Here is a 68,167-nt window from a genome sequence, read left to right on the forward strand (position 1 = left end):
ATGTATGCACTGTGAAATGGTTATCAAGATAATTAACACCTCCTTCACCAGAGTTAACTATTTTTGTGTGTGCCTGGTGAAAATGTTTAAGACCTACTCTCAGCAACTTCCAAGTATACAACACGTATTATTAACTAGAGGCCCATGACCCAGTTTTGGTCATACAGGCAAAGATGATGTTCTAGGGGATGGTGGAAAAACCAGAGGAAAGAAATCTGAGAGTCCCAAATGACTGTGTGGAACAGAACAGTCTTCCTACCTGCCCTGGACTGTTAGCTGAGATAGAAATAAACCTATCAAGTCATTATATTGTTGGGTTGTTGTTGCAGCAGCTTACTATTCTACTTGGCCTGTGATATCCCACAAAGTAAAACTGTTTGCAAAGAGTCTGGGAAATAAAGGGTATACTAAAAGTATGCAGGTTTCCCTTCTACAGGACTTCTCTGCACCTGGATAAATGTTTCCTTTTCTCCTGTATATTGCAACTTGAGGGAAAAAACTGCTGATCTCTTGTATCCTCTTACTGTTTCTGAAAAACACATCTGGAAAATGCTGACTTAGATGATTTCTATTTCCTCTAAATATTGCATAACGCGTGGCTAGTGTTAGTAGGAATTCCGAACAGTATCAAATTTTCCAGAATCAAGGATGCCTTTAGTCTAACTAGTTTTGTCAGAGCATGTTATCTCTAGGATAACAGAGGCAACATTATCTCTAGGGACAACAGGCAACATTATAAAATCATAAAGAATATGAATAATTTTTCAAAAGCTTTAGGGGAAAAAAAGGTTTAGGAGATTTTGATCTCATTGTTCTGTAATCTTTCTCACCTAATCAAACGGAAAGATGACAGAAGTTTTACCCACAGAGGAGTATCTTTTTTGTTGTTATTTTTGGTTTTACTTTCAAAGGGCTTGGCAAAGGTTTTGCAACCAATTCATTCAGTAGCCTGGGTGACCTGGGAGGCTACTGTGTATAAGGGCCTGGAGAAGAGTACTCAGGGCCCATGGGGATCAGTGGGAGGACAGAATGGCCCTGTCCCAGAGCACCTGAGGCCAGCACCTGGGGGACGTCAGCAGTGGTGACTGGGAGTGAAATGGCTCCTCTGGCAGCCAGTCTGTGACAGGTTTGTGGAGAGGGTCTTCCTGAAACCTCCCTTCCTGGCTGGGAGGTTTGAGCACTTCGCGTTCTTCCAGTGCCATCAAGTGTGGCCATTTTTGTAGATTTATAAAATGGCTGAGGTCCAAAAGAATGAGAGTTTCAGGCTGTTTCCGTAGTGTGCGACTAGCCACCAGATGGTCGAAAGTATTTAAGGGAATCCAAGCGATGTGTTTGGGCTTCCCAGGTGGCTCAGTGGCAAAGAATTCTCCTGCCAGTGCAAGAGACACAGGAGACGTGGGTCTGATGCCTGGGTCGGAAAGATCCCCTGGAGGACGAAACGGCAACCCACTTCAGTATTCATGCCTGGGAAATCCCGTGGACAAGAGGAACTTGGCGGGCCATAGTGTCCATAGTGTCAGAAAGAGTCAGACACAACTGAGAGACCGAGCATGCATGCATGCAAGCAACGTGTTTTCTGAGGCTAGTAGTCAGAATCCTGAGGATTCCTCTGTCCAAATGGAGCTCTTACATATTCTTACTGAGAAATGTATTAGCGTGATTGACAAGATAATTGGAGAGACGAAAGCAGAGAAGTCCGCTGGGAAATCTATGTGTTCAAAACTGACTATGTGAACATATGTTATAAAAAAAGTGAAAATATGCCATTGTAGATTATGCTAGAGTACACTGTCTTTTGACCTGGTAGATTGACTTGGTAACTTATACATGTCCAATGTTGTTAATGCAGCAGCGGGCTCCAAGTGCTTAGAAAAACCCCCAGTCTGTGGACCCACAAGCTTGAATTGGATCTAAAACAGGTTTTTCCCCCTCTCTTTAGGGAAGGAATCTGCGCAACCTTTCAAGGGTTTCTGAATGCAGGTGGAGGATGTTAGGAGTGGTTTGCCAAGACCCCACTCCCATCATCTTGGTCTGCAGAACTCCCCTGAGGAATCCTGCTGCAGAGCTCCTTTGCTCTGCTCTGCTTCCTCTCCAACTACACTTCACAGCTGGCTGGCCTAACTGTCCTTCTTCCTGCAGTTCACAAAGCAGCAATCAGAGGTGGAGAGGGAAGGACTCACCTCCAAGGGTTAAGTAGAGGAGTGAAAGGATCAGGGACACAGCCAGGAAGGGGCTGGAGAATTCCAGACATGGCAAGTCAGATGGTCTTCTAAACCGTGGTTGGAACAGTCCGTTCAGGAAGAGCCCTGACTGCTGGTGTTGCTTCCTAGCTTCATGCACACTGGCTGTGAGGACCGAAGGAGGCCATGTCTGTCAAGCACCAGGGCCAGCCTTTAATGACAGTGTCTTTCTGAACCCTATGGCCCAATGGTCTTGGCCAATACATCCTCCCTGGTGTGTATACATTGCTCCTCTGTGCACAGATGTCCCTCTCTTTCCTCTCCACTTGGAGAAAATACTTGCTCCAGAAGACCCAGCTCACCCCTTCCCTGACTGCATCAGGAAGAGGAAGTGGCAAGGTTCTGTGCCCCCACAGTATTTGTCACACCATGTCACAATGATCCGTTTCCACATCCATCTCCCCCAACCAGACTGAGAGTTTCCCGTTCATCTTCATCCCTGCCTGGTGTCTCCTGGTTGCCAGCTCCTTTCTTAGGATGGGGTTAGCCAGGAAATAGGCATTGAATTAAATGAGTGAATGCATACATAAGTAAGTAAATATTCTTACAGTCAAAATGGAACAATGTGGGTTGGAAAATAATGCAAATAGAAGGAAATAAAATTTCCCAAATTGGGGAAGAACTTTGTTTTAGTGTGCAAATAATAAATATTGTATCCAACCAATTTGAAACACACTCTACTGAGACAGATACTTCGTTGTTAGGAAAGGGAGCATGAGAGGGTGAATTCACAATCATAGCTTAACGTTCTGAAAAATTTCAAACACTCTGCTGAACAACTGTGCCTAGGAGCCCCTCTCTGACAGTCTGTCCCTTAGTTTCTGCTCTTTTTTGGCCACAGTTAAAGGGCTTCTTTGTGAACACACTATTTCTATTTTCTTGAATTCTACAGTGATGTTCCTGAGTCTCATGGGAGACAGCCCCCAGCTGCCTCCTGACCCAATCCATTCCAGGAACAAATCAGGCGACCGAAGATTCAGCCAGATCCCTCATCCAGTAAACAGAGAAAATCAAAACACCCTAACAATTCCCAAACTATTGATTACTAAATCCAAAACTACCTCTAAAACTAAACAACTCCAGAGCTCAGGATGCTGGTTAGTAGCCATGATCGCTCAGCTCTCCACCTACCCTCTGCTCTCTGCTTTGTGGTTGGGGCCATTCACCGCCTTTGCCAGCTGCTCCCAAGTCAGCCTCTGACAACAGTGCTGAGGAGCGGAGGCTGGCGGAGGGGAAAGGGCTGTGTTTCTCCTTGGGTGCCTGGGTTCCCTTCAGTATTGCCCTAGCAACTGGCCTCCACCCGGAGAGCCCTAGACAGTTCCAGGACCTGAGGTTTACCATTTCCCCAACACTTCACTAACCAGCCTCATCATACCCCATCCTCCAGCACCAGCTGGCAGTGCCCCTACCCCAGAGCTCTGAATCCAGTTCCCAGGCCTGTCTCCGAGTCCCTAGGGCACCTGTTCCACTGGGCAGTGCTGCCCCCTCAGAGGGCTACCCCCAGCCGTGTGGGGCCACCAACCTCTTCCCTGTTTTCCCTGAGACTTTGGGCTGCACTAGACTTCATTATTTTTTTGTTTTGCCTTTTTCATTTTCCAATAGCTGAGTAAAAATTCTTTATTTAAATGTATTAAATGTTTTCTGTTATACCCAGTATGGAGTCTCTATCAGATTGGACTCTGACAGTAACTCTAAAGCTAAATAATTTTAAAAATAAATAAATTTTAAAATCAATTAAGTAAAAATAAAGAACAGAAAAAATTTTAATTTAAAAAGTTAAGAAATTGACAATTAATAGCTCTGAAGATAACTTAAAACTAAATAGGTGAAAACGTATGACAAAATTTTGAGAAAATTTTAAAAAACTGAAATTAAGTCTAATAAAATAAAATTTACTTGAAAATAAATAATTCAAAAATAAATAACTAAAAACTAAATCATTCAAACATAAAACAAAATTACATATGTCAAAAGTAAATAAAAATAGATTTAAAAAACTAAAAATAACTCAAAATTACAATAAATGAAGAGAAACTGAAAAATAACTCAGACACTAAGTCTAAAAATTAATAATTTTAAGTATTAACAAATAATTATCAAAGCTAATTCAAAAATAACTGAAGGTAAGTAACTGATAATGACCTTTGAAAAAAGGTAAGTTTGAAGATAAGATGAAAACTACAAAATCAAATAACTAGAAATCTAAAGAACTAAATGGACTTCCTAGGTGACTCAGTGGTAAAGAACCGGCCTGTCAATGCAGGAGACACTGGGTTTGATCCCTGCTGGAGAGAGGCATGGCAACCCACTCCAGTATTCTTGCCTGGAGAATCCCATGGACAGAGGAGCCTGGCAGACCACAGTCCTGCTGCTGCTACTGCTAAGTCACTTCAGTCGTGTCCGACTCTGTGCGACCCCGTAGATGACAGCCCACCAGGCTCCCCAGTCCCTGGGATTCTCCAGGCAAGAACTCTGCAGTGGGTTGCCATTTCCTTCTCCAGTGCGTGAAAGTGAAGTCGCTCAGTCGTATCCGATTCTTAGCGACGCCGTGGACTGCAGCCCACCAGGCTCCTCCGTCCATGGGATTTCCCAGGCAAGAGTACTGGAGTGGGGTGCCATCGCCTTCTCCGGAGCCACAGTCCATGGAGTCGCAAAAGAGTCGGACACAGAGCCACTAAACAACAACTACAACAAAGCACTAAATAGAAATGAAAAAAAGAAAAAGAAAGAAAACTGTCCCTCGGGCTGGTCTGCTGTCCCCCGGGTGCCAGTTCGGGTTTCTCCCAGGCCGGGTGAGCCTCCCAGGAGTGCGCCCCGCGTTGAACTGGACCGCTTGCTCCTCAGGCTCGGGGAAGACGGTCCGGTTGCCCCCGCTCAGGACCGCGGATCTGCGGGCTCCCAGGCCCCTGTGCCGCTTCTGCTCCAGTGCGGGCCGGCCTCCGCACCCAAAGCAGCGGCTCCCCGGAATGCAGGCGGGCCGGGGCGCCTCGGGGTCTGGAGTGAGTGTCAGTTCTCAGCCTCAGGTCCCCTTCCTGTGCCCGCACACCCTATGCTGGAAACCAGACAGCTTCACCTTGGCTGATGGGGATCTGTGATCCCCATTTTCCCTTTTCCAACTCAGAATTCTTTCACAAAGAAGTGTCCACGTGGTGCTCATATCCCTACCTCCCGGTCCTCAGGAAAAAACTGTCTTTTTGCGCTTGCCGATCTTCCTGCTGTCCCTCCTTCCCGCCCTCCTTCCCTCCATCTCTTCCCTGATGACTGCCCATTTCCCATCTCCTTGGCAGCCTCTGCCAAAAGTCACTGCTCTCCCCTCCGTGGGGAAATCAGAGGGAGGAATACACCTTGCCTCTCTTGTCAAAGAACTGGCTAATTAACCAATTAGCCACACACTATGCACCTGTCCTGTGCCAGGGCTGCTGTCCTTAAAGACACTGCAGAGACAGCCACCCCCACCAAATACGAGCCTACTGTGTGCCTACTAGGATGTCAGCTATTTGTCAAAAGTGAAGTCTCACACAGCTCTAACGACCTTAGCCCCATTTTACAGCTGAGAAGCTGAGATGAGAGAGGAATTATCACTTGGTCTAGTTCCATTGGCCTGTAATCACTGCAGCTGGAATCTACCCCATATTAATACATGGTGCAGGCTCCCAGATCAGGTAAGGGAGGTGAGCATCTGCAGAGAGAGCCCCAGGCTGAGCATCAGCTGAGTTCCAGATCCCTCAGGAATCTGAGTGCAGGAGAGAGTTTTTAGTTCAGGTGAGAATTCAGGGGGAAGGCACTGGGGCAAGGCCATCTTCTGGGCAGAGGAGAGGGAGTGGAAGGAGCCTGCAGTTGGGACAGGGTGGGGTGGGGCACAGTACCTCTGGGAGCAGGCAGCCAGCAGTCCGGAGGCCCCCCAAACTGTTCTGGGGCCTGGGGTCCTTCCCAGAGCAGGCAGTGGGGGCTGTGCTAGCAACACGGGTAGCAGCGGGGCAGCCTCCAAAAACCCAGGCCAATGCAAGCGCACAGCCTGGTTTAATTCTGGCTCCTGGGAGGTAGTGGGGAGAGCAGAGGAGAGAACCTGATTCTGCGAGGTGCCTCCCACTGCCCTCCTCCTGTCGTGACTTTGGGGCATCCACAGGAACCCCCAGAGACACTTCTTTAGGGCAATCATCCAGCCTGGGTGCCTTAGACCAGGGGCAGACAGTGAGGACAGAAGGATGGTGGTCTTGCTGGAAGGTTATTAGGCAGAAGCGGAGCAGCTGTGCCCTTGACCACCCCTGTGTGACCCGAAGAGCTGTGTCTCCAGGAGCTGAGGTCTGAGTGACCCAGACAATGCCAGACGCCAGGGGCCCTAGAGGTACCTGCTGGGGATGGGGCTGGGCCTCAATGCAAGGGCACAGCCTGGTTTAATTCCAGCTCCGGGGAGGCTGGCTGCCCATGTTCCAGTGATAGAACATGGGGGGAAATATGGGAACTGAAAGTCCTGAGGACAAGTTCCAGCCATTCCTCAGGGTAAGCAGCTCCTGGCGTTTACATGATGACCTGCTCCTTACCCTTACTCTGCTGCCAGCCCTACAGGATGGGTGAGGGGTGAGGGTTTCACCTGAGCCCAAGGGCCCTCACACACTTGGCCCCGTACTGACTGCATTATTATAGGGTCATCTGGGCCATCCTTGCCTCCAAGTAAGGATTTGCCCGAGCTGATGACCAATCCTCCGAGCAATGTCAAGACCCAGATGCCACCTCCCTGCTGGGGACACGGGCTCCTCGACTCCTGGAACCACAGGTGAGGGTAGGAGCTCCCATTCTAGTCTAGAGCAGGGTTTTCCTAATGTCATAAAATATGTAAAGTCTGCATCTTGACACAGTGTACACACACATGCAGACAGACACACTGACATGTTTCACAGGACATTACCTTCACTGTGATTGACACCCTTTAATAGTTTATATTGGGTTAATTCATTTTTATTAATGCAGGTCCAGACCCACTGAGTTGATTTTGTGACCTACTAATGGGTTAAAACCCACCGTTAGAAAAACAGCTTTCTAGGGCAAGGCAGAGGGAGAAAGAAAGGAAACTGGAGTTAGAAAGACGTGGTAAGGACACATGGAAGAAAGAACAGAGGAGACAAGGACAGGGTAGAGAAAGGGGTTCAGTGGGAGGTGGTGCAAGGCCACACAGATGCCTGCCATGACGTCCTTTCCAAACCATCTGCTCCTACAGTACATCCTACTCTGTGCGTGGCCTCCGCATTCCCGCGCTTCATGGGGCCCTGGGCTACTTGGTGGCAGGGACAAAAATCTTTTCACTTCTGAAACCCCCACAGCTCCTTGCAGAGGAATTCTTAGAATCAGGCAAAATCTTAGAGAAGATCTCTTAGTCAAAGCTTCTCATTTTCCAGGGGAAGTAAACTGGCTTGAAAGGGCCAACCAGCCAATCAGTGATTATTCACTGTAGTGAAGCCCTGGGCACAGTCAGGATTTGCTCATGGGGGCGAGGGGTGGGGGGTGGTCACAAGCATCAGTTTTCATCCAAAGTGAAGACAGCAATATCTACTTTAGAGGTTTAGTGGAAAGATTAGCATTACGTATATCCATCAAGAATGGTCCCTGACTCATCAAAGCAGCTCAACAAATAGCACCTGCTCATTTTAGTAACCAGAGTGGAAAAGAGTCTCAGAACATCACTGGTCACTTCAGGTACGCTGCCGTCACTAACTTTGGGGGGCTGCCAGCGTCTTCATCCCATCAAAATGGAAATCCTCATAAAGACCTAAGGAAATGACTTTAGAAATGAAAGCAGAAAATGTGCACGTCCATACACCAGCAAAAAGACTAGTTCAAACACACAGGTCTTGGCAAACATCCATCTTGATCACACCAACATTTTATGTTGCGGGACTTTTTTTACATGAATGGAATTATTACCCCACTGATTTCACCCAGTACTGGGAGGAAGACATAACGCTCAGAGGCCCTGGGCTACTCCCAGTCTGTGTGACAGAATAAACGCAGAGGGCTTTGCTGAAATGGATCATACAAATGGGAGAGGAGGGCCAGAAAAATTCACAGTAAGAACTTGAGAGCATTCTCTTCTTCACAGACAATCTTCAGAACTCATAGCGTGTAAATATAAACATTTTGAAGAATTTAGTTGTAGTGCTTAAAGTTTAGAACACTGGATTGTTATTGTGCCTTTAAAAGTTAAATGAACTTATTGAAAGTGAGTTCAGAGGAGAGTTTAAGTTATACTATTCAGATAACACATTTTTTATTTTTCTACTTCTTAGCTGTATAATTTGGGGCAAGTTCCTTTACCTCTCTATTCCTCTCTTACCTAATTTCTAAAATAGGAACTAAATATGGAACTTATTTCATGAGGTAAATGTAATGATAAGCCAAATACCTATAAAATTTCAACATGCCTCTGGCAGGCTATAAACCTTTAATAATGTATTATAGTTAAAAACGAACTCTTTCAGTAAATTTCAGATGTTAATAAACTTTAACAGCAATTTTGTTCTAAATGTCTCTTTTTCCCTCTGTCCACTAGATGGCAGAATGGAACCACTCCGGATCCTGCTGGTTGGGCGGCCGCTCTTCCTGCGCAGATTTTAAATGCTTAAACTGTATTTTTGTATTTTGTTTTGGTTCCAAAATTTTCTTTTGTCTAATGAAAAAGAGAGGTAAGCATTGTATATACAAAATTTAGGACAATTTCTAGTGTATCAACAGAGTCACTGGAGAAGGAAATGGCAACCCAGTATTCTTGTCTGGAGAATTCCAGGGACAGAGGAGCCCAGCAGGCTACAGACCATAGGATTGCAGAGTCAGACACGACTGGGCAGCTGAACAACAACGAGTTATTTCTGATGGGCGGGGGGGAGGGGTGGAGCAGTGGCTAGAGCTGCATTAAAGCCCCAGAACTTTCTCCCCTGCCTTTGAAGTACTGGAGTCAGTCAGTCAGTTCAGTCGCTCAGTCGTGTCCAACTCTTTGCGACCCCATGAATAGCAGCACGCCAGGCCTCCCTGTCCATCTCCAACTCCCGGAGTTCACTCAGACTCATGTCCACCGAGTCCGTGATGCCATCCAGCCATCTCATCCTCGGTAGTCCCTTTCTCCTCCTGCCCCCAATCCCTCCCAGCATCAGAGTCTTTTCCAATGAGTCAACTCTTCCCATGAGGTGGCCAAAGTACTGAAGTTTCAGCTTCAGCATCATTCCCTCCAAAGAAATCCCAGGGCTGATCTCCTTCAGAATGGACTGGTTGGATCTCCTTGCAGTCCAAGGGACTCTCAAGAGTCTTCTCCAACACCACAGTTCAAAAGCATCAATTCTTCGGCACTCAGCCTTCTTCACAGTCCAACTCTCACATCCATACATGACCACAGGAAAAACCATAGCCTTGACTAGATGGACCTTAGTCGGCATAGTAATGTCCCTGCTTTTGAATATGCTATCTAGGTTGGTCATAACTTTTCTTCCAAGGAGTAAGCGTCTTTTAATTTCATGGCTGCAGTCACCATCTGCAGTGATTTTGGAGCCCCAAAAAATAAAGTCTGACACTGTTTCCACTGTTTCCCCGTCTATTTCCTATGAAGTGATGGGACCGGATGCCATGATCTTCGTTTTCTGAATGTTGAGCTTTAAGCCAACTTTTTCCACTCTCCTCTTTCACTTTCATCAAGAGGCTTTTTAGCTCCTCTTCGCTTTCTGCCATCAGGGTGGTGTCATCTGCATATCTGAGGTTATTGATATTTCTCCCGGCAATCTTGATTCCAGCTTGTGTTTCTTCCAGTCCAGCATTTCTCATGATGTACTCTGCATATAAGTTAAATAAGCAGGGTACTGGATAGTACCATTGCGCTAATGTGAATGTAAGCCCCTGAGCCAGGTATTGTGCTAGGAGCTCCACCTTACTGAACCCCTGCAGGGAGACTACAAGGTGTAACCTCCATTTGTGAAATTGGGAACGCAAACTGGGCTCTGTAACAACCTAGATGGGAGGGAAGATCAATAGGAAGGGACATACGCACACCTCTGGCTGATTCATGTTGATGTTTAGCAGAAACCAACACAATTCTGTAAGTAATTATCCCGCAATTTAAAAATTAATTAATTAAAATTTTTTTTAAAGATTAAGAATTTAAGACACATTGAGATTTAGGTAACTTGTTCAAAGGAGCAGGGCTGGGCTTAGATTTCAGGAAAGGAGGGCTCTCGGGACTAGCATAGGTTACTAGGCTGGATCAGGACCTTTTGCAGAGTTTTGCTGTGTGTACCAGAGTTTACACCTATACATTTAGACCAGTAAATCTCTGAAGTGTGTATTTCCTTTTCAAACGAGTCTAGAACCAAGAGAAATCAGAGTTACTAATAATCACTGAGAGGGGATTGGTACTGTTCTCATAAAAATCAAAAGCACCTTCCAGTGAGCTAAGATAATCAATCAACATGAACTTTCAAAATATACTTCTTTTAAAGATAAAAATAAAATTTACTCAAGCCAGAGATTTTTTTGCATGTTTCATGTAGAAACTGATTTCAGACTAAAAGAAAAAAAATCAGCACTCAGATTCAAGCCTGTTTTATTTTACACACACACACTTGGGTAAGCAAATATTAAAGGAATAAGGCCACCATGCCATAAAACATTATACCCATGTACTTAAATGTATATGAAAGTATGTATTTCAGCTTTTCTTGCCCTCATACATTCCGAAGACATTTTGCAGTCCTGGCTCACCTGGTCCTGGCACCCTCTCCCTCCTCTCAGCCCACCTGCTGTGTTCCCCGCAGGCCTTGATTCTAGGCCCATCTAAGTTGAGATGGCTCCGTTAATACTGAACTAAGCAATACCAGTGGGTCCACCATTCTCTATTCTTCCCTATGTGCACCAAAAGAGAATATAGATGATCTCAAACTGTGTATGGTGGTGGGGCAGACTTACACACCGCTGGGTCGGTGATCACACTCCATGTTCAGGTGTAGCTCCCGCCGTGTTGTCCCAGTGGCCCGGCCCCCCGCCCCACCCCTCCACCCACCCTCCTCCCCACCTACTGTCTGTGCCTGTGTTAAAGCCGAACTCCTTAGCCTGCTACTGGAGGCTTACCTCCCTCTCCCTCAACCTCATTTCCTTCCACTCTACCCAAGAACCTCTCAAGCCTGGCTCCAGGTCATCAGTGAACGTGCTCCCTTGGAGGCAGCTCAGTAATTTTCAAAGGTTCCTGGGTCCACCTTCGTTACCCATGTGATGGGCAGAAGTTGTCCAGGTGTTACCATGGGCCTGCGGCTTGGATTTCCTGCCTTAGGCTCAGGTCCCTGCCAGGACAGGGAGAGACCTTATACCGGGCACCATGCTGCCCCTGCAAAGCAGCCTACAGCCAGAGCCCCTCCCCAGTGAGCCTGGTGGGGGTGTCCCCAGGCCTCCTGGTCACAGGGGGTCAGGCCACACGGGAAGTATATGTAGAAGTTGTCCCGCGGTGCCCGCTGCCCTCCTCGACCAGTGCTGCTGTGTCCCACGCGAGGGTCACGCTCTTCTCTTTCCAGCCCACAGCCTCTCTGACTGTAACTCCCTCTGGGTGCAGGCCCCTCCTGCCTGGCTCTCTCCAGAGGCCCTGCCTCCCATTCCTCAGTGGCTCCCAGTGCCCTTTCTGTTGCCTTGTCGCCGGGGTCCCGGAGGCCTCACCCAGAGCATGGAGTTATCATGCCCAGCAGGTCCCTGTGGTTAAATGGAGGGGGGCAGGGTAGTGGAGGAATGAACTGGGATGATAACACCACAGATGCAGTGCTGTGTAAAGTGCTGGACAGGGCTGAGGTCCTGATGTTCCTGACCTGACCACCTTTGGAATCCCTCGCCCCTGATGCCTGATGCCCCGGAATCTGTGTTCTGCCTGGAGTCTCATCTCCTCTCAGGGACCAGCCCAAGGCTCTGCCCCTGTTCACTCAGCCACGGGGCATGGAGGCCTCTCTGAATTCCTAGAACCCTTGCTGTTGGCATCACTTGCAGTAACATTTCATCAGAACTTCTTGGTGAGCCAGGCTCAGGGGACCTGGTTCTGCTGCTGGAAACTTGTGTGAAACTGACCCTCTGTTTGCCTGTCTGAAGAGGGAAGAGGCCAGGACCACTCCTCTGGAGCTGCCTTCCAATTCTGAGGTTTTATGTGTGCAGACTTCTTCCTGGAGCACAGTTTCAGGCTCACAGGGACCCTGTGTTTCTGAAGTGGCAACTGAAAAATGGGTTTGTCCTAAGATGGTGAAGTGATTTTTCACTTTGACACTCCTAGGCTTATATTTTCTTTCCCCATCTCTTAACAACTGTTTTCTGGGAAATTTTTAATTAGGATACTGAATTGCGTTAAGGCCACTGACTAAGCCCTCCACATTCCACAAATACAGATTCCCAGACACCAAATCTAGAGATTCAGTAGGTTGGCTGGTTAGGAAATCTTCACTAGTGACAAGCCCAAGTGATTCTGAAGGTCCTGAGAAACATTACTCTGGGGATAAAAGATATTCAGGACAATCTAGAGAGTAGGAATTTGTTTCTGCGATATTTTCTGTCTTTATGAGGAAAAGGGTGGTAGGTCTCCTTGAGAGATGGTGCCTGAGGGGAGAGGAGTGCTCGCTGGTTTCTGTAAACAGCAGGTTGGACTTTGAACAGTGCAGAAGGTAGAATGGCCCATGCTATGGACTCACACGCAGCCTCCATCTCTGGCACCACAGCCTCTGTTCATGAAATAACTGTCCAGCACCAGGATGGCCAAGGGCAGGGGCTGGCTAAGCACACCTGGGAGAGTCATTCTGTTTGGTTGACAGTACCTTTCCCAGGGGCTGCAAGGAGGTCAAGCCAGTCAGTCCTAAAGGAAATCAGTCCTGGGTGTTCTTTAGAAGGACTGATGCTGAAGCTGAAACTCCAATACCTTGGCCACTTGATGTGAAGAACTGACTCATTGGAAAAGACCCTGATGCTGGGAAAGACTGAAGGTGGGAGAAGGGGATGACAGAGGAGATGGTTGGATGGTATCACCGACTGGATGGGTGTGAGTTTGAGCAACCTCTGGGAGTCGGTGATGGACAGGGAAGCCTGGCATGCTGCAGTCCATAGGGTCGCAAAGAGTTGGATACAACTGAGCGACTGAACTGAACTGAACCTCTCGCAGGGGAGATGCTCGCTACTGGGTGTTGACAGATGTTACAGAGATGTTCACACTCCATGCCCACTGCTTTGGTCCACGTGCCACACACCCCTGCCCCAGACACCTTCATCCCCCATTCCCCCACCTTTCTCCTTTCAAGTCTCTGGGCAACCAGCCAAGTGTGACCACTACCCACGAGTCTCTGGGCATGCCCAGGCCTCTTCCCTTTCTTCACGAAGTGGATGACCATATACACTGCCTGTTGCTGTCATCAGATGGGGATACTCCTTCCTGCAGTCTCTAGGAGCCACCCCGAGTGAGGCTGCAGAGCAGCTGTGGTCCATTTTTGTCTGTACTCACATACCAGGAGACCTGTCCATCAGCCAAGCTTAGCCTTTATCCTCCTCTGTCAGCTTGTCATTGGAACCCTCCATGCAGTCTGAGGCAGGCAGGTTGTAGAGTGGCCCCCATGACCCCTGCATCCTGGTGTTCACTCTCTCGGGTAATCTCCTCTTCAGTGTGGGAAAGTTCGGCAACTTGCTTCTCATCAGTGGAATAAAGCAAAGGCAATGTGATGTACATGAGAATCTGTACAGAATACATGACATAAGATGGTAAGGCCCCCGGGCTTCCCTGGTGGCTCACTGGTCATAAATCTGCCTGCCAATGCAGGGGACACAGGTTTGGTCCTTGATCTGGGAAGATCCCACATGCCAAGCGACGAGAGAGTCGGTGCACCACAGCTACTGCAGCCCACATGCCTAGCGCCCGTGTTCCACACAAAAGAAACCACTGCAATGAGAAGCCCATGCCCCACAGCAGGGCAGCCCCTGCCCACTGCAGTGAGAGAAATCCCCCACGCAGCAACGAAGACCCAGTGGGGCCATCAGTAAATAAATCTTTAAAAAAAAAAAAAAAAGATGGTAAGGCCCATCTTGCAAGGCATTCCTCGTGACTCATTTACTTTGAGGGAGCAAGTGACTATGTTATGAGCTGCCACATGGAAGGAACAGGTGACAAGGACCTAAAGTGGGGGGGCGGGGGTCTCTCCAACGGCCAATCAGAAACCAAGCCCCTCAGTGTGTCAGTGGGCAAGGAACTGGATTCTGACAAATAAGTACATGCAGCTGGGACTGAATCACCCCGTAGTTGATCCTCCGATAATATAACAGCCTGTCCATGTCTCAATCACAGTTTTGTGAGAACCTGAAGAAGAGGGCCCAGCTAAGTCATGCTCAATCTGTGACCCACAGAAACTATGAAATAACTAGTATCTACTAATGTAGGCTGCAGGAGGAGAAGGGGACGACAGAGAATGAGACGGCTGGATAGCATCACTGACTCGATGGACGTGAATCTGAGTGAACTCCGGGAGTTGGTGGACAGGGAGGCCTGGCATGCTGCGGTTCATGGGGTCGCAAAGACTCGGACACGACTGAGCGACTGAACTGAACTGAATGTAGGCTGCTAAGTTTATAATGTAGTTAGGCAACAATAGAAAGCTAATCCACATCCATATGAGCTGAGACAGAGGCACTGGTACAAAGTATAGTTGACAGAGGAACATGGGGCCAGCTGCTCATGCAGCTTGCTTATATTCCTGATTCATGGCTGTTCCCAGACCTACCACCTCCACCTGATGATGGAGTGCTGCTGACCCCTCCCAGCCTTAAGGCTTGGTGAACGTGACAGAACCCAGCTCCTGGGGGCATCTGGATACTCAGTCACTTTACGTCCCAGGTTAGGTGTGTAATCTCTGCCAGGGCCTGTTAGCACAGGAGGGTCTTTTTTCTGAATGCTTCTCTGATGCAGATGGCATAGATTTCCTCCTATGGCCAAGCCCCAGGGGCCTGTGCTGCAATCCGGCTCTCCTCCACTGGCATCTTTTCTCACCAGACAACTTTAGTCCCATAGTGTCTATGTGGAGCCCACTGGCTGCACTGCCCACAAGCAGCGGATGCCTGTACCTCAGCCTCGATCTGCTACACAACCCGTGCCTGCTGTAAGTGTTCCTTGTCACTAAGGAAATAAACGAGAGCAGTATTTCTAAATATGGAATGTGCTGCCTCCAGAATCCAAAAGGCCTGCCACATATCATGCTTTCTCCCTAGTTGTGGGAGATGTCAGATAATAATTTGTCCTAATGCAGTGGAGATGGGAGGGCACGCCCCAAGCCACTGGATTTCTAAAAACCTCACTGATGTGGTGACCCCCTGAATTTTCATCTAGCCTTTATTCTGCCCTCTGGAATGCATGTGTCTTAGTCTTCCATGTATTTGCCACTTCTTACTCATTTGATCATTTAATATAATAGGTGATGTGATCTTCTGCAGAATGTCCAAATGGCCCATGTTCTTAAAACTATATTATGGGGGCTTAACTGGCAGCTCAGTGGTAAAGAATGCACCTGTCAGTGCAAGACTCACAGGTTCCATCCCTGGTCCAGGAAGATCCCACATGCTGAGGAGTAACTGAGCGCATGTGCCACGACTCCTGAGCCTGCGCTTTAGAGCCCAGGAACCACAACTACCAAAGCCCAAGCGCCCCGGAGCCCATGCTCCAGACAAGAGAAGTCACTTCAGTGAGAAGGCTGCAAGGGCACCTAGAGTAGCCTCCGCTCTCCACAACCAGCGGAAGCCCATGCAGCAACACAGACCCAGCAGAGCCAAAAATAAATGAATGAAAGACTCTATTATGGCAAAGGGCCATGGGGCTGCAGAAAGCAGGGCACAACAATGGCAAAGGGCAGATTTAGCATAGTTTCAGGGTAACACTGTGAGTGTATACTGTGTCCTGTCCCATGTGGATGTGAGCTGCTTTGGTCCTCTGATAAGGATGGAAACAAATCCATCCATACGCTTATCAGAGTGATGGTTGTAAACTGTCTATCTAACACCATTTTAATCTGATCTAGCAAAGATAGCTCACATCTGTAATTGGGAGGCTACTGCTTGGTTGAGCCTATGGTAACCCACTGCTATCCTCCAAGATAAATCTAGTTTTAATAGGCACCACACTGATGGATGGAAAAGGCATGTGATAGAGACCACTATTCCTGCTTATTTCAGTTTGGGGGAGCATCGTTATTTGCCATATACCTCATACTGTATTGTTTCTGACTTACCATCCTGGCTGGGGAGTGTAAGGTGGTTTCAGTCTAGTTGGCTTTCTCTACTAGCCCTTCCCACACAGGACAAGGAACCATCGTGGTTATTGCCAGTACCTAAGTATGGCTGCTCCAGTTAGTCCTTTCAGAAACCAGGGAAATGACCAGCAGGTGAGTTTATGGAGCCAGTGACCTACCAGGAGCCAGAGCTGGGTCCAGACTCCATTTATTACCTGACACCTATCCATCCATTTCAACAAAGGAGTTCTATGAGGATGCTTTGGGTCCCTAGATTGAGTACCTCAACTCACACCTTGTAGCCAATAGTCCTTGAAAGGTTTTCGTGTCCTTTCCCTTATAGTTGCATGAATAAATGGCTTTGGGCAAGGACTGAGGAAATCACTACTCATGTTGCCAAAATTCAGCGTCTGTGCACTAGTGCAGAAAGGCAAAGGGGGCCACAGTGGACTAATCAGGACCATGCGTCCTGCCATGAAGGGGGTTAGTGAGGAGTCTTCCAGTGTTCAAGGAGTAGGGCATGATCAGCTTGTGGACATTCTTCTGACTGGTTGGTGGTGAGGTATTTGGGAGTCAACATCAGATCTTTATCAACTTTATTTAGGTATAATTTACATAAAATAAAAATGTACAAACATTAAGTGTACATTTTGATGGTTTTGACAATGTAAACCAGTGACCAGATAGGTAACCTGTGTGCTTTTTATACTGACCAGAAGCACAAGCTGGAAACAAGATTGCCAGGATAAATATCAATAACCTCAGATATGCAGATGACACCACCCTGATGGCAGAAAGAGGAAGTAAAAAGCCTCTTGATGAAAGTGAAAATGGAGAGTGAAAGTTGGCTTAAAGCTCAACACTCAGAAAACGAAGATCATGGCATCTAGTCCCATCATTTCATGGCAAATAGATGGGGAAACAGTGGAAACAGTGTCAGACTTTATTTATTTGGGCTCCAGAATCACTGCAAATGATGACTGCAGCCATGAAATTAAAAGATGCTTACTTCTTGGAAGGAAAGTTATAACCAATCTAGATAGCATAACAAGAAGCAGAGATATTACTTTGCCAACAAAGGTCCGTCTAGTCAAGGTTATGGTTTTTCCAGTGGTCATATATGGACGTGAGAGTTGGACTGTGAAGAAAGCTGAGTGCTGAAGAATTGATGCTTTTGAACTGCGGTGTTGGAGAAGACTCTTGAGAATCCCTTGGACTGCAAGGAGATCCAACCAGTCCATTCTAAAGGAGACCAGTCCTGGGTGTTCATTGTTCAAGGACTGATGCTGAGGCTGAAACTCCAATACTTTGGCCACCTCATGTGAAGAGTTGACTCACTGGAAGACTCTGATGCTGGGAGGGATTGGGGGCAGGAGGAGAAGGGGACGACAGAGGATGAGATGGCTGGATGGCATCACCGATTTGATGGATATGAGTTTGGGGGAACTCTACGAGTTGGTGATGGACAGGGAGGCCTGGTGAGCTATGATTCATGGGGTCGCAAAGAGTCGGACACGACTGAGCTACTGAACTAACAGAGATCATATCAGGCCCTGCCTGTGAGTAAGCAATTTCATGGCTGCAATCACCATCTGCAGTGACTGAACTGAACTGAACTGAACTGCCTGTGAGAGTTACAAAGTAGCACAAAGCACCCTTAATCTGGTTAACCCCTTGATTAGGCTAGGCCTGGGATGTATGTACTCATAGCCCCCTACTTCCTCTGCATAACACAATGCACTATCCCTGTCCTAGGCTACCTGTAAAGCTACCTGAGGGCAAGATCCAGCTTGTTCTCTGCCCCATCCCCAGCACCCCGCAGCCTAAGGACACGCCATAAGCATTTGTTGAAAGACAAATGAATAAACATGTAAAGTTAAAAACGCGTGATGAGTTTATGCCAAAGAAAATATTCATCTGGAGAAGACCCAGATCAATTCTGCGCGTTAGAGTAATTAGAAAAAGGCCTGAAACTAAAGTAGTATTTCAAACGGGTTAAATTTCAGTAACATTTAGAAAACATTCAAAGCTAAAACAAGCAATGGGCAAAGATAAAAAGGGTGGCCTCAAACACTTGCCTAGAGGACACATTGCCTGTACTCTGGTGGTGCGCCACCAGATTTCTGGGCAGGACTCCAGGATTAGCTGACCATAGCTGCACGGCAATGTCCTCCCGCTCACCAACGGACAGACACTAATAGAGATAATAAGCCACATGCACCCAAAATGGCAAGGAAAAGCATCTTCTTCAGTCCCCGCTCACAGTGAGCCTCGCGACGACCAAGCCGAAGGGAGAGGACAGGGATCTCCAGGGCGCCCTCTTCTGGCGAAGGAGAGACTCCATCCTCCCCTATTCTCGTCCTTCTTTAGGGTAAAACAGGTTGCAGGCCGAATTGTGTCGCCGCAGAAATGTCAGTGGCAAGCCCCATGACTGCCAAAGAATTAACAGTGCGGTACAGGTTCCGCAGGCTCGTCCCCACAAAGAGAGTGGACCTGCGGGATTCGAGGCCCCGTACTCACCTCCCCAACCACCCTGGAGGGTCGGCTCTCGGAGCCCTCCCTGTCCCCAGCCGCTGAGCACGCGGGTTCGCGGCCCCAGCGTCTCCTCCAGAAGGCCGTGCTCAAGTTCCCTTGCCTGCAGCCTCGAGTCGGAGGGGTGCGCGAGAGCAGGGTGGAGCTTTACTCACACCACCGCATTCATTCCCATCCCACCTACAGCGTACCCGAAAATCTGCGTGTCTCATCAGTTTGAACACTGCAGACTAGGAGGACACGGCTCCCTTAAGGCTGGGCGCGCGCGGCGGACCGGAAGTGACGTGACGTGCGGCGTATTCCCGCCCTGCCCTTCGCCGCCCTTTGGTGGCGGGAACTCAGGCTGCTTGCTGAAGGCGGCAGCTGTTAAGTGTCCCCGCTCTACGGCTCGGGGCTTCCTGGGCCTGAGTCTCAGCTTGGGGGACGGAGCTAAGACTTCGTGACCACCTCGCCCTTTCCCTGTCCCGGAAATCTCAGGAACGAGCTGGCGGCGTCCTCGCTCTCGATACGAGCGACTGAAAGGCCCAGGCACTGCCGGGGAACACACGCGGGGAACCGGGAAGAACAGGTGACCAGCCGGAGGAATTGCGAGGATTACCTTCGCCTTTCTCCACTCGCGCCTTCGATGCCCCTGTGATGTCTTCCACCCCTTGCGCGCCCCTTGGTGTACGGGTAGCTCAGTCTTATCATCCTTCAGAGCCCTGCTTTGGGCGATATTACAGCCTGTGGCAGGGATGGACAAATCCAACAACGTTAAAAACCTTAGTTTACGGATATTAACAGTCTATTTTATTCATTGATTATATACCCCTATGCTAAGCACAGAGCTATGTGTTTGCACAGTTCTTTTGACTCAGTTGCCTTATGAAATGGGCCTTTAGAGTCTTTTACAGAAGGGGAAACTGGGTCTGATAAATGGTAATTCAGTCATCAAATCTTATAGAGCATCTATCCTGTACCAGGCCTTGGAAGCACAACAGTGAAAAAAAATTGCACTTCCAAAAAAATAAATAAAATTGCCACTAATGCTGGGGATTTTCAGGCAAACTATCCCTAAAAACAGCCTTGTGCTGCTTGGGTGAATGTTTACTTGAATGTTAATACTTGTCTTCTGGGTGAGATTTTGAGTTTTTTAAACTCCTCATGCTTTTTTGCATTGTTTCGATTTCTTCAAATGAGCATGCAATCAGAGAAACAGCTATTTACATTTTAACATCAGTGTCTCCTCTTCCCCAGTTCCCTCCCCACAAAAGCTTCTGAAGACAAGCACCGGCTCTGCCAGTAAAATAGGCTCTTAAGTGGAGCTCTAGGCCCATGAGAAGCAGGGTTTTCATTTGTGGTCCTGGTACTCCCTAATTTTTGAGTCCATTCTAGGGTCTGAGCTAGAGCTAGGCTGATGACTGTTGAGACCCCTATACAGTCTGGCCATTAATGCCATCGTACTTAACAAAAAGTTAGAAGTCCTTTTTTCTATAACTCCCTCACTATAAGTAGATTTTAAGTTCCTTTAGCACTTTAGCCTGTTTATGTCCCACTAGTCCTCAGTAGAATGCATTCAGATGCTAAGTCACAGAGTGATGTCCTTCGCGTAGTAGTTATTGAATGTCTATACGGGGTTAAGTGTGCTTCCAGGCTATACTTCCTCATAATGGCTTCAAAAGAGCTTTTCCCTTTCTGTCTTAGACCTGGTCAGGGTGAAGTAACCATGCAGGCATTTCTAAAAGGCGCATCTATCAGCACTAAACCACCGCCGACTAAGGATCGAGGAGTAACTGCCACTGCCAGAAGTAGTGGAGAGAACAAGAAAGCCAAACCTGTTCCGTGGGTGGAAAAATAGTAAGAACACGTGTTTTTGTTGAAATAATAAATTACCTCTCAGACCAGTTTTGAGTCACTTTTTCTTTTTAACTTAAGAGGAGGATGATTTGCCTTGCTTATGAAGTGAAGCCACTCAGTTGTGTCCTACTCTTTGTGACCCCGTGGACTGTAACCTACCAGGCTCCTCCATCCATGGGATTTTCCAGGCAAGAATACTGGAGGGGGTTGCCATTTCCTTCTCTAGGAGATCTTCCAGACCCAGGGATCAAACCCGGGTCTCCCACGTTGTAGGCAGGCGCTTTACCATCTGAGCCACCAGGGAAATCCTTGCCTTGCTTAAGTGTTGCCAATTAGGACTTCCGTAGTGGTCCAGTGGCTCAGACTCCGTGCTCCCAATGCAGAGGGCCCAGGTTCTATCCCTGGTGGGGGAACTAGATCCTACATGCCGCAACTAAGAGTTCACATGCCAAAGCAAAAATCAAAGATCCTGTATGCTGCGGCTAAGACCTGGCACAGCCAAATAAACAAATAACATTTTTCAAAAAATAATCATCTTTAAAAGAAAATCACCCAATTGTATAAGTCATAGAACCTTGGAACTGCAATGTACCTTAGAATACTCTAGCTCAATTCACTTATTTTCTGCATGAATTACAGCCTTCTCTGTAACTGAGGTCTGTGATTTTGCAGGCTGAGATACAGCAGTGAAGAATACAAAGTTTCTGTAAGCTGACCACAAGCTCTTAGGAGTTTTGCTTAAGTCCACATAATCTGTTCCTCTTTTCATTACTAGTAACTGTAAATTGTTGAGTTTTTGTTTATACATTTTTGACAAAAACAACACTGATGGGGCTGTTAAATTTCAGTCAGTTAAGTGATGTTATAACAAGTAGTTGTAACCCCTAGTGTACCCTCAGTTATTACCAAAGAATTGCAGATTACTTATAAGCCAAGTAAGGCCTTCATAAGTTTTGTTTGGCATCAATAATGGTTTTAGAAATGGGAAATTTCACATAAAAGTCTAGGATCTTTTTATTAAATAAATTACACAAAGGTTAAAATCTAGATTTTCAGCTTCTCAGATTACGCAGCACTGTATCCAGGTTCTGACCTGAAAACATTTAAATGGAATACTACTCATTCTGGAAAGGTCGTATCTTCCTCACTTCACCATAGTCCCTACTAGTGTCTCTTGTCTTAAACTTGCATTTTTCACTCTTGTTATCTGCCTGGACTCTGCAGGTATTTGAATACGAAACCCTGGTTTATAACACATACTGGTTTTCTAAGATAACATCTGACATAAATTCTGTCTGGGGTTGGCCTGATTACTTAGAAAAGTATAAATAGAGAAGAGCTTTTGATTAGTTAACTAAGCACAAAGCCTAACCTTAGTGTTGGATAACTTAGCTTAACATCATTAGTTATGTGAAACAGAAGTTACTCTTCATATTGATTAACCTTGTTATTTTGTTAGTGCCCAAGTAACTAGGTATGTGAATAGGTATGCGTTTTTTGTGCACTTAGGTGATAAAAGAAATTGGTTTTAACCAATTAACAACACAGTAACATGTAACTGTATTAACCATAATTGTTACCTATTTTGAGGTTGCTAAACAGGTCTCTCTTTTCAGTTTAGGTGCATGTTGTCAAAACATGTTACTTACTAGGCAAGTGTTCACTTTACATTTTGAACTGGTTGGCATTTGTGATGTTATAAAATAAAATCCTATTGCATAATTTTTGTAAGCACAACAGATGCAAACAATGCATCTGGAAGAGTGAAGAGTCACTTCATTTCATTCCTCAGTATGTATTTGCCTGAACTGAATGCAGATGGGGTTTCCATTTCCAGTTATGAAAGTTTCTCATCTCATTACTGATATGAGAGAATTATCATTGGTATTTTAACAAAAGGAAAGAGTTCTTTGGTTACTGTAATATACTAAACAAGTTTTTTCCCCCTGCCCACAGTCGCCCAAAATGTGTGGATGAAGTTGCTTTCCAGGAAGAAGTGGTTGCAGTCCTTAAAAAGTCTTTAGAAGGAGCTGATGTGAGTAGCATATGCTGTCTGGAGTCCTAAAGTCATTGGGAGATGTAAGAATTCATGCACCCTCTTCCTTCCTTTATAGCCTCTAGTCCCTTTTAAATACTATTCTGTATATAGATGGTAGGCCCTTTATTACTGTTTGTACAGTGGAGGAGTAGTTCAACAAATACTTGTTGAGCGTCTCTTCTATCCTATGGTGGCATTGTTATAGGGTACACAAGTGGAAATCATTAAGCAAAATAGACTGGGTCCCTTTGCTCGTGAGCTTTCATTTCGGTAGGGAGAGAGAATAAACATGTAAGCACAATAAATGAGAGAATTATAGATAATGATAGCTACCCTCCTAAGGGAAATCAACCCTGAATATTCACTGGAAGGACTGATGCTAAAACTGAAGCTCCAATATTTTGGCCATCTGATGTGAAGAGCCTCATTGGAAAAGACCCTGATGCTTGGAAAGATTGAGGGCAGGAGGAGAAGGGAGTGACAGAGGACGAGATGGTCGGATGGCATCATTGACTCAATGGACATGAGTTTGAGCAAACTCCAGGAGACAGTGAAGGACAGGAAAGTTTGGCGTGCTATAGTCCATAGAGTTGCAAAGAGTCAAAAACGACTTAGCAACTGAACGACAACAATAGATACTATGAAGAAGAGTCAAAGATTCTTTGAAAGTATGATTGCTCACCTAATTTTAGGGTTTGAACTCTCAACACAATACCAAAAAGAGTGTTCTGTTTACAGCATCATGTCACCTGCTGTGATATATAGGATAAAATGTCCTTGAGTGAGTTGCATTTTTTATTAATTCAGAGACAAGATAAGCCCATGTGAAAAATTAGCAGTTTAAAATTGTATAAGGCAAAGTGTTAAAAGAGCTTAGTGGAGGAAGGGAAACAGTTGCAGATGACAGCAGGATGTGGTTTTTGCTTTATTCCGAAAATTTTCTTCCTTCCTCTCAACCTGGCTGTTTTGAATTAGAGATTCTTTGGATTTTGATGCCATTGTTCTCTTCCTAGAATTACAGTGCAACAGTATATATTTTGAAAGAAGTTATATCTATAAAACTGTTGAATCTTCTTCAGTAGTATTTGTCTTAATTTGATCCACGTACCTTTAGCTTTTAATTTTATAATGGCATACATTTTAAATTGCATGCTAATATTTACACAGATTGCAGGACATGATGTTTTTTAATTGCTATGATTCATCAACTCCGTAAAAAAGTGAAGTGGGATTATGATCCAGTTCTTGACTTTATGGCATGTAATTTACAAGGCTGAATTAAGAACTTTCTTCTTTAACCACTTGTTTAATAATTTGTTTCTTTTCAGATTTAAGTTTTTTGAAATGTAGAGTTGAAGTAATTTTTAATTCTAGAGAGTAAAGGAAATTAAAATGGATAACCTGTATAGCACAGGGAATTCTGCTTACTGTTATATGGCAGCCTGGATGGGAGAGGAGTTTGGGAGAGAATGGATAGTTGTATATGTATGATTGACTCCCTTACCTGTCCATCTGAAACTGTCACAACATTGTTAATCAGCTATATTCCAATACAAACAATTTTTTTAAAGAGTAAAGCAAAATAATTCATTCCTTTATTTATACTAAAGAATATTAAAGTAGAATTATGAGACTTTTTTTCAGAAATCAATTTTTAGAACTGATACTGCATGTACAGTCCTTGAATGCTCTATATGTATATGTTATCAGACTATTACATAATGTAAAGCTTAATAATTTTATTGTGTTTTAAAGAATTTAAAGTATTGTATGTAGTAGTTGACTGGATGAATCATTACAACTACTGAAGTAGTTGGAGCCAAGTAAAAATGAAGTCTTAAAAATGAAGATGGCTGGGAGGTTTTGTTTTTGTTTTTAAACAGTGAATCTCAGTTTGTATCTTAAATTGTATGTTACCAGTTTAACAGTAATAGTTTTTTAATATATTTATGTATTGGTTTATTTTCTTGGCACTTACTGAGTACTGCAGGAGATGCTAAGAACATAGATGTGAGTAGAGCAAATAAGATTCTATTCAAGCTTTCAGTATAGTGAGGTGAACGGGTATTTTAAGTTAAACCCAACAGCTAAATAAATAACAATAAATAATTGCAAATTACATCAAGTGCAACAGAGACCAATGGGAGAATAACAGTGGAGACCCTCTTTAGATTGGGCGGTCAGGGAAGGCGTCTGACTTGTCATATGGGAGGAGTTGATAAACAGAAGAATGGAGTCAGACTTCAGCTCATGGGGAAGTATATGTGCAGGCCAGAAAGTGCTTAGCTGTTGGAGGCCATTGTGAGTTGGAATCTAGAAGGAGAGAGAGGTGGTGAGAGAATCATGGACATCCTTGGAGGTTATAGTAAGCAGGTTGACTTGGGGATGTGTTTTGCTTTTCTCAGTAGAGTATGAACATGGTGAATACTTTAAGTAGCAAGTAGCGTAGCATCTGATTTGAATGAGGAATGAATGGATGGGAAGAGGGAGGAGGGGCAGGAGTGGAAGCAAATAAACCTTTACTGCTTAGCTTCCTATGTGCAGTGATTGCCATGCATGAAAGGACACACTGAAGAGTGTAGTTTCACAGACAAAGACAAATACCATATGATACAGCTTACGTACAGAAATTTTTTTTAAAAGATACAAATGAGCTTATCTAAAATAGAGAGCCAACAAGGACTACTTTTACTGTATAGCACAGGGAACTCTGCTTAATACTCAACCTAAATGGGGAAAGAATTTGAAAAAAAAGATACATGCCTATATATATAACTGAATCACTGTGCTGTACACCTGAAACTACCAATTATATTCCAATATAAAATCAAAAAAAATTTCTTAAGTATACAGTTTCATAACAGTGCTTATTAGAATTTAGTTCATTTGTTAATCTGTACCACAGATCAGTTGACTGATGAGTCAAGCCAGCTAGATTTAAGGTTTGAAAGAACTAGTTATTTAATCTTATCCTGTCTTCTACTGATGAAATCTGTGCAGGCATCCCTACAGGCAGGGCACATAATCACGATGTGGACTACTGTGTGACAATAGATGCTTTTTTTTTTTTACTGTTTCTATTCTTGGAACTTTAGCTCATGGAAAGCCCCAGTATGCCATTTTCATTCCTTTTTCCTTGATATTGGCCAAATCCAATTTGGTCAGTGTCCCTTTTGAAGCAACTGACATCTTTATAAAATCTTGCCCAGTCATGAGTTCAGATGTGAGATAAGGAACAGACAGAGAAGCTCTGGATTTCGTTCAGAAATAAAAGGTTTTAAATTCCAGCTTTGAAAATCCCACCTAAGTATTAGATTAGATATAGAACAATTGTAAGTATTGATTCAGTTTAAGATACTAGAAAGACATCTTGGAGAAAAATGATAGTGTTTGTGAAAAAGCAGGATTTAGTACGATTGTTACTGTAATACCAGTTATATTAAGAAACCTTTGTTTGCAGACATATATGCCCTGTTAAGGAAGTCATTGTACTCTTCCATAGACATTTTCAGTCATTTTTAACCTGTGTGTATCAGAATATAATTTTTTAAAACATAAAATCTTAACTTCTGCAGCTCCCTAATCTCTTATTTTACGGGCCACCTGGAACTGGAAAAACATCAACTATTTTGGCAGCAGCTAGAGAACTCTTCGGGTAAGTTGAAACCTCTCTCTTTTTAAGACTTGACACTAAGAATCTCTAGTACTGCTTTTCTTTCTCTAAAACTTTGCATTTGGTTTTTCGGTGAGTTTGTTGTTGGGTTGATTTTTGTTCTGAATTTTTTTCTTAATAATCCAGTGGACTGTTTTCAGTTCCTCCCCTCCAGTAAATTAGCTTGCCTATACCTTTTGTAACCTTTATTCTGAAACTTGTTCAAGTGTTTGAATGTACTACAAGGAGCCTTGTGATTTTTTTTCACCACTTTAAAACTCGTTGTCATTTCGGAGACTAGAGGATCCTGTCTGCAGTCGTGCTTATCGTTTCATCACTCTTAATGGTCACGTTCACGTCTGTCATAGAATTTGCTATTTTGATGCTACTGATGTGGACCACCCACTCCTGAGTTATTTCTTGCTCTGGGCTTCCCAGGGCCTACCTCCAGAGTGGCTGGCCAGCTCCATGCCCTCAAGTACCCTCAGTGTAAGCAGAGTGTCATAGTTGATGCAGTATGATTCCAGGTACAGCAGAAAATCTCTGTGAGCCACCTTCTTAGAGTCCTCTTCCTAGACTGACTGTGTTTGGCTTAGCCAGCTGTTGTAGTAATGGGGCCCGGAGCCCTGTATCTAAAGTTAAAAGACATATTTCAGCCCCTGTCTGGTATTCATGCAAAATGCACCAACATAACAGCATCTGTCTTTAATTTATCCAGGATTTTAATATCAGGCATATGGCCTAAGGGTACATTTGAAATCCTACACATGAAAATAATTAGATGCCTCTGAAACCACTGAATACGTAAGGATAATTAGTTCTGTTGAGATGTCAAGGAAGACAAAAGGGGAAGCTGCTCTGAACCTAGTATTTTGACAGAATATTTGTTTTCTCAAGAAAATTTTAAAGGAGCTTTTTTGATTAATTCTACAATTCCAATCCAGTCTGAACCATCCTTAGCAATGCAGCCATAAAGAAGCTGTTAAGTATAGTTTACTATTAGTTGTTCTAGAGTTAAATTAGTCCAAATTATATAACTTGTAGAAAGGACTTAATTGTAAATCCCACGTATAATAGTATATGTGCTTTTAAAATAGAAAATACGTGTTCACAGCTTTCTAGATATTTATGCCCATAGAAAAATGCAGAGGATGTCATGCTATTTAGGAAAAAGAGAGACTAAATTCCTACTCCTGTTCTCTATATATGTGTGTGTGTGTGTGTGTGTGTGTGTATATACACGCATAGAAAAATAACTAGAAGGAAGTAAAACAATGGTTTAGCAGGGTATGCCAGGTGTTTTTTTTCTTTTAAATTCTCAGATTTTCCTACGAAGAGCTACTTTTAATAATTTTTTTTAAAAAAAACTAAAAAATACATAAACTTCATATTTTGATCCAGTAGTTTTCCTTATAGCAAGATACTTTTTGGAAAGAATTCAAAATATGCTACATTGCACCATCATTTTAAATTGTAACATATTTAAAACTAAATGTTTAGCAATAGAAGGACGTTACCAGTCTTAGGTTAGAAAGTCATAGCTATTAAAACGGTTTTTACAGTGTTTATCATGACATGGCAAGATGTTGATGAACAGTACAAAGTGGAAAACTGATTCAAAATTTAGCACATTGTGTGGTATCATCTACCTTTTTTTTTTAATGTATCAGAAAAAAGCCAGAATGTGTATGACTTTGCAAAAGAGAAAATACAGGACTGTATGCCTTATATCCATGTTGTTAACTAGGTGTGTTTTAAACTATTGAAAAATGTACAGATGTTAAAATATGGTTTAAACCTGATTTACTTATATGCTCTATGATGTTTCTCTCTTTTTTTATTTTGACATAGGCCTGAACTTTTTCGATTAAGAGTTCTTGAGTTAAATGCATCTGATGAACGTGGAATACAAGTAGTTAGAGAGAAAGTTAAGAATTTTGCCCAATTAACTGTGTCAGGAAGCCGTTCAGAGTAAGTAAGCTCACCTTCCCCTTTTTATACCATGTCTTTGTATTTGTTTAAAATACATTTCTGCCAAAATTTCAACTTTTTTCATATTAGATCATATTTTTATCTGAATTATTTAAAATTAGAAATGACCTTTCCATTATTAACTAATTTTAAGTTATTTAGCCATCAGGGGTTTTTAGTTGATATTTTGTCTAAGGAGTATTCGTTAGTCAAATATGGTTTGGTGGTACACTCAAAATAAAAATCCTGATTTTTAATAATAATTCAAAAGGGATGTTTAGTCAACTGTGTATACTCCTTAGGTGACAAAGTTCAAAGGTTAAATTTTTGGTACCTGGCATATATTTAATTTTATATGAGGGCACACTTGGGAATTTGTAGAAAGTAAATGACAGTTTTTGATATCATATACTTGATAAGGGACTTAGATCAAGAATAAAGAATTCTTACAACTCAGTAATAAAAAGACAACCCAATTTAAAAATGGGCAAAGGATGTTAATAGACATTACTCCAAGGAAGATGTTGCTATTGTTGAGTTGCTAAGTCACCTCCAACTCTTTTGAAACCCCATGGACTGTAGCCCACCAGGCTCCTCTATCCAGGAGGTTTCCCAGGTAAGAATATTGGAGTGGATTGCCATTTCCTCCTCCAGGGGATCTTCCCAACCCAGGGATTGAACCCGAGTCTTCTGTATTAGCCAACGGGTTCTTTACCACTGAGCCACCAAGGAAGCCCAAGGATGAGAAACAAAATAGTCAATAAGCATATTTCAACATGCTCATCAACATCATGAGCCATTAGAGAAATGCAAATCAAACCCATGTTGAAATACCATTTACACCCATTTAGAATGGCTATATGGAGAAGGCAATGGCAACCCACTCCAGTACTCTTGCCTGGAAAATCCCATGGACAGAGGAGCCTGGTAGGCTGCAGTCCATGGGGTCACAAAGAGTCGGACACAACAAAGCGATTTCACTTTCACTTTTTACTTTCATGCATTGGAGAAGGAAATGGCAACCCACTCCAGTGTTCTTGCCTGGAGAATCCCAGGGATGGCAGAGCCTGGTGGGCTGCCGTCTTTGGGGTCGCACAGAGTTGGACGTGACTGAAGTGACTTAGCAGCAGCAGCAGCAGAATGACTATAATCAAAAAGACAGGAAAAACTGGTATTACCAAGGATGTGGAGATATCAGAACTCTTATACATTGCTGGTTGTAATGTAAAATGGCACAGCCACTTTGAAGACAGTTGGCAGTTCCTCTAAAAGTTAAATATGACCCAGCAATTCCAGCCCTAGAATATATACTAACAGGATATGAAAATATATACACATGTACACAAATGTTTATAGCTGCAGCTTTTATAATAGTCAGAACATGGAAAAAAGCCAATATCCATCAACTAAAGAATGGACGAATGATAGTATGTTCATCCATTTGGCAATAAAAGGAATTGAAATAATGAGATACAACATGGTTGAACCTTAAAAACATTAAGCAAAAGCCAGTCACAAAAGACAGCCTATTATGTTGACAATATATGATTCCATTTGTGTTGTGTCCAGAATAGGCAAACCTGTGGGAACAGAAGGTAGAGATTCCTGATTGCCTATGGCTGGGAAAGTTGGGAAAGAAATGACTTCTAATGCACACGGGGTTTCCTTTTAGAGTGATGAGAACATTCTAAAGTAGATTGTGATAATGATGTATGAATTAACTCCTGTGTATTTCTCTGAATCAGTGGAAAGCCATGTCCTCCTTTTAAAATTGTGATTCTGGATGAAGCAGATTCTATGACCTCAGCTGCTCAGGCAGCTCTAAGACGTACCATGGAGAAAGAGTCTAAAACCACCCGATTCTGTCTCATCTGTAACTATGTCAGCCGGTATGTGTATTGCCCTAAAGATAAAGATACCAGGGATAGCCCCAAACAGAGAAAAAAAAAGTTTCAAGGTTACCCTTAGTTTTCCCTTCATCAAATCTTGATTTGTTCTTAATAAAGTTCTTTGAGGGAGTTGTAGACAATGACTTATTTTTTCCCAATATTTTACAGAATAATTGAACCTCTGACCTCTAGATGTTCTAAATTCCGCTTCAAACCTCTGTCAGATAAAATTCAGCAGCAGCGGTTACTAGACATCGCTGATAAAGAACACGTCAAAATTAGCAATGAGGTAATTACTGTTACAGCTACTGTAAATTAGTAATGCCTTTGATGAATGCCTATGAAGAGGCCCTTTCTGAGTCAATTTTGTATTGCTTCAATTTCTGATGCCAGTTGCTCAGGCAAAGTTAAATGAACAACTGGAATGTACAGGTTCAGCCTTTCTGTTGCTATTAGAAATTTATGTCAATATTGCAGACTCAAAGCTGAGGCAGATTTCATACATAGACTACAAATTCAACAGCAAACCTCTGTATAGTCATTACTAATTATTATGTGCAAGAATTAGGTATGATGCAATTCTGGTAATGATAGTATACACCCCTCATTCATTGCAACAGAATTTAACCATAATTTATGTAATCAAGGCTGTCTCCATGAATCCTGCCACTGCAGAATTGACATTCTTTATTAAATTCATCCTTAATTGGCCATTACAGGTTAAGAACAACTTTTTTCTCTTTAGGGAATAGCTTATCTTGTTAAAGTGTCAGAAGGAGACTTAAGAAAAGCCATTACATTTCTTCAAAGTGCTACTCGACTGACTGGTGGAAAGGAAGTCACAGAAAAAGTGATCACAGATATTGCTGGGGTAAGAGCACTGGGTGATTTAAATTTACTTCAGCAAATAGAGTGCTTATTATGTGCTATCTATTCAAGCTGCTTTAACAAATGCCATAGGCTGGTTTATAAACAATTCAGTTCTAAAGGCTGGGAATTAAAGATCAAGTGCCCACAGATCCAGTGCTGAGGATACTTCCTAGTTCAGACCTGTTCATACCTCCCTGCATTCCTTACAAAGGAATATTTTGTAAGGGCCTAAATTCAATTTGCGAGGGCTGCACTCATGACTGACTAATCACCTCCCAGTGGTGTCACCTCCAAATACTATCATGTTTAGTCTGTAGCTTATAGTAGTAGCTGGGGAATCAGATTCCAGGCAGGAATGTGGCAGTTAAAGGGTGGGTCCTATCCAAGGGATAAGTGACTAAAGGAATTCTCTTGTGCCAAACCCTTGTCTTCAGATAGTCCTTTCCAAACTTAGCTCAACCAATCAACCTCTGTATTGATATCTTGGAGAAAGGATTTTTGTCAATGCCTTCCTCTGGTTACATGGCAATGCCTGATCTTTATGCATTGGCATGCATAATCAAGGCTGGACCTACCTATCTGGACTGCAAACATGTGCTGCCTGAAGCATTTAACAGGGAGTGGGCGTAAGACTGGTACAGGAGTAACTGTCTTCACCCAAAAACTAATTCTTTTAGGTAGTACCAGCTAAGACAATTGATGGAGTATTTGCTGCCTGTCAGAGTGGCTCTTTCGACAAACTAGAAGCTGTGGTAAAGGTAAAGTGACTTTACTAGCCTCGGGGAAGGCTGAAGGGATAAGAATGCTAAAATATGTACGTTTTGGTTATAGGATTTAATAAATGAGGGCCATGCAGCAACTCAACTTGTAAATCAGCTCCATGATGTAGTGGTAGAAAATGATAACCTTTCTGATAAACAGAAGTCTATTATTACAGAAAAACTTGCTGTAAGTAGCCATTTTCTACATCTCAGCACAACATACACACCACACCTACAAAGAGTTTTACTTACTTTGTTTCATTTTCTTATAGGAAGTTGATAAATGCTTAGCAGACGGCGCTGATGAACATCTGCAGCTGATCAGCCTCTGTGCTACTGTGATGCAGCAGTTAACTCAGAATTGCTAAAACTATCATCAGTATGTTTCACAAACAATTTATAATAAAATCACCAAAGCACCTTTAAAGTGAATATACAATTTATTTAACATTCAAACTTCATTAAGACATGTGCAATATGGCAATTTTACTGGGGGTTTAACCCTACCTAGGATGATTGCTTGCTGGGGTTTAGCAACAGGGTCCAGTTCACACTTAACACTAATTAAATACTTTATTGAATAAATATAATACCAAACAAAATGCATTCAAATGCTAAAAAAAATCAATTTTAAAGGCCTTTCTATTCAGGCTAATGACAAACACAATAAAGGCAGATATGCTAGTTTAACATAATTGGCTGATTTTATACAGCACTTATATCTTTTAGTCCACAAGTATATTATTAAATGATAGAGAACATCTAATACAACCATTTCTACAGAACTAGGAAATAAATTTCTAAGAAAGAAAGATTTTACAGACCCCATCTTTTATACCCACCCCAACAGTCTAACTCTAAAGAGGATAAAGCCAATGACTTTCCTCACAAGAGCTCACGACTAATGTCGCTTTGCTATCAAAATCTGTATTTCTGATCCGTTATGAGCATTGAGACAAGATTCAAATATTCCCAAAGAAAGAAGCACAATGCACGTTGTGATCGCCTATTCAGCAACAGCGAGCACTGCATTCAAAACTATCTCATCCCAGGAATTAAATAAGGTCGGCCACATTCATTGGCATTTCCTCCACTGTAGTATTGTAGAAAGTCTCAATGTCACGAAGAATCCTCTTGTCTTCTTCAGTAACAAAGTTTATAGCCACACCTTTCCTCCCAAATCGACCCCCTCTGCCAATTCTGTGTGAGGAAAAGAAATCAGTCATTAGAATATATTCCCTCTCACATGCTGCATGAACTACTGAACATGATGATCCACTTGTTAACCATCAGCTGCTGTTTACTTATCAAGGTTATAGTTCGTGCTTCTAATTGGAGCACTAGCTGCTCATCAATATCTAGAGAAAAAAATCTTCCTCTGCAGTTAGTGCCAAAAGGATTCAAGGCTTGTCTGGCTGCAAAATGAGATTTCATCAGGTGTTTTGAGCATTACTTTTTTTTAAAGCAGATGACAGTACTGTGTTTGGGGTAGTGAATTTAAAGCCCATACCAAAGTGGGCCAGCCAAGAGCAGATGTCGGCCTGGGACAGATGTAAAACACCAGGGATAAAACAAAGATGTTATGTAATCCATTTCGACGCTCTTCTGGAACTGTAAACTGCAAATACAAATGCTTCAAGGTTAACTATTGTCTAAAACTTAACAACTTTTTCCAGTGGGAAAACAAGTATTTGGTATGGTAACCCAAACTTATCACTGCTTTTTTGCTCAGTTTCACACGTTGTAACTCAAATTACTCAAACGTGTTTACCTCCAAAACATCTCTAACCTTCCTGATAGAAACCAGACAATACAAACCACCTAACAGGCTACTATACAAAATGCCTTAGCTGGAGCATGTTAAAATATCAAATAATCATGACAAAAAAAAAAAAAACAAGTATAAATACCGACTCGCTCTTTATTCAAACAGTGTGCTGTTTCGCTTATGATTCCACGTCCTAAATTACGTCAACGCCGTTTCTGAGTGCCATCTCGTCATCAACTGCTGCTATCGACTCCTGTATTTTTTAAAAAGTCTTTTTTTACATCATATAACAAAGTACAATTCAATTTACTTAGGGATAAAGCCACTATAACTAAACCAGGGACTGCTCAAATTGCTACCAGACAACACCAAGAAAATCCCAACTATAGAGGAATCACCAAGAAATCACATGGACACAAGAGCATCACTAAAAATAAAGCTCAAAAATAAGACCAACCGATCTAAAACAACCTAATCTGTATGTAGAGTCCACGATTTGGGCAACGTTCACAACTGTTTTCCCACTGTGCACAATCTTCCCAAGTACAGTTTCGATTATATCCTACCAAGATACTATGCCTTAATGCTTAATTCCCTGATTTGAAGTTACCTTTCAGACAATTTAGTCAGTAGAAAAGCAATAAGTTACACCAATACATTACTAAGTCAAGATGCCATCTACTCACCTGTGAATGTAATTTTCACGATTGGTAGGTAGATCATAGTTTATAACCAATGACACTTGTTGCACATCAATTCCACGAGCCTGAAATACAGTGATAATGATGTTCAAATTCTGTGTAATATAGGGGCTCCCCTAGTGGCTCAGCAGTAAACATCTGCCTGCAGTGAATGAAGGAGATATGTGTTCAATTCCTGAGGTCTCCTGGGGAAGGAAATGGCAACCCACTCCTATATTCTTGCTAGGGAAATCCCATGGGCAGACAAGCCTGATGGGCTACAGTCAGTGTGATGTAGGCCACAAAATAGTAATGAACTATACTAAGTGGTATAGCTCACTGTGGAGCATGGCCTTCTTTATTCTCCCAAATAGCCTGAAGCTGGTAAAGGCCATTAAAAAAACCTTCCCCCAATAACAAACTTTTGGTGGATTAAAGAGAGCATTACGAGACTTACCAACAAGTCAGTAGTGATCAGAACACGGCTTGACCCTGATCGAAATTCCCTCATGATAACATCTCTTTCTTTCTGGTCCATGTCACCATGCTGCAAAGTAACAAACCTATTAATTCAAGAATCACCAATCAAATCAGTAACTTAAACTTTATCAACATGTATGAGACCAAGCGTCCCTGGCTGCTACTGGAGCATAGCAGACAGGTATAGTAAAGAAACAACTTTATTTTTAGCAGGGGGAACGACAACACAGCACTTAGCAGCTATATTGTAGTCTAAATCCTGCTTTAGTGAAAGTAGAGGCTTCAATTACCATTACTAGGTTAGAATACCTCTTACCAGGGCAGAAACTGTGAAGTCCCTGGCATGCATTTTCTCTGTGAGCCAGTCCACCTTGCGCCTTGTATTGAGGAAAATAACAGCCTGTGTAATTGTCAGTGTCTCGTACAAGTCACAAAGTGTATCCAACTTCCATTCCTACAAGATTTCAAAGAGAAAGTAACAGTCACGAGCTTTCCAGCTTACATTATTTAAAAACTCATTTATTAGATTGGTCTAAAGACATATTGCACCAAATCTTAAGACAAAGGACACTGGACATTAAGAAAGAGGTCCACCCCAGTCTTTACAATCTAGTGCAGTTTCTCTTCTTCTTGTTTAATACTCTGCTAGCATTATTACAAAAACCAAGGTTATCTTGGTTTCTGTAATTTTAGCACAGTGCTTATACAAGAAGGTAAAAACCTAACTTTTTATTTTAACAATTAGAAAAATTACCTCTCTTTCAACATTAATATAAAACTGCTTGATTCCTTCAAGGGTCAATTCTTCCTTCTTCACCAAAATTCGAATTGGATCTCTCATGAATTTTTTGGTCACTTCCAACACATCCGTTGGCATTGTGGCAGAAAGCAACACCACCTTAAAAAGATATGTTGTCACGCGTAGTTAGCACAACTTCCACAACACTCAAGGGAAAACATTTTAAAGTCAAGCACCTCTGAACATGGAATTATGCCAGACAGAAATAAGTTATGCATCAGTTGCTGTTAAGTAGGGGGAATAACACAGAACACTTCAACTGTGATAGTGCCGGTGTTTAATCTCCAGCAATTTTAGGAGACTGAAACAAAGCTCACCTGAATACTAGTATTTAATTTTTGGAAAATCTCATAGATTTGATCCTTAAACCCTCGGCTCAGCATTTCATCTGCTTCATCCAAAACGAACATTTTGATCCATTTTGGAGCTGTTAAAAAATAAGAGTCATGCCATCATATCTCAATTCTCAGGCATACTATTTGCTTTATTATAGTAAGAACTTTACTCATCAGCAATACTTACAGAGATATCTTCTGTTTAACATATCAAACACTCTCCCTGGTGTTCCAACAACAATATGTGGTGCTTCAGCCTGCAGTTTTTGCATTTCATTTCTAACATTTGTTCCACCAATGCAGGCATGACAAGTTGCTCCCATATAATCTCCAAGTGCCAGAATTACCTTTTGGATCTGAAAGCCAAAAGCCTTAATTATTATCCTGCAGAGTTACAGGCTTGTGACTAAACTTCGAAAGCATAATGGCAAATATCTGGTCTGCAAATAGCTTTAATGCATGCACAGCACTTAACTACTTCCAAGCTTAAAATGCAGACCAATCTAACTACCTCAAAATAAACTGTGAAAACATCTTGTGCCTCATCAAACTTTGAATCCTAATGCCCCAGGTTATCAGCTAGGTAGAGAACAAAAATACTTCCTGCACTATCCTTTACTGTGTAGCAAAGTGTAAGTAGTGATAAAAAAAAAGTAGCAGATTTAGCTGAAGTTACTATTTATCCCTGAAGGATACTGCAACTTAATAATCTTAGCCTTAATAAAGCCTACAAGTATATTAGCAAGGCTTTACTTCAAAGCCAATAGAGCAGTGAGCTTTGAAAACACAGCATGCAACAGATGTATCACAAACTACTGAGACTGTCAAAGGAGAACATGTCACTGCAGTTTTCATGTTGCACAACTGCATTCAAACGTAAAAATGAAAACGGGTCTAGTCCACTCTGAACAGAAATCTTCAGTTTCTCAATCTGTTACACAACCCTGCAAACCATTACCTGTACACCCAGTTCCTGTCTAGCTTTCAACAAAACTCCCTGCATGCATGGACAGTCAAAAGGAGGGCTCTATAGGACAAATTTATACTAAGCTTTAAATTCTCACAGTTGTGAAACCTGAAACCTATGCAACACGCAAGCAGTTTTTTTTCATCTACACTATCAATACCTGTTGAGCCAGTTCTCTGGTGGGGGCCAATACTAGTGCTTGGGTCTCCTTGAACTCAATCTCCAACTGTTGCAGGATGGAAATAGCAAATGTGGCTGTCTTGCCAGTACCTGACTGAGCTTGAGCAATCACATCATACCCTAAAAAAAGTAGGATACATATTTACCGATCCCACATCAAACCGTTACTTCTAGTTCACACCATGTATTCCATTTGGAACATGAATTATGCCCAAACAATAAAAGTGATCAGCAATGAGTATTCTCTTCATTTCAGGTCAGTCCCGAAAGATGATTGCCATCATTTCACTTTAAGGAATACAAATAAGTGCTAGTTTCCCAAAAGGTAATTTTCCCATATTAGAGGGGAAAAGATCCAGGTCTATGTTGGACAGTTAACTCATTTTTAAGAAGCGTCAACACGTTCTTTTACCTTTAATACATGGAATAATAGCTCTCTGCTGAATAGCTGATGGCTTCTCAAAACCATAAGCATAGATGCCCCGAAGAAGAGACTCCTTTAAGTTCATATCATCAAAGTTATCAACAATCTCATTCCAGTTGCTCTGAAAGTTAAAAAAAAAATAAAGGAATAAATGGGATGAACCAACCCACCTTTCCAACGTTCCAAATTCCACATCTATTTCTTACCTCGATGACACCATCGGGGTCCATTCCCTCTGGGCCGCCATGTTCTCTGCTGACAAAAATAACTGCAGTTAGAGAACATCCCTTCCCCATAACTGCACATTCAGAGGGATAAAAGCCCTTTTATAACCAGTCTGACCCGGTCGCCCTCCCCGGCACGTGTAAACTTTCCAAACGAGAGAAGATGGTGCCGTAGGGCACAAGGCGTACTGCGCGCCCACTCAAAGGTTAGGGACCAGGGACGCCCGGAAACCCTACGGACGCAGGCCCTGCCCCCCAGTCCCGAGCGCCGGGCGCTCCCCTCTCCGCCACGGACCATCTCGCGAGAGCTCCACGCGCCGAGCTCCGCCCCTAACACTGCGCAAGCCGGGTGATTGACGCGGGCCGAGGCCCGGCAAGGCCTTGCCAACGGTTCGCCGGGAACGTGTGGCCGACCCGGCCCGGCCTCTAGCCGCCGCCGTCCTACCCCTACCCAAACCTATCGTCTAGCGCTCCCAAACCGCGCGGCTGGCCGCGAATAAAGCTTAGGGGCCCAGTTACACTGTACCGACTGCGGACTGCGCCACGGCTTCCACTAAACGCCGGGCTCCGCAGAGGCAGAGGAAACGGCCGCGATTTCAAGGCGTACTTGGGAACAGACACTCTTTTACCACCCAGTTTTCATACTTACCCCACAACCTAGGCCCTACCCACCATGGAAGCTTCTCGAAGGACACTAGGGTACTGTATCCCAAGGCAATGCCTAAAACCCAGAATTCCCTGCCTCCTGACCACCTATTACAGTCTCCACCGGCGCCTTAGGACCTATACCACAGAGCACCACCGAGGAAGCGCCATACCTGTTATAATCCGCGGAGCCACCAGACATGATCCGAAAAACCACTCAGTGCCGGACTGAAAAGACAGCCGGGCCGCGCCACCCGTTTTTTATAGGCTCGCGGCCGGAACCCGTTTTCTGCGGAGGAATTTTCCTTCGCGCTTTGCAACCACAAAATTGAGACCCTAAAGTGCTTATCTCAGAAAATATTCTAAGCAAATCGGTGTTAAAGCCCAAATTAGGTTATTTGCCGATATTACAGGGCTGCTGAGAATCCCAGGACCCTGGGGAAGGTTGGAACTCTTTGCTCTGCAGCGGAAGAATATTGCAGCAAACGGTGGGACGACCGCGTTCCCGGCCCGCCCTGTTCCTACGGGGTTTCCGCATCCCCGAAGCAGAGGCAGCTGGGGCGCTGGACAGGACCGAGAGACGGAAACCTGGGGCGCCCAGGGCTCTGGGCTCCCCCGGCTTCCCCTCCGGTTAGTGGGGCCAAGCTCGCCAATCCCGCGGCGCTCCGTGCCGGAGGGGCAGGCAAGTCTATACGCTGCACTGGAGGGGACTCGGGTTATTCCGCCTGTTCCCACCGCTACCTAACTTGAAGATGAAGAGCCTCCTGGCCTTTCGCGGGAGCATTTAACATCCTGCAGACCTTGACTATGTGAAATTACTGCTTCGGAAAATGTCGGCTACCCAACATGTCCTGGAAGGTCCCGTTTACCGTGTATCGTGCAGGGCGAGAAGAAATAGTATGCTCTGCACATATCTCTGGGGTAGCCACCTCCATTCTTCTCATGTTGCCGCTGGTCTTTTCTCATTCTCTCTTTAATACAATGCTTATAATGTTTTAACAGGCTTGAGAAATGGCAGATAAAATCATTGTGAACTTTTGCAAATATAGGGGTAATATTCCTTGAAACGCAAGCATTTAAATGGATACTTCCCCGTCAGGTACAGCTCCATGCTGCTTTGGAATTACATAGGTTTTGGGTCTAGTCTTTTTTTTTTTTTTCCCCTAAAGATTTTTTGAATTGTAACTGCTTGTATATAATGAATGTTGATTTATTGAAACTGAAAGCAATATAATCCTTGCTGCTTAATTAAGCTCCATGATTCATAAAGCTCCAGAGGTTTTCCAACTGTAGCCCTAACCCAGACTCGTTAATAAAAACAAACAGAATAGTATGTTTAGTCATCTAACTTTAAAATACCGTCCCACTCATACCGCAAGATAGCACGAATACTCCAGAAAATATTTTCTCATTAATTCAGAAGGACGGCCTAAAGTATGATAACTAGAGAAAATGACTCAACTTTCTATATTTGTTTATTATATTCAACAGAGTTGGTTCTAAATACCAGTTTTTAAATTATTTTTTATAAAATTATCATGCTGGAAATTCTGACAAAAAGTTATACCCAGATGACAAAGTGTACTTGGCCCTCCATCCAGGGATTTTGCTCCCAATCCATCCCTTCATAATGTTCAAATCCAGATTTGAAATAATGCCAGACATTTTCTGAGAATGGAGGTCAGAGGTCCTTGTTGGCTCATCCAAAACCTACTAAAAATCTCCTGGGATCCAGGAAACTGAAGAAAATACTTAATTAGAAATGTGGCCAACAGTTAAGTCTCACTTGAGTCTTTGGTGAATCAGTCAACCATGGGGAAAATCACTCAACAATTAACACCTAATTGTTGAGTGATTTCCTTAGGTTTAGCACTACTGTTACATGCTGTGGAGGATTTCCAGAGTATTTTAACAGGAAATAATCAAGGACTAAAACTCTGGTTTTAGGTCACAGTTGCTCAAGGGGTTTCAAGGTAAGAAAGCGCCTTAATCTAAAATTCAGCAAAAATCTAGACCCACATACCCTGCAAGTCTCAAATGTATCTCAAATAAATGCTGTGTTTACTACATTTTCAAGTGCTTACTCAATAACATTGATAAGTAAAACATGAGATAAAGACCCAAACAAAACAGACACTTTAACAAAGTTTTGCATATCAACACAGAGCATACAGTTAAACTTTTTACTTACCCGAGATCTAAAAATAGATGGCGGTCTCTAAGTCAATTACAAACTGCTTCTTTGCTAAGTGGGAACATAGGAGGCTATTTATACTGCAAATATACCAAAACTGGGCTTCTATCCCTTTGTGAGCCACAATTGTAAATCTATCTAGCAATTATAAGTCAATGTTCAGCAGAGGAATCAAGGAATTAGTATAGATTTGTCAGTATGACATGAAAAAACAGTAACAATACATTAAAAGAGTATGCTTTATGTTGGGTGATGTAACCCTATAGAAAGGACCCAGTATTCTCATGATTCAACGACATTCAACAACAACTACATTGTGTGCCTTCTTGCCAATCTAACATTGGTTTAAGGCCTCAGCTGATTTTTAAGCAGCAGCTATGCATTTAAAGGAATGTCTTGGTAAACTATTGATACACCAAAGTTTGTTAAGGTGTGTTTGGATCTTTTGGGCTGGCTTCTCTGGTGGCTCAGGTGGTAAAGCATCTGCCTACAATACAGGAGAGTTGGGTTTGATCCCTGGGTCAGTAGGATCCCTTGGAGAAGGGAATGGCTACCCACTCCAGTATTCTTGCCTGGAGAAGTCCATGGACAAAGGAGCCTGGCAGGCTATCCAGGGGGTCACAAAGAATCAGGCATAACTGAATAACTTTCACTTTGGATCTTTAGTTCATTTATTACTTATTAATGTCGTGTATTATTTAGTAAACACAAGATAATACATCCATCTATAAGTGTTTAGGAAGAATTGCCTTGAACTGAACAGGAACAGTGCCTCTTTATTATTCGGTTACTGGAGGAAATTAAGAGGCTAGATTCTGCTTGAATGGCAGCAATGTCCACTGAAGCAATTTGGACAGTGGCACTCCCTGCCGCATTCTTCACAATAACTTATTTCCTTTGCTGCTTGGCTTGTGGGATCTTAGTTCCGCAACCACAGATTGAACCTGGGCTTTTGGCACTGAAATTACTGAGTCCTAACCACAGGAACACCAGGGAATTGCCCTTCACAATGACTTTTAAAACATCTATGTGAAGATAGGTAAAGATATTAATAGAGTTGAAAAAATGGAAAAAATTGAGGAGGACCATGGAATGGGGTGTTGAACAAGGACAAGTTTATACTCATTAATCCAAGGTTATTAAGTTCTATTGTGTAATCAAGATATGGAGGTTTTTCTAGCTCTACCCTTATAAAAACTGAAATAAAGTTACATTGTTGTACTTCAAATCAATACATCTTAAACCATGGTATGGGTAAAAATCAATAGGAAGACCTCTCTGAAATGCAGATTATGTGGGACTCCACCCTCCCAACCCAGATCCAGTGATCTAATCTGAGGTGGTGCCAGCTTTTTATTTTGGAAAATTCTAAACCTAAGGAAGAGTTGCAAGAAAATGCAACAAATGCCAAATGTTTCACACACCAATTGTTAATAGTTCACTACGTTTGTTTTCTCTCATATTTATCCGTGACTTTTTCTTAACTTCTGAAAGTCACAGACATAGTAGTGACTTCAGTCCTAATGCTTCAGCACGACATCCTAAAAACAATGATACTCTTTTCATAAAAGCACAGAAGTATCATTATACTCCCAAATTTACTATTGATGTAATAATAACTGCAACAGTATTCAACACTTCTCAAATGTCCCAGTAATTTACTTTGTGACCTTAAAAACAAAAATCTAGGATTTTCTCATCAGAAATTCTATTACATATATGTGTGTATACATTGTATGTGTGTGTAGTGTGTGCTTGTGTGTCTTCAGTTCTGTTCAGTTCAGTCGCGCAGTCATGTCTGACTCTTTGCAACCCCATGAATCGCAGCATGCCAGGCCTCCCGGTCCATTACCATCTCCCGGAGTTCACTCAGACTCACATCCATCGAGTCCGTGATGCCATCCAGCCATCTCATCCTCGGTCGTCCCCTTCTCCTCCTGCCCCCAATCCCTCCCAGCATCAGAGTCTTTTCCAATGAGTCAACTCTTCCCATGAGGTGGCCAAAGTACTGGAGTTTCAGCTTTAGCATCATTCCTTCCAAAGAAATCCCAGGGCTGATCTTCTTCAGAATGGACTCATTGGATCTCCATGCAGTCCAGGGGCCCTCAAGAGTCTTCTCCAACACCACAGTTCAAAGGTATCAATTCTTCGGCACTCAGCCTTCTTCACAGTCCAACTCTCACATCCATACATGACCACAAGAAAAACCATAGCCTTGACTAGACAGACCTTAGTCCACAAAGTAATGTGGCTGCTTTTGAATATGCTCTCTAGGTTGGTCATAACTTTTCTTCCAAGGAGTAAGCGTCTTTTAATTTCATGGCTGCAATCACCATCTGCAGTGATTTTGGAGCCCAAAACAATGAAGTCTGACACTGTTTCCACTGTTTCCCCATCTATTTGCCATGAAGTGATGGGACCGGATGCCATGATCTTCGTTTTCTGAATGTTGAGCTTTAAGCCAACTTTTTCACTCTCCTCTTTCACTTTCAGCAAGAGGCTTTTTACTTCCTCTTCACTTTCTGCCTTAAGGGTAGTGTCATCTGCATATCTGAGGTGATTGATATTTTCCCAGCAGTCTTGATTCCAGCTTGTGTTTCTTCCAGTCCAGTGTTTCTCATGATGTACTTACTCTGCATAGATGTTAAATAAGCAGGGTGACAATATACAGCCGTGACATACTCCTTTTCCTATTTGGAACCAGTCTGTTGTTCCATGTCCTGTTCTAACTGTTGCTTCCTGACCTGCATACAAATTTCTCAAGAGGCAGGTCAGGTGGTCTGGTATTCCCATCTCTTGAAGAATTTTCCACAGTTTATTGTGATCCACACAGTTAAAGGCTTTGGCATAGTAAATGAAGCAGAAATAGATGTTTTTCTGGAACTCTCTTGCTTTTTCCATGATCCAGTGGATGTTGGCAATTTGATCTCTGGTTCCTCTGCCTTTTCTAAAACCAGCTTGAACATCAGGAAGTTCACGGTTCACATATTGCTGAAACCTGGCTTGGAGAATTTTGAGCATTACTTTACTAGCATGTGAGATGAGTGCAATTGTGTGATAGTTTGAGCATTTTTTGGCATTGCCTTTCTTTGACCTCATAAATCTGGTTTGGCTGTTTCACTTGTCTGTCATAACACTGACATTTTTGAAGATTCCAGACCAGTTTGTTTCTTTGTTTTAGAATGTCCCTCACTTTGAATTTCTCTGATCATTCACTCATTATAGATTCATCTTCAATATTTTTGGCAAGAATATTACATGTAGGTGGCAAAGCATCTTCCCCAATCCTTCAGGTTAGGAGGTGTTAGAATTAGCCATTACCCCTGTGTGATTTTGATTCAGGTTAGTCTATAGTCAACACAGTTTCCCAGGTGACTCAGTAATAAAAGAATCCTCCTGCCAAGCAGGAGATGTGGTTTTGATCCCTGAATCAGGAAGATCCCCAGGGGGAAGAAATGGCAGCCTACTCCAGTATTCTTTCCGGGAAAAACCCCATGGACAGAGGAGGCTGCCAGGCTCAGTCCATGGGGTTGCAAGAGTTGGACACAACTTAACAACTAAACAATGATAGACAACACTTTGACAGAAACCTGCCTTTAAACATTTTTGAAAATTTATGTTTTATTTGAAGAAATGAAACTTGGTCAGAGTTCTGTATTATCAGCTCAAATCTTTTATTTAAACTGCTAAAAGCATTCAGTTCAGTTCAGTTCAGTCACTCAGTTGTGTCCGACTCTGAGACCCCATGGACTGCTGCATGCCAGGCTTCCCTGTCCATCACCAACTCCCAGAGCTTACTCAAACTCATGTCCGTTGAGTCGGTGATACCATCCAACCATCTCGTCCTGTTGTCCCCTTCTCCTCCTGCCTCAGTCTTTCCTAGCATCAGGTCTTTTCAAATGAGTCAGTACTTTGCATCAGGTGGCCAAAGTATTGGAATTCCAGCTTCAGCATCAGTCCTTCCAATGAATATTCAGGACTGTTTTCCTTTAGGATGGACTGGTTGGATCTCCTTGCAGTCCAAGGGACTCTCAGGAGTCTTCTCCAACACCACAGTTCAAAAGCATCAATTATTTGGCACTCAGCTTTCTTTATGGCCCAACTCTCATATTCATATATGACTACTGGAAAAACCATAGCTTTGACTAGACGGACCTTTGTTGGCAAAGTAATGTCTCTGCTCTTTCATATGCTGTCTAGGTTGGTCATAGCTTTTCTTTCAAGGAGCAAGCATCTTTTAATTTCATGGCTGCCATAACCATCTTCAGTGATTTTGGAGTCCAAGAAAATAAAGTCTGTCACTGTTTCCATTGTTTCCAGTCTATTTGCCACGAAGTGATGGGACTAGATGCCCTGATCTAAGTTTTCTGAATGTTAAGTTTAAACCAACTTTTTCACTCTCCTCTTTCATTTTCATCAAGAGGCTCTTTAGTTCTTCTTCGCTTTCTGCCATAAGGGTGGGATCATCTGCATATCTGAGGTTATTGATATTTCTCCCGGCTAAAAGCATTAACAAGAAATAAATAACTAGTATGGTATAGTGCTGGGTCCTTGCAGACACCAAGAAAATTAAAGGGGGCATGATTCTTGCTTTGGATCCAATTGAGAAAGTAAAATAGCACATACAAACAACTAAAGAGAACAATTTTCCATCAGGTGATTAAAGATTACAAAGCTTTATAATACTTGGTAAGAAAACATACTCTTATGTTGTTGGGAGTTAAGTGTAATATTTTTGAGGCAATTTTAGCAATATGAAAAATTAGATTGCATATGTCCTTTGACCCAACAATTCCAGTTAAGAGTTTTAGGCTGGGCATGTAATAGCACAAGAACCCAAAACTCTGTCCCTCTTGCCCACCTGTCTTCCCTTCCCCACCCCCACTCCCCTCAGTGCACATCCCTTTCCTCATTATTTTGAGACAACTTAAATGCCTGCCAAAATTAGATTGGTTAATGAGTTATATGCCACGCACATTAGTTAGTCTCTTCTGGGAAGAGAGAATAGACACGCTTTCCCTATTTCTCCCACTTAGTACAACTCAAACCCCTGCATGTTATGTATACAGCAAACCCAAGAAACACTGAGAGGTACAGGTACTAGGAACTTGGAGATGGACTTGGTGGTTAAGTTCCCTGGGTTTTCCTCTTGCGTCATATATCCCCAGTTGGAAATGAAGAAGTCGGCAACCCAGATAAGCTAACAGGCAACAGATCAAAAACAAGATCCAGCAAAAGTCTGCTCCTTCTAGCCAGAAGCTGAAGAAAAGGGGCATCCTGGGAAGACAGAAAAGCTTCAGACAACAACCTATTCCAGCCAAACACCAGAGAAGAAACTAAACTGTGGTCCTACTCACAACCACACCAGCGAAGGCCAAGGGGGAAGCCTATGATTCCACCCCCACAAGACTCATGGGGCACCTTGGTATTCCCACCACTGCCACTGTGGTGTCACAGAGATCGCAGGGAAGCCTACACTTCCATATCCAGCAGGCAGTAACCAAGGCACTGTTTTCTCCTCACCGGGGTGGTGGCAGTTCAGAACATCAGGATGCTCACCATCTCACAGTGGCGACAAGGCCACTTGTCACTGTGCTGGTGGAGAGCACCTGGGAGCTGGAATTCCCAGCCCTGCCCAACAGTAACAAGGGACAGCTGAGGGAGGCTCGTAGTGGACTTTCACCTCCTCCTGGCAATAGAGAGGTGGTGCCAGAGCAGTGTCAGAGAAAGCCAGCTAAAACAAAAGATCAAATAACCATGTGAAAAAACGCTCATTATCGCTGATCGCTAGAGAAACGCAATCAAAGCACAAGGAGATGGCGCTTCACAGCCATTAGAATAGCCATGATTTTTTAAAAAAAGGCAACAGCACAGAAAAGAACTAGAGCAGGCAAGGGTTGGGAGAAACTGAAACCCTTGTACATTGCCGCTTATGGCGACTCTTCAAAAAGTAAACTCAGTGAGAATTCCCTGGCAGTCCTAAAATCAAGTTGTCAGCAGAGCTGTCTGGTCCATCTGAAGGTCTTAGGGAAAAGTCTGTTTTTTCCTTTTCCACCTTCTAAAGGCTGCCCGTACTTCTTGGCTCCTGGCCACATCCCTCTGCTTCCATTATTGCCACATCTGTTCTCTGACCTTCTCCCTTTCTTCATATAAGGACTTGTGGTTCCAGTGGGTCCACCTGGATAATCCAGAACAATCCCCCCACCTTGGAACTTTAACTTAATCACACCTAAACAGTCCCTTTTGCCATGTAAGATAACATAGTCATAGGTTTGGGGGATTAGGATGTAGACATATTTGGGGGACATTATTCTGCCTGCCGCAATGACCAGCTTTGTTGAATAGTGTATAAAGTAAGAACCAAGAGGAGACAGTAACGACATTATTAGAATAAAGTTGAAAATTTCTAAGAAGTTGTGCATTTTAGTACAAAAATGGCAAAATTATTATTATTATTTGCTTCTTTTACTCTCAGGTTAAACAAACCAATGACCAATGATGGAAAGTGTTTGTTTGTTTTTCACTGCTGGCAGTAATTCCTTACACATACAGTAAGCACTTAAGTATTTTTGAATGAATGAGTGAATAACTATAAGAATAAATAGTAGAACTACAAAGATCAAGGAATATTATCTATTTCCTATAGTGATTTGTAATGTTGATATGCTGTTTAAACTACTCTTTAAAATTTCTTTTAAAGATTAAAACTACTCCTGCTATTCATATTCAAAAAGGATATATCTTGATGTCTGTCCCCTTTAGCTTATATGACCATTTCTGTCCTTTGGATTTGTAGGCCTGCATTTATTTACTAAAATGATGATGATTTACATAAAGGTGCTTTTTAAAAATATGTTTATTTTTATTTATTTGCACCAGGTCTTAGTTGCTGCACAGCTGCAGTACGTAGGATCTTTAGTTGCACCTGTGGGATCTAGTTCCCTGACCAGGGATCTAACCCAGGCCCCATGCATTAAAAGCGTGGAGTCTTAGCCACCGGACCACCAGGTAAGTCATTACATAAGAGTGCTTTTAATAAGAAGCTGTTTTAAACTATCTGGACTGTAAAACAAATTGAGTTCTACTTGCAATTTTTTATCTTACTTTTTGGTTGCACAAGCAATAATTTAAAAACAATAAAGGGCATTTTAAAAATAAAATTTCTCCTAACCCTACTACATTAAGGAACAAAGCTCAGCATTTTCCTCCTGTTCGCTGCTCCATCCAATACCACCACTGCTTTGGCATTGTTACTTCTGCTGATGCAGAAGTGAATTTTGTATGGTGAATTTGCCCACATTTAAAAGTGAGCCTAGAGCATGGGCTGGATAGTGGTGGTCCTTAGGTCCAATCTGTGCATCTGAAGCTGGGTTGCAGTAGACGTAGAAGTGAAGTGGCAGTTTAAGGACTTAATTTCCTTGAAATAAATCCAGCCATTCTTCAACTATTCAGGCTTCATAATTTTTACCATACTTGAGTACCATCTGAATTATTTACCTATTTTTTTATAAGTCAATTTATATTTACTTTTCTTGAGTTAAATCACAGGTTTAATTCGTTGTATTTTCTTTTTCGTGTGTGTGTGAAATGTCTTTTTTTTTAATTTTTATTTTTACTTTATTTTACTTCAGAATATTGTATTGGTTTTGCCATACATTGACATGAATCCACCACGTGTGTACATGCGTTTCCAAACATAAAAATATGGAACGCTTCACGAATTTGCGTGTCATCCTTGTGCAGGGGTCATGCTAATCTTCTCTGTATCGTTCCAATTTTAGTATATGTGCTGCCGAAGCGAGCACTGTATTTTCTAATACTGATTAAAATGATTACCTGTAGGGATTTGCCTGTTGATCCGGTGGTTAAGACTCTGTATTCCCAATGCAGGGGGTCCCCAGGTTCAATCCCTGGTCAGGGAACTAGATCCCACATGCCGCAGCTAAGACCTGATGCGGCCAAATGAAAGAATATTAAATAAAATAATTACCTAAAAAATCAAAATAAATACTGTGAATCAATATAGTTCATCTGAACTATATTTTGTGTTTGGGATGCACTGTTTCAGATGGATTGTAGACCTATGAAACTTGTAGTCATTAGCAAGACCCTGGCAGAGGGAAATTAGATCTTGGTTTCCAGTTTTTAATTCTGAATGAAAGGCCAGCTAAAATCAGTGACCAGCCAGATAAATATTAATCATCAGTTGTTTCTGATGAAAGCTTTTTTTTATTATATTAATAAGACTTAAAAAAAGGGAGACTACTCTGCCATCATCCTGACTCCCATTGAGAGGCTGAGGGGATGCATAAGTAGCTGGTGTTCCCTGACCTAGTTATACTAGCTGTTTGGGAAGGCCTTTGAGTCTGAAAAGAGAAGGTGGTCAAGGCATCATGCCCTTTGCTTGCTAGAAGCTTCTATTTTTCTTTTCCTTCAAAATCCTTTTGAAAAGTAACTTTAAAGTTTTATACTTACAGTTGATCCAAAGAGAAGAAATTATATAAGACAGCTTATTCAGTGTCATTGAATAAGCTTTGGAAGAGGGGGTGCAGTCAAGAAACCTATTATGTTAAATACTTGAAATTTTCAAAGTATCAGGCTGACCATCATCCTCTTCATTAAGAAGGCAAGAATTAGAAATATGTACAATCTGGTGATATCATGAATAAGCAGACCAGAGCATCAGAGGGAAAGTCTTACTTCATTGTAATTTATAAGGCTCTGTCTCTTGTTACATTCAATAAGAAATATCAAAAATTGTCCTGATATGTCCACTGCTACTTAACTGTTTTTCCTGAGCTGATCATTCACATTTAAACACCCTTCTATTGCAAAGCAAACACTTTGCAGTGTTTCCTTAATCTACAGAATATGTTTGCAGTAGAAAGTAGAATTTGTTCACTTAAATAGTCATTGCACTTTAATAGCCTTAATTTAATATAACCTGTCTTTCTCTATAACCTGATGTCTTTTCAGTTCAGTTGATTAAAAAACCCAGGCCCTGTGTTTAGCTTTTTGTTCACTGTACAAGTTTGAAAAAAAAAAAAAAAAGATGATTCTAATAGATTTAACTCTAAATACACCTCAAAACTGCTCTGGGGACTTCCCTGGTGTCAGTGGTTAATAATCCATCTGCAAATGCAGGGAACATGAGTTAATCCCTGGTCTGGGAATATCCCACATGCTGCAGAGCAACTCAGCCCATAGGCCCCAACTACTGAAACCGGCTTACCTAGAGTCCGTGCTCCACTGCAAGGGAAGCCACGGCAATGAGAAGCCAGTGCACCACGACTAGCAAGTAAACCCCACTCACCAAAACTAAAGAAAAGCCCTCACACAGCAAGGAAGATCCAGTGCAGCCCAAATAAAGAAATTAAAAACAACAAACAAAAAACTGCTTGGCCTGAACTCCCTGTCTGGCCCAAGAAGGGAAAAAGCAGAAACTCTGGGGCCTTCAGTGGAATGCTTCCTGTTTTTCTTGCTCTGATTCAGGATTATCTGCTCAACCTGTTAGACTCACTGAAAGGAGAATCTATCAAATGAACTAAAAAATGAGATGCTGAGGTTAAAAAGTAGAGTCAGGGAGTGCATTCTTACATAAATTTAGCTTAATCTGCCCAAAGGTATTTGATAAAATAGAAGGATACTTGTAGACTGTAGGAATCACTGAGGGGATAGACTCTCAACAAAGTACAGATTGAGGAGTAGTTACTATGTTTTCCTTGTTGTCCTTCAGTCGATCAGTCCCGTCCAACTCTTTGCAACCCCATGGACCGCAGCACACCAGGCTTCTGTCCTTCACCATCTCCCGGATCTTGCTCAAACTCATGTCCATTGAGTCGGTGATGCCAATCAGTCATCTTATCCTCTGTCATCCCCTTCTCCTGCCTTCAATCTTTCCCAACATCAAGGTCTTTTCCAATGAATCAGTTCTTCATATCAGGAGGCCAAAGTATTAGAGCTTCAGCATCAGTCCTTCCAATCAATCAGTTCAGTTCAGTCGCTCAGTCATGTCCGATTCTTTCCAATGAATATTCAGGACTGATTTCCTTTAGGATGGACTGGTTTGATCTCCTTGCAGTCCAAGGAACTCTCAAGAATTCTCCAACACCACAGTTCAAAAGCATCAATTCTTCGGCACTCAGCTTTATTTATGGTCCAACTCTCACATCCATACATGACTACTGGAAAAAACATAGCTTTGACTAGACAGACCTTTGTCGGTAAAGTAATCTCTCTGCTTTTTAATAGGCTATCTAGATTGATCATAGCTTTTCTTCCAAGGAGCAAGCATCTTTTAACTTCATGGCTGTAGTCACCAATTTGGGTTGCCTTCCTTCTTTGACCCTGATTCCTAGAGGCAAGAAAAACTGTGGAGGGATTGGAAGGTACAAAGATTAGAGAGATTAAATGATTTGCTTCAAAACGCTTGCATTTCAATGCATTCCTTGAGAGAATAGCGATGATAAGTCCCCCTGGGCGATCCCTTAAGCTAACTAGTGGGAACTGAGGTTTCAACTCAGTTCAGTTCAGTTCAGTTGTTCAGTCATGTCCGACTCTTTGAGACCTCATGAATCGCAGCACGCCAGGACTCCCTGTCCATCACCAACTCCCGGAGTTCACTCAAACTTACGTCCATCGAGTCCGTGATGCCATCCAGCCATCTCATCCTCGGTCATCCCCTTCTCCTCCTGCCCCCAATCCCTCCCAGCATCAGAGTCTTTTCCAGTGAGTCAACTCTTCGCATGAGGTGGCCAAAGTACTGGAGCTTCAGCTTTAGCATCATTCCTTCCAAAGAACACCCAGGGCTGGTCTCCTTTAAAATGGACTGGTTGGATCTCCTTGCAGTCCAAGGGACTCTCAAGAGTCTTCTCCAACACCACAGTTCAAAGCATCAGCTTTCTTCACAGTCCAACTCTCACATCCATACATGACCACAAGAAAAACCATAGCCTTGAGTAGATGGACCTTTGCTGGCAAAGTAATCTCTCTGCTTTTCAATATACTATCTAGGTTGGTCATAACTTTCCTTCCAAGGAGTAAGTGTCTTTTAATTTCATGGCTGCAGTCACCATCTGCAGTGATTTTGGAGCCCAAAAAATAAAGTCTGACACTGTTTCCACTGTTTCCCCATCTATTTCCCATGACATGATGGGACCAGATGTCATGATCTTCATTTTCTGAATGTTGAGCTTTAAGCCAACCTTTTCACTCTCCTCTTTCACTTTCATCAAGAGGCTTCTTAGCTCCTCTTCACTTTCTATTATAAAGGTGGTGTCATCTGCATATCTGAGGTTATTGATATTTCTCCCAGCAGTCTTGATTCCAGCTTGTGCTTCTTCCAGCCCAGCGTTTCTCATGATGTACTCTGCATAGAAGTTAAATAAGCAGGGTGACAATCTACAGCCTTGACATACTCCTTTTCCTATTTGGAACCAGTCAGTTGTTCCATGTCCAGTTCTAACTGTTGCTTCCTGACCTACATATAGGTTTCTCAAGAAGCAGGTCAGGTGGTCTGGTATTCCCGTCTCTTGAAGAATTTTCCACAATTTATTGTGATCCACGTTGCGGGGGACGACCCGTGAAGGGTTAAGTCTTGGGAGCTCCTTGGCAGGGGGAAGAGGCGGAGCAGAAGGAGATTTAAAATTGTTACTAGGAAGCTTAATTCCTGAGTTCTGCAAAGCAACAGTGAGATTTTTTAAACATTCAACCAATTCATCTTTAGATGTCGACGCCCCCTTTTCTTGTGCTAAAAAACCCCAATCTTCTTGATGGTATTTAGCAGCTTCTTCGTCTAATTCCGCCTCATCTGTGGATGAAAGTAAATCATCATTATCCAAAGGACGCGATAATTTAGAAAACAGAGGGTCGCCTTTAACTCCCTCGGGAACAGCATACCTGGGTTCCGAATCAGGAACATGGAGAGGATTTTCTTCCTGTTTTAATAAATTTCCTAAACGTTTTAATTCATCATTATCAAAGTCCAGGCAATCACGAATTAGTGTCCAAAAGGATAAAGTTTCAACAGGGACTTTTTCAGGGCCATGTAGAGTATGATGAGTCCGAATTTGTTCCCCTACCTTTTTCCATGTCTCTAAATTTACTGTACCTTCTCTGGGGAACCAAGGGCAAACTTCCTCGATGAATGAAAGAAAATTGGTTAATTTAGGTTTGGAAACAGTAATTCCCCAATGTTTTAACATTACAGATAACATATGTACAAACAATTGACGACTATGCGTCTGTCCCATATTTATACTCTCAACTATATACCTTACTACTCCTCCTCAATTTAATTCACTTGTATACTCATATACTCACTCTTTTCAATTAATAAGAGTAGTGGCGAGGAAAACTGTCGAACGGCCCCACGTTGGGCGCCACCTGCCGCGGCCAGCACAAGCAAGAGTCGCACCTGCACAGGGAGAGAACGGAGCGTCCCCGCTAAGAAAAATAAGAGAGAGACAAAAGATGGGGTTGAGAGGATCAGCCCAAAATGGCTGATGCCTTTCTTTATTGTGCTGCAGTATATATAGGGTAAAGTACGTGACTTATGACATTCACAAGGTTGTTTTTTAATCTCAGGATACAATCACCAGACCCTTACCATTGTATACAGAACACAATCAGATAATCTATCTTCTATGAAGTATACATAATAAGATAATCTATCTTCTAGGACAGGTTGCAGGAACTGGACATCTTGAAGCCTTAAGGGCTATAAAAATTCTTGAGGGTGGCGGGACAGGGAGCTTAGGAACATGTCCTAGGGCTCGGCATACCTGCCGAGGAGCTCCCAAGACTTAACCCTTCACGGGTCGTCCCCCGCACCACACAGTCAAAGGCTACTGCTAAATAGTTTGTGGATCTAGGTAGATTGTTAGACTCCTAAGGGTATCAGTGGCCCCACCTTTTCTCCACCCAACCCTCCTCCTTCAAATGGGGACCTACATTATTTAAGTCTTGATATTTGGTTAAAGTTAGAAGGCTGGTAGTTAACCTCTGCCATCTTTTGAAAGCTCATTAAAATAATGGTAAAAATCTTGTTGAAAAGACTTAAACATTCAAGAAAATGGGAAAAGAGACAACAGCCCACTAAACTTATATTGGAAAACAAATGGGAAACTCATGAGACAATTAGCAGATGGGAAAAAGCTTAGTCCTAAATTCAGAGCGGGGAAAGTTGATAAGCAACTTCATTTATATTGCAGAGTAATCAAAAGACTAAGAAATTGGTAGGGCCTTGTTCTTGTGGGGATGTGAGATTAAAACATGAACACTGGTTGAAAGTCTGTTGAAAACACAGTTAGAAAGTGCCAAAGCAGAGAGAAGCAAGCACATTTCTACCCTCAATCACCTCCAGGCTCTGCTGGATTCCAGGAGCCCAGAATAAGTGCCTATGCGGCCAAACCCAGGTTTGTGTGCATAAACCTGGAGGTTCATGTTTGGCTTCACTAGGTCAAACAAACTGAAAGGTCAGGGTTTGGAGCAGAGAAAGGTTTACTGCAAGGGCCAAGCAAGCAGTACAGGCAGTGGCACATGCTCAAAAGACCCTGGACACCAGCTCTTTCTTTGCGGACCCTGGATTAGAACTCTGTGGCTGCAGAGAAAACTCAGGAATAAAAATAGAGAAAGTGACCCTTTAGGCAGAAATCACTGGCAACCCTATAAGAAGTAAAGGAGGAAAAATAAACTCAGGGATCAGAAAAGCCAACAGAGCAGTTAATTAAACCTTAGAGTGATTGTTAAATTGAAGTTTCCTAAAACAATGGGAGGAGAGGGCAATGGCACCCCACTCCAGTACTATTGCCTGGAAAATCTCATGGACGGAGGAGCCTGGTGGGCTGCAGTCCATGAGGTCACTAAGAGTTGGACACGACTGAGAGACTTCACTTTCACTTTTCACCTTCATGCATTGGAGAAGGAAATGGCAACCCACTCCAGTGTTCTTGCCTGGAGAACCCCAGGGACAGGGGAGCCTGGTGGGCTGCCGTCTATGGGGTTGCACAGAGTCAGACACGACTGAAGCGACTTAGCAGCAGCAGCAGCAGCAGCACAATGGGAATTCCCAGAATGTGAAGGAAGACTCAGGTGTGACCAAAAGCAATCTTCCAGAGTCTCAAGCCCAGGGGCATAAAGAAGAATGGCAACAATGTCTCCAGAAGCTCATAAGTTTACAGGATTTACGCTCCAGTATCCATGAGGTCTTCAAAGATGGAGAAGCTCTATACAGTCAGCAAAAACAAGACCAGGAGCTGACTGTGGCTCAGAACATGAACTCCTTATTGACAAATTCAGACTTAAATTGAAGAAAGTAGGGAAAAACCACTAGACCATTCATGTATTACCTAAATCAAATCCCTTATGATTATACAGTGGAAGTGAGAAATAGATTTAAGGGACTAGATCTGATAGATAGAGTGCCTGATGAACTATGGACGGAGGTTCATGACATTGTACAGGAGACAGGGATCAAGACCATCCCCATGGAAAAGAAATGCAAAAAAGCAAAATGGCTGTCTGGAGAGGCCTTACAAATAGCTGTGAAAAGAAGAGAAGCGAAAAGCAAAGAAGAAAAGGAAAGATATAAGCATCTGAATGCAGAGTTCCAAAGAATAGCAAGGAGAGATAAGAAACCCTTCCTCAGCAATCAATGCAAAGAAATAGAGGAAAACAACAGAATGGGAAAGACTAGAGATCTCTTCAAGAAAATTAGAGATACCAAGGGAACATTTCATGCAAAGATGGGCTCGATAAAGGGCAGAAATGGTATGGACCTAACAGAAGCAGAAGATATTAAGAAGAGATGGCAAGAATACACAGAAACGCATGTAAGAATTAAAGATTTTAAAATTTAAAAAATAAAAAACTAAAAAAAAAAAATAAAATGATTCAACTATTCTAAAAAAAAAAAAAAGAATACACAGAAAAACTGTACAAAAAAGATCTTCAAGACCAAGATAATCACGATGGTGTGATCACTCGCCTAGAGCCAGACATCCTGGAATGTGAATTCAAGTGGGCCCTAGAAAGCATCACTACAAAGCTACTGAAGGTGATGGCATTCCAGTTGAGCTGTTTCAAATCCTGAAAGATGATGCTGTGAAAGTGCTGCACTCAATATGCCAGCAAAGTTGGAAAACTCAGCAGTGGCCACAGGACTGGAAAAGGTCAGTTTTCATTCCAATCCCAAAGACACGCAATGCCAAAGAATGCCCAAACCACCACACAATTGCACTCATCTCACATGCTAGTAAAGTAATGCTCAAAATTCTCCAAGCCAGGCTTCAGCAATACATGAACCGTGAACTTCCAGATGTTCAAGCTGGTTTTAGAAAAGGCAGAGGAACCAGATATCAAATTGCCAACATCTGCTGGATCATCTGCTTTATTGACTATGCCAAAGCCTTTGACTGTGTGGATAACAATAAACTGTGATGGGAATACCTGACCACCTGACCTGCTTCTTGAGAAACCTGTGTGCAGGTCAGGAAGCAACAGTTAGAACTGGACATGGAACAACTGACTGGTTCCAAATAGGAAAAGGAGTACATCAAGGCTGTATACTGTCACCCTGCTTATTTAACTTATATGCAGAGTGCATCATGAGAAATGCTGGACTGGAAGAAACACAAGCTGGAATCAAGACTGCTGGGAGAAATATCAATAACCTCAGATATGCAGATGACACCACCCTTATAACAGAAAGTGAAGAGGAACTAAAAAGCCTCTTGATGAAAGTGAAAGAGGAGAGTGAAAAAATTGGCTTAAAGCTCAACATTCAGAAAACGAAGATCATGGCATCCGGTCCCATCACTTCATGGGAAATAGATGGGGAAACAGTGGAAACAGTGTCAGACTTTACTTTTTGGGCTCCAAAATCACTGCAGATGGTGATTGCAGCCATGAAATTAAAAGACACTTACTCCTTGGAAGGAAAGTTATGACCAACCTAGATAGCATATTCAAAAGCAGAGATAATACTTTGCCAACAAAGGTCCGTCTAGTCAAGGCTATGGTTTTTCCGGTAGTCATGCATGAATGTGAGAGTTGAACTGTGAAGAAAGCTGAGCGCCGAAGAATTGATGTGTTTGAACTGTGGTGTTGGAGAAGACTCTTGAGAGTCCCTTGGACTGCAAGGAGATCCAACTAGTCCATTCTAAAGGAGATCAGTTCTGGGTGTTCTTTGGAAGGAATGATGCTAAAGCTGAAACTTCAGTACTTTGGCCATGCGAAGAGTTGACTCATTGGAAAAGACCCTGATTCTGGGAGGGATTGCAGACGGGAGGAGAAGGGGACGATAGAGGATGAGATGGCTGGATGGCATCACCAACTTGATGGACGTTAGTTTGAGTGAACTCTGGGAGTTGGTGATGGACAGGGAGTCCTGGCATGCTGCAATTCATGAGGTCGCAAAGAGTCGGACATGACTGAGCAACTGAACTGAACTGATCCATGAGGTCAAGGAGCAAGCCCCAGCCAGTCCTGTCCTGATGAAGAGGTCCCTTCACAAGATCCTGGGATACAGATGGTTGGACAGTGTCTCCTCTGGTCCTCCCTGTGCACATGTGACCAGCCTGCCACCTCCTGAATACCAGTACCAGGTCTGTGCCACGCATAGTCCCTTTGGGGAGCTGCTGTGCCCTCCTCACCGCCCCCCCCCATATATGATCTACATGGAGTTTTCTCAGGTACCCGGATGGGAGCACTGGAACAGGAGTCTTCCAAGGTCAAGTACATTCCTGTCCCCTGCTTTTCTCCTTGCACCCGCACCCCCAGCCTCCAGCCACAGTCAGCCTCCTCTGATTCTGATTCAGATCCTGAACTTAAAAGGACATTAGAAACTGTATCCCAGTTCTATCTGAAAGATGACAAAATACTGCAGTTCTATACACTCAATGACTCTTTTCTTTCCCAGCTCAAGATGATGAGGATAAATGTGAAATTAAATGAGAAAAAAAGAAAAATAAGTCCTTTCCTACTCCATGTAGTTAGGCAACTTTTTCTCCTTTACTCTAGCTAGTCTAGAAATTTACTCTTCAAAAAAAAGTAAAATAGTAGGTCTCTGGATTTAGGGCCCTCCTGAAGATGTACCTGCAATCGGGCGGTCCGTGTAGAGAACTATGGGGGTGTGGGCAGACAGCGCCTCATCGTCTTTTCCAGCTTCCCCCCCTCCCCTGCTTTGTCCTCTCCTTTTGCTCCTCCTCTTCCTTCTTCACCACAAATGTGGGAGAAGAGCCAAAAATCCTTTCTAACTTAGCAAATTCACAAGTATTTCTATCTTTTAGAAAACAAGAAGACAATTAATTTGTTTATCACCAGACCAGTAACTTACTAAAATGACAAGCATCAAGCCATCAAACTTTAGATGATAAACGTGATTAGGACAAATCATAAACTTTTCTGTGGCAAGACAATCGAATTAAGACATTAAAAAAAAAAAAGGCCTGATTTGTGATGGGCGTTTCCCAATGTGCATCACCTGCATGATACATTAACCAGATCTCCTCAAAGCAGGGCAATGTCATCAACCTTTGAGAAAAATGGACTCTTTCTTTAGACACCAGCCTTGTAATTTGAAGATTAATATTCTTTTTAATCCCCAAAGGGGGTCACATTGGTCAAAGGCTAACATATAACTAAACATCTCTGATGAACTTGATGTACAAGGCTGAACTGTCAATGTGTTCCATAAATTCTTTGTTTCAAGATTGTATAAAAATACATCTCTAACTCTAGGCCAGTGGAACAGTTCTTGGAGCTTCTGCAAACCTGTGTCCTGGGATGTAGTCCTCTTCTTGGCTTGATGGTGACTAGATTGTCCATCAACAAAAGTAACTTATACAACAATCTCTGAGCTAAAATATTTCCAACTTACTACATAATTTTTCAGCTCCTAACTGCCTAAAGGTTCACCAATCCACTTGTATATGTCCTCTGCTCTCAGGGGAGTACAATTTGACAACTTAGTTTTGCTTATAAGATTTTTGTCTTTAGTGATATGAGTGTTGCAAAATCTCTTTGAGGGTTTTCAATGTAAAGATTTTTGCAGATATCACTTCTACTGGCACATCTTTATCCTTGGTGTAACAACCACTTTCCTCGTTTATGTCACCTTCACAAAATTCCCCTGGCTGCATGTCTAGATGCAGTGGTGCAAACATCCTAATCATTTCCAATTTCACTTTTCATTTTTTTGGGTGCACTTTCATCTTTCTTAAACAATTCTCTCTTTCCACCATTCACTTTTGTAATAGTTCAGGTGGGTTTTATTACTGGAAGACAAAACAGCGACTGCATACTGAGTAACAGATTCATGGTGTTGTCTACAGCGGAGAAGGCACTGGGGACCCACTCCAGTGTTCTTGCCTGGAAAATCCCGAGGACGGAGGAACCTGGTGGGCTGCCGTCTATGGGGTCACACAGAGTCGGACACGACTGACATGACTTAGCAGTACCAGCAGCAGTCTTCTATGGACTTTGAAAGAATGGATGTGATTGGCTGCAGATCCTGATGCACATCTTTTATTTCCCTAGTGCTTTGAGGACGGTGAAGTTTGGACTATGTCGTTGCAGGAAGTGTCCTGTGGTAACTGAAGTTTGCATGGTGCTGTTGGGGGACTGGTCTTAATTTAGACCACTGTGACTGAAATCTGTGGATATCAGAACAATGCAAAATGAGGATCACCTGTAGTTATTTCCTAGTGAGAAAGTGATCAAATACATTTCTGGCAGAAAAGATTGTCAGTGTAGAGGTTCAACATTACTTGTTTTGTAGTCTTTGGAACCAGCTTACTCAAGTCAAAGGTGAAACGCTGATGCCTAACAAAGGTAAGTCTATGTTTAAAAGAAATGAAGTACTTGGAGGCAAGTTTGAACCAAACCTTCCCATTAACCAGCAGGCCAGTTGAATGTTCCACTGAGAATTTTCTGTTCTCTATTAGTTCCTCCCTTTTCCTTCTCCCTCCTTTTAGTCATTAAAACACTTCTAATCAGAGATTTTTAAAGTTTAACCTTCAGAATTACCCAGGGCTTGGTAAAACACAGATTGCTGGAAATTTGCATGTTCTCACAAGCTACCAGGTAATGTTGATGGTCTGAGAACTGCACTTTGAGAACCACTGCTTTTCATGATAGACTCAAGAATGGAATGAAAACCTCTTCAATTAAGTGGATAATTCACAACCTTTGTGACTAGTAAAACCTTACGATCAATTGATAAAACATGAGCAACCCTTTCAGGCCATAACTTAAGTCTCTTAAGCCAAATCCACAATTCTGCAGATGCCACTTTTTTCAGTATGAATTCAGTTTGTTTTATCATACACATGCATGCGTGCTCAGCCGCTTCAGTCCTGTCCGACACTGTGTGATCCCATGGACTGTAGCTCACCAGGCTCCTCTGTCCTTAGGATTTTCCAGGCAAGAATACCAGAGTGGGTTGCCATACCCTTTCCTAGGGAATCTTCCCACCTGGGACTGAACCCACATCTCCTATGTCTCCTTCATTGGCAGGTGGTTCTTTACCACTAGTGCCACCTGGGAACCCCTTATAGTACATGAAAACAAATATTTAAAAATCTTCAGAATACTGTCTAGTTATTCTGAACATTTGCAAAAATATTTGTGAGGAAAGTTAAAATCTAAAGACAAAAACTGCAATTTATTTTGCTGTGTAACAGAAAGAAATGTTTATGCTTTTAATGGCTTGATTTTTGAATCAAGTAAGTTTTGAAACATAGTTTGAATGCTCACAGAAGTCAGAATGAAGTCTGTGGTGTAGTACTGTACTAATGCTAATTTGTTATCTTTGATAATTGTGATATGATTATGCAAGATGTTAACATTAGGGAAAGTTGGGTGAACAGTGGTGTCAAGAACTATCTGTGTTATTTTACAGTTCTTCTGTAAGTCTAAAATTATGTCACAGTTTTAAAAGTTTAAAGAAATGCATAGGAAGAGCACTCTGGTATATGTATACTTATACATCAAAAAGAGTTTCCATCTGTGGGAAATTACTTGGGTTTCCTCCTTTGTCTCTACAGAATAGTTCAGTTGCCATGTTCTTTCTATTTCTCAGTCTTGGGATAATTTCAGAGATAGTCTAAATGGATTTTATTGGGATACCAACTGAAATTTGGTGGAGGTATAAAAAATATCTATGGAAAAGGTTTTTTGAAATTTGTAACATTTCACTCTTATCCTCTTCTTCTGTAAGTTTTTATTTTTATAAATTTTGAATAGGTAACATATTTACAAGATTTAAAGTTTAAAAGTGCGAAAGTGTATACAGTGACGAGCCATCCTCTTACTCTTGTCTTACTGCAGGCTAATTTTCTCCCCAGATTCAACTAATAATAGTATTCTTCTGTATCCTTTAGATATATTTGTTAACACAAGCAAGAAAATGCATGTCTATTTCATAGAAAAGGATAGCTTCGTTTACTTTTCTGTATCTTTTATTTTTTAAATATATTTTGGAGATACAGAGTCCATATCTGTGCATAACAGCCTGCTTGACCCTTTCTGAGGTCTGCATTGTATCTCATTATATGAATATAAGCAGTTTATCTCACTGATCCCCTTGGTGGACATTTAGATACTTCCTAATGGCACCCCACTCAGTACTCTTGCCTGGAAAATCCCATGGATGGAGGAGCCTGGTAGGCTGCAGTCCATGGGGTCTCGAAGAGTCGGACACGACTGAGCAACTTCACTTTCACTTTTCACTTTCATGCATGGAGAAGGAAATGGCAACCCACTCCAGTGTTCTTGCCTGGAGAGTCCCAGGGACGGGGGAGCCTGGTGGGCTGCCGTCTATGGGGTTGCACAGAGTCGGACATGACTGAAGTGACTTAGCATTATAATCTGGAAGAGCATTATTATATGAACTTTTTGATAGGCAGTTATACACACAGTACAAAATGCAAAAGAACAAAAGTAGATGGTAATTCATATTCCTCTCCCCAGAGGTAACATCTGCTACTTGCTTCTTGAGTATGGACAGTATTTCCGGCCACTTTAACCCAGGTTTTTCACAATCTTTAACCAATGGGTTGGTCCTTCCTTCCTGCCTTGTCCTCCTCTCTTTCTTCTCCTCTTCTCCTTTTTCTTCTTTGAAATTTCTATTTTAACATCACCCTTGATTACTCTAAGATGGCAAAATCAATGAAGGTGTTACTATATATATGTGCAGCCTTAAAACAAAACTTTTTTTTACAATCTATCCAGTGAAGTGTATCCAGCTATTATTAACAGGCAGAGTGTTCCAGACCTGGAAATAAACTATTTCTTAGAAGTCTTTTCTCAAATAATCATTGTGTCACCTTTCTACATGTGCTGTTTCCATGCATCCCAATCATGAGGGCACGCTCATATTAACAGCTCTTCACTGAGTTCCCAAGGAAGGGAGGAATGCTACCAGGGCAAAGACTAATAGAGTTTTGCCAAGAAAATGCACTGGTCATAGCAAACACCCTCTTCCAACAACACAAGAGAAGACTACACATGGACATCACCAGATAGTCAACACCGAAATCAGATTGATTGTATTCTTTGCAGCCAAAGATGGAGAAGCTCTATACAGTCAGCAAAAACAAGACCGGGAGCTGACTGTGGCTCAGATCACGAACTCCTTATTACCAAATTCAGACTTAAATTGAAGAAAGTGGGGAAAACCGCTAGACCATTCAGGTATGACCTAAATCAAATCCCTTATGATTATACAGTGGAAGTGAGAAATAGATTTAAGGGCCTAGATCTGATAGACAGAGTGCCTGATGATCTATGGAATGAGGTTCATGACATTGTACAGGAGACAGGGATCAAGACCATCCCCATGGAAAAGAAACGCAAAAAGGCAAAATGACTGTCTGGGGAGGTCTTACAAATAGCTGTGAAAAGAAGAGAGGTGAAAAGCAAAGGAGAAAAGGAAAGATATAAGCATCTGAATGCAGAGTTCCAAAGAATAGCAAGAAGAGATAAGAAAGCCTTCTTCAGCAATCAGTGCAAAGAAATAGAGGAAAAGAACAGAATGGGAAAGACTAGAGATCTCTTCAAGAAAATTAGAGATACCAAGGGAACATTTCATGCAAAGATGGGCTCGATAAAGGGCAGAAATGGTATGGACCTAACAGAAGCAGAAGATATTAAGAAGAGGTGTCAAGAATACACAGAAGAACTGTAAAAAAAAGATCTTCAAGACCCAGATAATCATGATGATGTGATCACTAATCTAGAGCCAGACATCTTGGAAAGTGAAGTCAAGTGGGCCTTAGAAAGGATCACTATGAACAAAGCTAGTGGAGGTGATGGAATTCCAGTTGAGCTGTTTCAAATCCTGAAAGATGATGCTGTGAAAGTGCTGCACTCAATATGCCAGCAAAGTTGGAAAACTCAGCAGTGGCCACAGGACTGGAAAAGGTCAGTTTTCATTCCAATCCCAAAGACACGCAATGCCAAAGAATGCTCTAACTACCACACAATTGCACTCATTTCACATGCTAGTAAAGTAATGCTCAAAATTCTCCAAGCCAGGCTTCAGCAATACATGAACCGTGAACTCCCTGATGTTCAAGCTGGTTTTAGAAAAGGCAGAGGAACCAGAGATCAAATTGCCAACATTTGTTGGATCATCGAAAAAGCAAAAGAGTTCCAGAAAAACATCTATTTCTGCTTTATTGACTATGCCAAAGCCTTTGACTGTGTGGATCACAATAAACTGTGGAAAATTCTTCAAGAGATGGGAATACCAGACCACCTGACCTGCCTCTTGAGAAATCTGTATGCAGGTCAGGAAGCAACAGTTAGAACTGGACATGGAACAACAGACTGGTTCCAAATAGGAAAAGGAGTATGTCAAGGTTGTATATTGTCACCCTGCTTATTTAACTTCTATGCAGAGTACATCATGAGAAACGCTGGGCTGGAAGAAACACAAGCTGGAATCAAGACTGCTGGGAAAATATCAATCACCTCAGATATGCAGATGACACCACCCTTATGGCAGAAAGTGAAGAGGAACTCAAAAGCCTCTTGCTGAAAGTGAAAGAGGAGAGTGAAAAAGTTGGCTTAAAGCTCAACATTCAGAAAACAAAGATCATGGCATCTGGTCCCATCACTTCATGGGAAATAGATGGGGAAACAGTGGAAACAGTGTCAGTCTTTATTTTGGGGGGCTCCAAAATCACTGCAGATGGTGACTGCAGCCATGAAATTAAAAGACGCTTACTCCTTGGAAGAAATGTTATGACCAACCTAGATAGTATATTCAAAAGCAGAGACATTACTTTGTGGACTAAGGTCCGTCTAGTCAAGGCTATGGGTTTTCCAGTGGTCATGTATGGATGTGAGAGTTGGACTGTGAAGAAGGCTGAGCGCCAAAGAATTGATGTGTTTGAACTGTGGTGTTGGTGAAGACTCTTGAGAGTCCCTTGGACTGCAAGGAGATCCAACCAGTCCATTCTGAAGGAGATCAACCCTGGGATTTCTTTGGAAGGAATGATGCTAAAGCTGAAGCTCCAGTACTTTGGCCACCTCATGAGAAGAGTTGACTCATTGGAAAAGATTCTGATGCTGGGATGGATTGGGGGCAGGAGGAGAAGGGGACGACAGAGGATGAGATGGCTGGATGGCATCACCGACTCGATGGACGTGAGTCTGAGTGAACTCCAGGAGATGGTGATGAACTGGGAGTCCTGGCGTGCTGCTATTCATGGGGTCGCAAAGAGTCGGACACAACTGAGCGACTGAACTGAACCATCGTTTTCAACATTGAAGTGCTGACCAAAAAAACAGCAGCTTTTACAAGACTCTGGAGCAATTCTGGAAAAACTACAGCTGATAAATCAGGCCCATTCACTCCTGGACTCCCTTTCTTGTTGGCAGGTGCTGACCTGAACGAGATAAGGGAGTCAATCTTGGTTACTCTGGGGAGCAACAAAGATGGTTGGGGTGAAAATGATATCCTGTGAGTGCCCAGATCTTCTGAATTTGTGGTTAAGTTGTAGAAATGATATATGATAAGGTGGCCCAAAAAGACCGAACAGTTGATAAAAATAATGGCAAAAGTGACTGAAAATTAAACATGGATATATTATAACAGCCATAGAGAGGTGACAGTGGAAAATATAATTTTTAGTAGTGAGGAACCTCGGTACAATCATGAAGTACTCAAAAGTACCCCAAGGATCAGTATAAATATTGACACACTTGGGAAAGGAGAGAGGGCACACACAGAGGTATGACAATTTTCACTCCCATGTCAGAATATAATTTAGGAAAAGAACTTCCACCTGCTTCATGTTAACAATAAACAACTTGCCCAGAGACCAATTTTCCTTTTCTAAACAAGTCTCCTCTGTTATACATATATTTTAAAAATTATTAACCTTAGTATCACTTGGATATGCACATATGCACTCATGCAATGATACAGTCATCTAAGGTTAAGTAACAATACTTAAAGCTTTAAAACTCCAGCTCTTGAAACAACTTTATCAAGTATATCATCATTTGATGTTTATGTATATAATGGCTCATCAGGTAAAGAATCTGCCTGCAATGCAGGCCAGGAGATGCAGGTTTGATCCCTGGGTTGGGAAGATCACCTAGAGGAAGAAATGGCAACCCACTCCAGTATTCTTGCCTGGGAAATCCCAGGGACAGAGGAGCCTGGAGGGCTACAGTCCATGGAATGGCAGAGAGTTGGACATGACTGAGCGACAAGCATGCACATGCTTTTTTATCTTGAGTATTCTGAATAAAGTGTTCATGCATAAATGAGAATACATGTATAAAACCATGCATAGATATTATGTAGGAACTATGAATTTCATTTTTTATTTCTCTCTGTGTTGGGAGACCATTCTCCATGGCTTTCTCAGGATTCTGCACATCCTAAGAGCAGAAGCAATGACTTCCTTTGTTCTGAGCTATCTTTCAAAGATGTCTGTACAGTGAACAACCAGGAAATAGAAACTGTTTCTCCCTCCAGAGCAAAGGATGTGTTTTATTTACTGCCCATCATGATAATGTCCCCCTCCAGTATAAAGGTTAGATGGTCTTACTGCTGATTCTGAAATATCTGTGTTCTTTAAACTCAGGTGTCCTCTCTGGTAAGTGCAGTCCACTATGTGGGCACTGTAGGTGCATCCTGACCCTCTTAGTGTCACTCTGTAGAAACTGGCACACAGGAGACTGATGAAGTGCTGGGTTGCTGGGAAGACTACTGACTCTGACCCAGGCATCTTATGTTTCCTCCCAACGTCCATAAAACTGGGGATGACTAGCTTGTTGGCTGAAATTAGAGTAAAATCTTAGATTCTTCACAGTTCTTGGTTCTCTGAATTTTGATATTTTTTAAAGTTCACAGAGAAATATTGATTCGTCTCAATAAACTATTAGTCCAAGTTTCCAAAGACAATCTACAATTTTAGACAAATATATTAAGTGGGCATTAAAGTCCAATGCTGATTTTAAAGTTTTATCAGAGAGCTGTCATAAATTATAGGCTTATACATAAAAGGTAGTGGAGAAACTCCATAATAAATTACAGTATTGTCTAAGATTTTTGAGACTAATTTCTAAAGATACCAGTCATTCAAATAAAAACTCAATCCAGTTGTATGTCTATGTACATGTTTATATGTTTTAAGCAATAATAATTTATAGGGCAAGTGTTTAGAATTTTGGAACTTTAATTTAGCATTTTGTAAAATGTTGAATTTCTCACATGAAATAAAATGCTATGTTTGCATTTTTGTTTCTCACAAAGCAAAACCAGGAGAAATACAGCTACCTTCCATATCCAGAATATATGAAATAAATTAGTAAACTATTTGAATAGTATTATATAAATCTGGCTTATAGTTTACTGTTTATTTACCTTTATTCATGTATTTTAAAAGTAACATGAAAACCGTAAATCTTTGTTAAAAGGATTTTTCAAAGTCTTTTCAGTTGGAAGCTGTATCTTTATAATTCATCATCTTACAGATGAAAGGGGTCTCCTGAATTTGTTTAATCTTTTCCTTCCCTTTTAATAACTATTCACTGTTGGCCTGTGGTCACTCTGCTATATTTTACATTATAAATTCTATCTCTATTTTTTACAGTATAAATAAGAGAGACAACAGTTCATTCAATGAAGTTAAATTTTCCTTTTTCTCATCTAAAAATGTTTTGAGAGTATTTATAGTAGAAAATGATAGTGTTTAAATTTGTATTATTAATAAATTATATTAAATTAGTATTAAAATATATAAATTATATATAAATTATTATTAAATTTGGATAAAAATTTAGTTATCTTTATACGTTTATATGTTTTAAATTTTATTTTGGTTAGAGTTTTAACTCTCATCTAAATTTAAAATTTTCCACTTGGAAGTTACCTTTTCCTAGAAAAAAGACCTTTTAAGTTTCAGTTTTCTGAAGACTGATGTTAACTTACTTGATTCCTTTCTATAAACTCTAGAGTGTAATTTTATTGCCAGGCACGTGCAGAGTGACAACCCAGCATTTATCTTTCTTCACAGCTTAGAGAATTTCCCATCAGGCTTAATGTTTCACTCTTTTTGGAGAATCTTTATGATCCTTTCCCTTAGACTCATAAGTCTTAGTGGTCTGTCACCAATTATAGGAGGCCCATTGAATTTGAGAAATTTAACTCGACTTCCTTTTCTAATTTCTTCCATGCTTGAGTCATCCTATATAATGCAAAGACTTCTACCGAGGGAGGCTCTTGTTCTCTGTCTCTTGTGCCATATCTACACTGGTCCTCCAGGACAGAAATCTTTTGCTGCTTCAGAAAGGCTACGGTGCCTTTCAGAGTCCTACATCTTCCTGGGTACATAAGAACTTTCATATAGGAAAAAAATCCACAGCATATGACAAAAGGAACTGGTGAACTCTTAGGCAAACTGAAATGATGCAGCAAGCAGCCCTCTAAGAACAATGAAAAGAAAGGATGGCAATACATTCATTAAAAAGAAAAAGCACTTTCTTCAAGTGGCCTTGAGTAGCCCGTGAGGCTCCTCTGTCCATAGGATTTTCCCTGACAAGAATACTGGAGTGAGTTACTATTCCTCCAGGGGATCTTCCCCATCCAGAATCGAACCTGCTTTGCAGGAAGATTCTTTACTGGTGAGCCACTATGAACGTCCCACAAAGACTGTCACTTCTGCATTTATCCTCTGGGAGGCAGCAGTTCCCCATATAGGAGGAAAGAAACCAGGGGGAAGGTGAGGGCCACTTGTGCTCTTTAATTTGTTTCTCATTTTTCCTGGCCATGAGGGAAAACTTGCTTCTTACTGGGGCTGAACTCTCACAAAGAATCCTCACTCACTTGAATAAGATTTAAGCTGAATCACCTTTCAAATTTAGAACCACTTGTTCAGAAAGTACAGACTACTGTGAGTCAGCTGCCCAG

The 68,167-nt window shown here is 42.3% G+C and overlaps 2 protein-coding genes and 5 non-coding genes across 13 annotated transcripts; 1 reads left to right on the top strand and 6 right to left on the bottom strand.

The window, feature by feature from the left end:
• The first annotated feature begins 19,299 nt into the window (after window positions 1-19,299).
• On the top strand, window positions 19,300-32,468 carry RFC4 (replication factor C subunit 4). Of its 2 annotated transcripts, XM_069558341.1 has the most exons (11): window positions 19,300-19,592; window positions 20,708-20,860; window positions 22,817-22,895; window positions 26,474-26,553; window positions 28,402-28,521; window positions 30,267-30,410; window positions 30,579-30,699; window positions 31,156-31,281; window positions 31,958-32,038; window positions 32,112-32,228; window positions 32,314-32,468. In XM_069558341.1, exons 2-11 carry the CDS (start codon window positions 20,730-20,732, stop codon window positions 32,407-32,409), a joined length of 1,095 nt encoding a protein of 364 aa, XP_069414442.1. In that variant the 5' UTR covers window positions 19,300-19,592; window positions 20,708-20,729; the 3' UTR covers window positions 32,410-32,468. The 2 variants fall into 2 exon arrangements, with proteins under 2 accessions (XP_069414442.1, XP_069414453.1); XM_069558352.1 differs by lacking the exon at window positions 32,112-32,228 and having other exon boundaries at window positions 19,303-19,592.
• Window positions 32,463-39,205, bottom strand: EIF4A2 (eukaryotic translation initiation factor 4A2). Of its 6 annotated transcripts, none has more exons than XR_011250036.1 (12): window positions 38,717-39,010; window positions 37,881-37,926; window positions 37,663-37,795; window positions 37,231-37,370; window positions 36,291-36,459; window positions 36,086-36,195; window positions 35,724-35,867; window positions 35,286-35,423; window positions 34,947-35,036; window positions 34,496-34,575; window positions 33,956-34,062; window positions 32,463-33,241 (listed from the first exon to the last, which is right to left on the bottom strand). XR_011250036.1 is itself a non-coding variant. In XM_069558321.1 (11 exons), the coding sequence occupies exons 1-11, from the start codon at window positions 38,743-38,745 to the stop codon at window positions 33,097-33,099; spliced, it is 1,224 nt and encodes a 407-aa protein (XP_069414422.1). In that variant the 5' UTR covers window positions 38,746-39,205; the 3' UTR covers window positions 32,463-33,096. The 6 variants fall into 6 exon arrangements, 2 of the variants coding, with proteins under 2 accessions (XP_069414422.1, XP_069414414.1); XR_011250035.1 differs by having other exon boundaries at window positions 33,952-34,062; XR_011250034.1 differs by having other exon boundaries at window positions 37,881-37,929; window positions 38,717-39,007.
• Window positions 34,781-34,920, bottom strand: LOC138431635 (small nucleolar RNA SNORA4). The gene has a single exon (XR_011253786.1). It is a non-coding gene; the product is annotated as a small nucleolar RNA SNORA4 (small nucleolar RNA).
• Window positions 35,103-35,234, bottom strand: LOC138431602 (small nucleolar RNA SNORA63). Its single transcript, XR_011253759.1, has one exon. It is a non-coding gene; the product is annotated as a small nucleolar RNA SNORA63 (small nucleolar RNA).
• LOC138431669 (small nucleolar RNA SNORA81) lies at window positions 35,508-35,684 on the bottom strand. The gene has a single exon (XR_011253818.1). It is a non-coding gene; the product is annotated as a small nucleolar RNA SNORA81 (small nucleolar RNA).
• Window positions 37,473-37,541, bottom strand: LOC138431673 (small nucleolar RNA SNORD2). Its single transcript, XR_011253822.1, has one exon. It is a non-coding gene; the product is annotated as a small nucleolar RNA SNORD2 (small nucleolar RNA).
• A 9,230-nt stretch (window positions 39,206-48,435) lies between the features above and the next one.
• Window positions 48,436-48,542, bottom strand: LOC138431203 (U6 spliceosomal RNA). Its single transcript, XR_011253598.1, has one exon. It is a non-coding gene; the product is annotated as a U6 spliceosomal RNA (small nuclear RNA).
• Window positions 48,543-68,167: the final 19,625 nt, after the last annotated feature.

Source organism: Ovis canadensis, chromosome 1, assembly GCF_042477335.2.
Source record: "Ovis canadensis isolate MfBH-ARS-UI-01 breed Bighorn chromosome 1, ARS-UI_OviCan_v2, whole genome shotgun sequence".
Taxonomy (NCBI): Eukaryota; Metazoa; Chordata; class Mammalia; order Artiodactyla; family Bovidae; genus Ovis; species Ovis canadensis.

Bases quoted from the DNA above. Each gene is read 5' to 3' on its own strand.
- RFC4 (XM_069558341.1), top strand. From the start codon at position 20,730: ATGCAGGCATTTCTAAAAGGCGCATCTATCAGCACTAAACCACCGCCG. The intron at 28,522-30,266 runs GTAAGTAAGCTC...TCTCTGAATCAG, and splicing joins GTGTCAGGAAGCCGTTCAGA to TGGAAAGCCATGTCCTCCTT. The intron at 32,229-32,313 runs GTAAGTAGCCAT...ATTTTCTTATAG, and splicing joins TTATTACAGAAAAACTTGCT to GAAGTTGATAAATGCTTAGC.
- EIF4A2 (XM_069558313.1), bottom strand. From the start codon at position 38,745: ATGTCTGGTGGCTCCGCGGATTATAACAG. The intron at 35,424-35,723 runs GTAATTTTTCTA...GAAATCTTGTAG, and splicing joins ATATTAATGTTGAAAGAGAG to GAATGGAAGTTGGATACACT. The intron at 34,576-34,946 runs GTAAGTCTCGTA...ACTGTATTTCAG, and splicing joins TGATCACTACTGACTTGTTG to GCTCGTGGAATTGATGTGCA.